Genomic DNA, 65,132 nt, shown 5'->3' with positions numbered 1-65,132 from the left:
TTGGTTACGTACTGTTGGCTGCCTACCTCGGCCGTCATCATGGTGATGATATGTTACAAAACAACACCGACACTGAAGCCCTATTTTTGTCTTCTAAGTATTAGTTTAGTTTTATTTCGAGCACATAGAATCATCAGATAACAAAGAACCATACACGGTCAAACAAAATATTTCAGCGCTCGAAAAGGAGTGGGAAGAAGTATAACTTATAGACTCCCACCCCCTTTTTACAAACTAGTAATTAAATTAATTCCACTTCCTTTGCTTAGATGGAATAGATGCACCTTTAGCTCAGTTTTTTGAAACAAGAGCCATAAATTCAATCACATGTCCACTATCTTTGCGTCATAATCTGAAGTGTGCCATAAATGTATGTCTCATTTTAGTTCAGGGGCCATATCCTCCCAATATGATCTGAAGTGGGCCGGACCAGTAAATTAGTAACATAATAATATATAAATAATGCCAACTCCAAATATTTCAATATGTTTTATAGTGAAAAAAGTAAAATTACATTATGGAAACGTTTATGTCTATAAACAGTCCTTTTAAAAATGTGAATAACATGAAAAACCATAAAAAAACTGAAATTTCTTAAGAAAAATAAATGCAATTTTAACTATATTTTGCCTCTGCTTGTCATTGGTAAATGTGCATTTAAACTTACAGATCACAATGGATCTGCACATACATAAAATATTTGAGTAACTAGCAGAATATTAGTAAAATTGCATTTACTTCTCATAGGACATGTCTAGTTTTTCCTATTTTTTGTGAAAGACTAGTTTGTACATTTACACATTTTCATGTAATTTCACTTTTTTTACACTAAAACAGAGGAAAAATTTGGAATTGTAATTATTTGTAGGTTCTTATGGTAGTATTATACTGATCTGACCCACTTGAGACTAAAGTAGGGCTTTATTTGGGCCCTAAAGTAAAAGGACTGACTGTTGATATATTCAGTGTAATTTTTACATTTCACAAATTCATCCTGCGGGCCGGACTAGATCCTTTGGCGGGCCGGTTTTGGCCCCTGGGCCGTATGTTTGACAACTGTGCTCTAAAACATCCATGTTTTACTCCGGGACAGCCCACCTTTTTCGTGTTTTTCCCCTTAAGGTATGTCTGATGTAACATCACCGCCACAGGCACTTGTGCAAATTATACAGATTCCTGATTTTCACATGTTCTGACCTTGACCATATGTTTACTGATTAACATTTAAGGCCTCAGTTTGCTGTGATCTTTCTGTAGTGCTTTGATGGACAAGGGGAAATGGATAAATGCAGTTTTGTGTGTACTTCTCATGGCGTGTAATTGAAACCTCTATTTGTTCGGATTTTCCTCAGTCTTATGATGACAGGGTCGGTAGCTGCTCTGCTGATAATTACACACCACTGACATCCTTCAACAGTATGTCTGATGTGGTTTTCCAGGAATTCCGTCATCATTTTGCCTAAGAACAGAATCGGAAGTCACAAGTGTCTTAACATTAGGAAATTAAATGAAAACTATATATTGTAGTATAATCATAAGGATGTTAGATGTTGTATAAAATGCTGCGTTCTTGTTGCAGGTGTCAGTGAATGGAAATCTTTGCTGCTCTACTCTGACAGACGGTAACGTGACTGGTTACTGTGCCATAAGCAGCATTGTTCCACCATCTGAGTGTTAGCCTGCTTTAGCGTAAGCCCTGATTTACTATAATGTTCCAGTTTTTAGGAATACTTTCCTGGTTAGATCTGTACCAAAGCTGTACACTCACACCGTCCCCATGCCAAGATAAGTCCTATTGTGCTACTTTGCCAATACTATCTTAACTGTTGTCCCAAATTTTTACTAGTTGTTATTTGTCAAAAATATAGTTGCCATCCTTTGCCTAATGTGTTTTGTTACTCCCAAAACACAATGAGCATCTCCTGTCCTGAGTGTGTACAATGAAACTGATCTAAGTGCAACTCCAGACGACAGCTGAGGGGAATGTTTGGATGGTGCTTATGCTGCGTTCCAGGCCGTTTTTTGAGCCCGTAAATCACAACTTCAAACCACGACTCACGACTTTGTAACGCTCCAGGCAAGTCACGCCAAACTGCCTGAGTGCAAGGAATTGTGGGAGCTAGATGTAAACAAACCAGCATGGTGGACCGTATGTTATGCTCATTTACAATCATTTCTATCGCCAAAGGTGTTTGTTCTTTGCTTATTTGAGGAAAACAGAGGAGGAAAAACGGTGCATAAGGCAAGAGAAGCTGTTCTGCCTTTGATGTTATTTGTATATTTGGATTCATATTTGGTTTTAATTTATTCTTGCACTCAGTGGACTGAAAACTAGCTAACACTAGAGCAGCTGCTGATTATACAGAACATTTACAGATAAATAATATCAGAACAGTACCTTGTTTTAATTAACAATCTGCATAAACACCACATCCATGGGGGGGCACCATTGCTATGTGACGTCAGAACTGGGAGAGCATGGATGTAGTACGAGTTCACGGGTGGAAGTCACAGGTTTGACTGAACATTCCAGTGCATTTTCACCAGTAGAAGGTCGGAAAAACACCAGTTACAGGTTGCCTGGAACGCAGCATCAGCACATATCGTTGACTTTTACCATCTTAAGAGGTGGATCAGTATTGATGTCATGAGTTGTTGGTCTAAAGGCATCTTGGTGACTTCATGTTTGAGTGCTCAAATATAGTCGTGGTCTTAAGACTGGTCTCGACCACTTTGTGAACTTCGTAGACCTGCAGTCAACTATGTTTTTTACTTCAGCTTGTCTCTGTTTTGGACAAAGAGGACTCAGGATTTTATTTCAAGACCAGCCAAAATCACATCTCCAGAAATTTGCGCAAATTTTTCAACACCATTAATGCGATTTGGTGTAAAACGTCCTGCTATAAATTCAACTGGTAACTTTTGGAGCTTTTAAACATGATTGTTATTTCATTGTTCAGTGTTCTAAAAATATCTAATTTGGTTGTATTATACCATATCAGTGCCAATCATATCAATAATATTCTATTCGTACTATGACTATTGGAATAATCTGGTGTGGTTTGGTTTTGGTTTTCATCCCGTTCGATGCACTCTGGCCTTGGTCATGACCTGGTTTTGGTTTAGGTCTTTTTAGTGTAATTTCTTGATGACAGCTACAGTCAAACTGTCAGAAAATAACAAAGGTTTTGTTCAATAAATAGAGGCTCTAAAAAGTCTCCTGTCAGCACAAACCACAAACCCCAAACCCTTCTGTAAGACTTATAATGAGGAATAATTTACTGAGTTTCAGCAGCACACTCATTAGAGGGTCCAAATTAAGCAAAGACCATAATGACTCCAGGAACAATTAGCTGCAGACGGAATCAATAGACATGTATGAGAGCCAGGCTTTTTTGAAGCCAGTTTCCAGCAGCTGTGCCAGGGCTTGGGTATTGTCATGAATTGATGTTGCACGCAGTTATGGATTTTTTTTTTTTGTATAATTGTTGACATATTTTATGACAGTATTTAAAATACCTTGAAGTCATATTGAAAAACCTACACATTGATGAACTCAAGACCGATTTTCAGGAGAAAACACTGTCTCCTGGGGCTGTTACGGTATCTTTTCTCTGCAGATGGGTAGAGAAATCCCTACAGAGATTTTCTGTATCTGCAGTGAAGTTGCTCTGCCTTAATCTTATAAGAGGGAAAACCTTGATATGGTTATATCTAAAGGGAAAAGTGAGTATGTGTGTGTGTGTGTCCATTGGCTGCACTTACGGAAAGTCAAATCGCTCCTGTCATTGGAAGCAGTAGGACACAGTAATGCTTCAGTTGGGGATAATGGATTTATGGAAATGCACTTGTAGACACAAAACTAAACTCTGACGACTGCACATACGGCCTGTTGTTGCATGAAGACTTCATTTTTAGATTCACAAAGGTACAAACTGTCGGCCGCTGATATTGAAAAGGTGTATGAGGGAGTTTTAGAAGATGTGACAGTTGAACACACACTGACTCCAGTTAAGTTGTGGAAACAAACTGAGGCAGAGCCGGCGGTGTGTGTCGAAGGGTTGTAAAGATGTAGCACGTCTGTTCTTTAAACACTTGACGATTTCACTCTCACTCAACTTTGCTGGACTATGAAGCGTGAAACCCAGACCTGGTTTTTCTGGGGTTTGGCTTCTGATACTGAGTTGAATTCAATCAGCTTTCGGTGCATGTTTGTTTGTTGTCTGTGGTGTTTCAGTTCAACAGTAACTTTTGTCAGCCAGTACTTAATGGCTTTTCTTGGACTGTAAATATCATACTATCGTTTTCTTACTGCCCTAGTTTTTCTGATGTTTACACTTCTGCCTCAGGACCACATGTTATCACCCAGTGCAATGATGCCGCTGTTTGCTTTAACTGATATGGTACAAAAACAGCAGTTCAGTCTGGTTATCAGACTAGCTTTAAATAGTAGTTGGTAAGTAAATCTGGCATATATATTTCACGTTAATATATTGGTGAATACTGTATATAATCTTAATATTATCTGTTAAGATCTGTATCTTTTATATAAGAAAAAAAAAATCTGATTCATGGTAGTACAATCCAGAAATCTTTTCCATGTTAGAATTTCTCTGAAGAGTAGGACAGTCATAGAATCATAACGGTTTGATTTTCTTGCAGCTCATAATTATAATTTACAGATTTAATGTTATGAGTTGAGTGCAATACCCTCAATTTTGTTTTAGATGATTGTTTGCATCATAATAACTTTTAAGTCAATCAGCAATAACTGGTAAATGATTTGTAATAAAAGTGTCTTAAAACATGATTTGGTCTTTGTGTGTCTTTGTTTCTGTGATGTGGGGTGAATAATGTTTTTGTTGTATTTTTTTGCTGCCTCTCAAACATGCATGTGACTTTCATAGACCTGAAATATAGATAAAGCTTTGTAAACTATAATTGTATGTTATCAATAAAGCTGAACACAGCTCAAGACAGTTGAATAAACATTCAGAGTCATAGAGAATGCCTTGTATTTAAAGATTTAGTAAACATTTATGAAGGACAACTGCAAATGAATATGCACTGAGTAAAGCAAATTAAATTATTAGTTTCATCATTGTTTTAATTTGCTGACTATAATAATAATGTGTTTATGCCATAAAATAATTCATAGTAAAGGAAATATAGAGGTAAACATTGAATATTTGTATGTACCTGCTAATCTGCTACAAATGAAGAGGAGTCTTCAGTAGATCAGATTCAGTTGGTTTGATCTTCAGGTGTTTTGGTTTGTTTGTTTTTTTTCCTCTGTTGCAATAATTAACAAAGGGAAGCGAAACACATACATTCAAATATTGATCCAAATACTATGGAGGTAGGTTTAACAATGCAAAAAATGCAGTACAAAAAAAACTTATCAAGTTTAACAAAAAGTAAATTATCAAACATTTGGAAGGTACGTTCACATTTGCGTTTTTTTGTAAAGGCTAATGTTTTATAATAAAATTTTAAGTCTTTAACAATAATGTTGATGTTAGGGAGGGATCTGGAGAATTTTGCTTTATGAATAGGAAATGTACCCATCAGTATAATTCCATTAATTAAGAAACATATAGATTTATTAGAGCATTCAAATTAATCATCATTTCCCTTTGAGATACTGAAATAAGTTTTTTGGTTCTGTTAAAAATAACTTTCTCCAGTTCCCTCTAATACACGGGTGTCAAACGTGGCCCGGGGGCCAAATCTGGCCTGCGGGATGAATTTATAAAGTGGAAGTTAGGGTATCAAACTCAAAAATAATATCATAATAACCTACAAATAATGACAACACCAATTTTTTTCTCTTTGATTTAGCACAAAAAATGTTAAATGATGAAAATGTTTACATTAACAAACTATCCTTTAACAATAAAATGTGAATATCCTGAAAAAATATGAGCAACCTGAAATGTCTAAAGAAAATTAAGTGCAATTTTAACAATTTTCTGCCTATTATTAAATGTTTTGTGCCTTTGTAGATGGGATCTGTAATGCAAATGTATAAATGATAAGTTGAGGCAGAATAGTGATAAAACTGTACTTATATTTCTTAACAAATTTCATTTTTTTCAGGTTATTCCTATCCTTTTTGTTTGGATAGTTTGTATCCTGGCTCACGGGATGAATTAGTGAAATACAGAAATTACACTGAAGACATTAACAATCAAGGATGTCAAAATAATTTTAGTTCAATTCCATCTAAAGTGGGTCAAACCAGTGAAATACTATCATAATAACCTATAAATAATGAAAACCACAAATTTTTCTATTTGTTTTAGTGTAAAAAAAAAAAAAAAAAAAAAGTAAAATTACAGAAAAATGTTAACATTTACAGACTAGCCTTTTACAAAAAAAAAAAAAAGTGAAAAACCTGAACAAATATGAACAACCTGAAATGTCTTAAGAGATTTAAGAGTAATTGTACCAATATTCTGTCTGTTATTAAATGTTTTGGGTATTTGTAGATCCACTGTGATCTGTGTGTTGTAATGAACATGTAAAAATGAGAAGCTGAGGCCAAATAATGGCATGAATTGTTAAAAATTGCACTTTTTTCTTCATAAATTTCATTTTGGTCATGGTTTGTTCATGTTTTTCCACATTTTTTAAAGGATAGTTTGTAGATGTAAAAATTTTGATAATATAATCTTACTTTTTTCACTCTAAAACATAGAATTTAGACATACTAATTTTGAAAATTGATATTAATGTACTATTATGTTATTATTTTAATGATCCGGCCCACTGCAGGTCATACTGGGCTGTGTGTGGCCCCTGAACTAACAGGAGTTTGACAGCCCTGCTCTAACAGAGGAGGAACTGGATCTTCAGGTGTACTATTTTTTCTGAATACGTAAACGCATCACGCGGGTGACGTAGCAGGGAGAAAATAAACATGGCGTCCGGGCAGCAGTGGGTGTTGGTGGAGATGGTGCAAGCATTTTATGAGGTATTTATCTGTCTTTATCAACTCTGTCGGCTAGAATAACTCACTGGTTTTTAGAAACGTATATCCCGCGGATGTGTATGTGTGTGTGAGATGGTGTAAAAGTAACTTTAAGGCTGTTTACTGTAAACGAAACTCTTGATTCAGGAAGTGTCCGAGGGCCGTTGAGAGGAATGTTTGACAGACTCTCTCAGCCAATCAGGTGGTAGCTTGTAGCTGCGGCCGGTGTTTTTGACCAATCAGCGCCAAGAGCACAAGTAACAAGGAAGTTGGAAAGACTCGTAACTGTGTCGAAACCTGCTCTGCTGAAGCTAGAACAGTTGAACAGTTATGGTCGAAATGTGATAGTTTTGTCTTTAGATTAAGGCAAGATCAGGACATGTACAAAATACGACACGATTCACAGTTTTCCCAGTTATCCCATATTATTTCTACTACAGTATTAGTTTTGTATATGGAGCTATTCCAGTGAAACACACCACACTGACTGTGTTTGATCACCTGTTTGGACAATGGCCTTCAGCTGCCATCACACACAGAGAAAACAGACTATGACTGAAGCTTTAAGGTCGAAAAATGTTGAATGAGTGTCCCTTAGCTTATCTAATTGTGGTCTGATCTGATATGTAGTATGACATATCTGGTACTGTATAATATAGTGTATATGTTGTGTCATCTACAGTACACACTAATTTACAAATACAGATTACTTAGAAGATCAGTGTCCACCCTCTTTGCTCATTTTGTCACAATACAGATGAAACATTAGCTCATGTGTTTTGGGAATGTGCCTTCAGTCATATTTTTTGGTGTGATATCAGTCTTTTTTTAAATAGAAAACTGGATATTTCTCTAAACTTCAAAATTGAATATTATTTATTTATTTAATGATCTACCTGTTAAGAAACTGTTTATTCTTAATCTCATTTCATTATTAGCAAAATTTCATGTGCATGCAAGCAAATTTGCCAAACAGAAACCTAACTTTGTGGTCTTTCAGTCCTACTTAAAATCCTACTTGGACACTCTGAACTTTTGCATTAACTCTAACTGTGAAAACTAAAGCCTTATGGAACAAATTTAAGTTGTAATTTTTAATTTTTTTTTTTTTTTTTTACTTTTATTTATTTATTATTTATTTAATTTACTTACCTATCTATGTACTTTTATTTAATTTCTTCCTGCCTCACCTCAAGCATTATGTTTTCCATATTATGTTTATTACTGTTGACTGCTGTTGACCTTTTTTGTATACGGCATTATGTAAATAAAGTTTTTGGGAAAAAAAAAACAAAACAAAACAGATTCATTGTATTACTCCCAGGGGTAAATTCAGTGTTAGCTCAGGAAAAGAGAAAAAAGAAAGAAAAAGCACAATTTGAACAAGTAATCAGTGAATTGGTGAGAAAATGTATTCATAAAGTACTTGTATAACAATAGCCTAATAACAAAAATCAGTTTAACCAGAGGCATTTATAAATGTCAAAAAATAGGAGCCAAACATACCACACAAGCAAAATGTTTCAATACAGCAAAACAGGAGCCAGAAGATCTCATAAGAGTATCCCAAAAGTCAACATTTAACTAGATGTAACAGTTAGAGTAGGAGGATGCATTGTCAAAAATGTTACTATGAAAAAAGTCATAATTTTCAATGAGGATAAAACATTGTAATTTCTTTTTTAAGTTGAATAGCTGAGATGGAATTATTAGCATGTATCCCCAACCCAACAATAAAAAAACAAAACTTAAACTGTCCAACCAAGGAGTGGATGAACCACAATTATATTATTATCTTTTAAAAAACTTTTCCAAAGTTACTTAACATTTGCAGTACTCGAGCAGTCAGTGCCATAAACATGAATTCCACCTCTCCAAGAAGTAAAACATCCACTGTACTGACCAGTTTGACTAACTGACAGATTTATTATTTATGCACAGCCCTAATTATACTTATACTTATGACAATAAATGCCAGATCATTATATACTTCCAGTTTTATGTCCAGTATGGAATATTTGTGAGGTTGTGTAGCTGCTTAGGGGAGTTTAGGTTTAGAGTCTGTGTCTGACTGGGAGCTGGGCAGTTTTTAATGCTCACTAACTGAATTTCTTGACTGGTTTTACACACTGTTGTATCTGTAGATGAACAGGGTAGAGATGCTGACTAATTCAGGAGAAAGAGATTGGTTTTGTTTTTTTGTTTGCAGAAAATGACTGAAGTCCTCTCCATAGAAGTGACTATATTGCAACAGATGACAAAAATCAGTAGAATAGATCTTTATTGTCATTGTTACAGGAACAATGAAAATCCATTCAGCAGCAAACAAAGTACAAAAAAGACTGTATAAAAATATCACAAAAGATACTGAGAGATATTGGCAATAAATTATTAAAAGCTTAGAAATGGAGGTACCTGATGTAAAACAAAAAAAAAAAAGTAACAGCCATGCTAGTACACAAGCACACACAAATCCTCCATACACACGACCAGTTAAATGTTCTAGAACACCCCAATTTTTCCAGTTTTGTATTGAAATTCAAGCAGTTCCAGTCCAATGAACAGCTTGAAATGGTACAAAGATAAGCGGTGAACTGCCAGAGGTAAAAAAAAAAAAAAAAAAAAAAAAAAAAAAAAGGTAAGGCTAAACAAAACTGAAAAATAATGTACATTTCAGAGTTATACAAAAAGGTGAACAAGAAATGGATTAACAACTTAAAGCAGTTCTGCAGCAATGGAGGTTGATCAAGCCTGGAAAGTTGGTGCTACCAATTCCTCCAGGTGTCCCAATGTTTGTGAATTCCTTCCAACCCCCTGTGTCTGCAGAAAAGGAATGTTGGAACACACTTTGGTACCATAGCGTTGGGAGCATTATTTGAACAGTTTTGGACAGCAGAAAGTAGTGTGTTACTATAGAAATGGAAAAATGTGGGTGTTCTAAAACTTTTGACCGGTTGTGTAGACCTTTTTAGGCTATTCTTTGCCCTCAGTGAGTTTAAAATGTGTGGTTTAAAACTATTTTGCATGAAGTAAACATGAGAAATGACAGTGGATAATTCAGAATATTAGAATTTGTGAATGTGTAACATTAACTAAAACAAAATTGACACAATCTTTGTAACAGTGTTATAGAAAAGTCTCACAGTGATTAAATATTTGCATGGTGTGGTCATGGTAAGTATATATTGAATTATGACCCCTACATTATTACACACATGTTGTATTTTGTCTGAACACAGCCACAATGTACTAAAGCAGGTTATTTTTGTCCTTTATGGTGCAAAGTTTACAAGGATTTATCACCTTTACGCCATCAGACTTCCATGTAGACTTCCACCACACACTTTCTAACACCAGCCCAACCAGACAGGGGTCTAAGCTCCATGTCCATGTCCTCCTCAGGCTCCTGCGTATCACCTCATTCTAGAGGGGATCCTCATACTGTGGATCATCAGGCTGCTCTTCTCAAAGACCTACAAACTGCATGAGACCTACAAGCTGACAGAGAAGGTACGGTCAGCAGCACCGAGCAGTGAAAACTAAACCACTGCATTGTAGGGATGTAACCATATGAACATTTCATATCATATTTCATATTGTGACCAAAATTATCACGGTTATCATTATTATCGCGGTATTGTTGAAATTGTGCTCAAAATGTTCAAAAAGTACTGATACACACACTGAAATAATTTAACCAAGTTGTATTTTGGAAAAAAAAAAAAACAACTGAAAAAACAAATAAAAATAATTGGCACAATGCACTTTCTCTTGGCAGAAACATTCAAATATTAACCTTTAGTGGTCTGAGCCTATTTTGGCTTTATATATATATATATATATATATATATATATATTTATAAACAAATGTTTATTATACCCATGTTTGGCATCTTTTTTTCCAGTGCAACTTCATCTATCTCTTCTGTCTATTATTTTTTCACTTTAACCTACTATAAAAACACAAAAGGACAAAAAAACACACAAAAAAGATAAAATCCGATTTGAAAAATGTATATAATTTATTGCATAAATAACACACAGATGCTTAACGAACCTTTTCACAGACGTTAAAAGTGAATATTGGTTCCAAATATTAGGTATAGAAAATTAAAATTGTCATAAATTAAAACTATACTCAAATATTTGATATAAAAGCAGATCTTTACAGAGGTGTTTTCTCCGGAAAAGTGCGGTAATCAAACACAGTTATCACGATAATTGGAATTTAAACGGTAATGCTAACCGTCTGCAATTTTACCGCAGTTTATCGTCATACTGGTAATCGTTACATCCCTACTGCATTGTTTGTTTGTGTGTCATAAAGCAGCTGTGGTGTTGTTGCTTCTCACAGGAAAAGGAGGACCTGATTGAGGAGTGGCAGCCTGATCCTCTGGTCCCTCCTATTTCCAAAGACCACCCGTCACTCAACTATGATGTTGTAACAGGGTAAAACAGCTTCACTCACATCTCGAATGTATTTTGTTATAGGACGCACAATACCTTCACACTTTTAGTTGGTATGAATGAGCCGACGATCCCTTTAGTAAGAATGTAGTGAGTAATATAATAAATGTGTGGCTCTCAGAGTAGAGTCGAACCAGTTCGGTGTGATTCAAGAGCTGGTTCCGGAGTCGCCCTAAAACTGCAGTAAATATCATAAACAGTACGTCCAAATGAAACTTTGACTGTTGTTACAAAAACAGTTAGTTTAGCGTGTGTACTGCCTTATTAAAAAAAAGAAGAAAAACTAGAGGGTCTGATCAATCGGTAACATGTGGACACGTGGTGTTCAACAGTCTGTCATATAAGCAGAGTAACTTAGATGCATGTATTAGACATATTTGAGCAGGTATTTATAAGCACTTTAACATTATGTAGAACTAAAGAGATAACATTTTTAGGTGAAAAATGTGAAATTAGAATAGAATAGAATAGAATAGAATGCCTTTATTGTCATTATACATATGTACAACGAAATTATAAATTACTGCTCGGTAACATGCAGACTCGAAACGGACATCAATTTTTTAAGCTTTGTGCACAGATTCAAAACGTGGTTCTCGACAGAAATTGGTATCAAATAGGATGAAAACCTTTTAGATATTATGTTCAGCTATGTTGAAAATAGATTTTGGAGTAAAATATGAATGGGTGGATGGATGGATGGATGGATGGATGGATGGATGGATGGATGATGAATGAATGAACAGACAATGGATGGATGGATGGATTAATGGATCGACTATTGTTTATGTAGTTTTCCAGGCTTTCTTCCACTTCAGTTTATAATAATAATAATAATAATAATAATGATAATGATAATAATAATAATAATAATAATAATAATAATAATAATAATAATAATAATAATAATGATAATGATAATAATAATAATAATATGATATAATATCAGTAAATGCCAGGGGCAGATCCTCACAGTGTTAACGCTTGTCGACTGTAAACTCTCAGACTTCTTGTGCTCGTGTTGTTTGAATTACGACCGTACCTGAAACCCTTTATGAGCAGAACCGATACAAAGTTTGGAGCAGAATTCTTCAGGTTTCCGTTCGTCCAAACTCTTAAACATGAAACTGCCGGTCATCAGCTCTGTTCGACTCCACTGCATTAGCTGAGCTGCACTGCCACGCAGCCGTCGTAAAACTCTGCGTTAGACATAATCTGTGCGAGTCGGTCGTATTTGCTCGTTAAAGTGAATGGAAAACAATGGCAGCATTAGACGGTTCAGCCCCGTGGGACGGTGAAGGAAATGCTTAGCTGAAGTTCTGCTCGTGCTCCATGGGCTGTAAACGTAAAGCCACCGGCCTGGTAAATATATAATGGGCTTCAGAGTCTCCACTTAATGTCGTCGTCTTTTCTTTCACAGACCTCCGAGCCACAAAATCATAATCAATGGAAAAGAGTGCATTAACTTTGCATCATTTAACTTTCTGGGTCTCCTCGACAACGAGCGGGTCAAGGTCAGTTTTCTCAGCTCGTTCGTAGATTTTCTCTTCTTTGAAGCTGTGGCGTACTCAAACTATTTACCTTCTGACTTTCCTAATTTCAGCAAAAGGCTTTGGCATCTCTGAAAAAATATGGCGTGGGCACATGCGGTCCCAGAGGCTTCTACGGAACCTTTGGTGAGTGAAATGTTCACGTGTGCTTTTGTTGGGAACACCTCTTTCTTATGTTTTATGTTGCATTTCCATGTAGTACACAGGTGTCAAACATGCGGCCCGGGGGCCAAATCCAGCCCGCCAAAGGGTCCAATCCGGTCCGTGGGATGAATTTGTGAAATGCAAAAATGACACTGAAGATATTAACAATCAAGGATGTTCGAATCATTTTAGGTCAATTCAGTCTAAAGTGGGTCAGAGCAGTAAAATATTATCAGAATAAACTATAAATAATGAAAACCACTAACTTTTTTCTTGGTTTTAGTGTAAAAAAAAAAAAAAAAAGTTAAATTACACCAGTGGTTCTCAAACTTTTTCTGTCGGGCCCCCCTTTGGACCACGAAAAATCTCCAAGCCCCCCTCAACCCCAACAACATTGTACCTGTGGTGCAATTATAACTTTTATTGAAAGAAACATCTATATCGTTAGAATACTTTTTGCTTTTCCTTGAATAATTTGTTGTGCAAATTAAAAATAACTTAGATTTTTGATTGAATAATATAAATGACCTCAACAAAACTGCTCCCTGAGACATTATTTTTCCAATTAAAAATAGAAAATGTGTAATTATCTTACAACTATGACAATAAGGTAAATTTTTTTGTAGAACAACAAACAAATTTTGGTAACAAAGGTGAACATTTTAACAATATCAGTGGCTGCAATGAGCCGGTTTCCGTTGCACATCTCAGAACATTAAAGTTGAATTTGTACAAACTGTGCAAAACCAGAAACATTGCACATTTTTCTTTTCCAGTCCTTGTCCACTCTCCAAACCTAAACTCTTGGTCTAGTCTAGTGACAGATCACCATGGCAGTAGATTTGTTTGTTGTACGTCCTTAAAATGAATCCAGGGTGCTCCAACGCTAAAACATTAGTTCCACCTGCTACATGTTCGAACCTGAAGAAAAAAAACAAAACACCTAGGAATGATCCCATGCCCCCCCTGGAAAGCCTGCGCGCCCTCCCGGGGGGGCCCAGCCCACAGTTTGAGAAACGCTGAATTACACAGAAATGTTTACATTTACAGACAAGTCTTTTACAAAAACTGTGAATAACCTGAACAAATACGAACAACCTGAAATATCTAAATAGAAGTATGTGGAATTTTCACAATATTCTGCCTGTTCTTTAATGTTTTGTGTATTTGTAGATCCACTGTGATCTGTAAGTTGTGGCGCACATGTATAAATGATAAACTAAGGCCTAATATTGTTAAAATTGCACTTATTTTTCTTAAGAATTTTCAGGGTGTTCATATTTGTTCATGTTATGTTCAATTACAGTTCATAGATGTAAACATTTACATTACGGAATTTGACTTTTTTCACTCAAAAACAGAAAAAACTTTGGAGTTGGCATTATTTATCAGTTCTTATGCTATTATTTATATTATTTTACTGGTCCGGCCCACTTTAGATCATATTAAGCTGCATGTGGCCCCTGAACTAAAATGAGTTTGACACCCCTGATGTAGTATAATTGCTTCTTAGTCGTGTACTTCTTCATCTTGACCACATGTGCATATGTAAATGTGTTTGTGTTTGATGTGTTGTCTGTATCACTGTGGTTTTCTTGCTTCTGTACATGAGTTAGAGCTACATGAGTGTCTACTGCAGTGGGTTCCAAACTTTTTTGTCTCGTGACCCCATTTTAACATCACAAATTTCTGGTGACCCCAGACATTCAAAATGGAGACTTTTTTTTTCTTTTGCTAAAATAATTTGTTTTTGATCATGTAATAGTTTGCTATACTATGTTGCAAATAAACGTTAATTTTAGAGGACATTTAGTCTATATAATGTATATTATTGTGGACAGAGGCAGTAAATCCAGGTGTAGATTACTGCACAAAGGGAGAGTTGGATTTTCCTTGGTCAGGATCTGTCCAGTCAGTCCAGCTGTGATTTACAAGGAGGACAATTAATACTGAACAAACAAGAACTGAAACTATGAATTATGAAAGAGCTGCAGCATCTGAAACTGACCACAGTGAACATTTGACACAGAAACAGAACCACAGTGCTGCAGTTTCAGACTCAGTTTGTCTTTTATGTATTGTGATTGTCTGTTAACTCACCATATATTTTATATTAGTAAGTTTTTACTCTTATTTTTATCAATTACTATAAATTTCAGGCGACCCCATTTGAATTCCAGGCGACCCCATGTGGGGTCCTGACCCCAAGGTTGGAAAACACTGGTCTACTGTGTTTGATGCTGACAGATGTGACATAAACCATTTGTTTGCCTGTTTTAACAGACGTCATGTCCAGTACTAGTCAGGAACTCTTTCTTTCCCTCCACCATCAGACTCCTGAACAGCTGACAGGAGTCAACAACAACAACCATACTGACTGTTGACAGTGTTTACATTTTCAACTGTGATACTGTTTACGCATCTTATATGCATTAATTGCACATATGTCATACTGTTCATCTCTGACACTTTTGCACATTTAACATATTTATCTCAGACAGTTTGCACAATTACCCATACATTGCACACTTATGTAAATATGTATTTTTTTGTCTTAGTAGTAGAAGTTCATATTTTATATTCATTCTTCCTAGTTAGATTATTGTATTTCTATTTTTATACATCTTAAATTCTCTTTGCATTCAGTATGGATGGCAAAGTAAGATGTTCATTGCACAGGGAAGCCTGTTTCTTACTGTATACATGACAGTAAAAACACATAGAATCTGTGAATCATAGTAGACTTCTCTACTTTATTAGAAGTTTTCGCGGCACACACATAAATAAAACACATACATTTTGCTGCTTTTTTATCAACCTTCCAAACTCCTCCAGCATTTTAGTGTCCTGAAACTGGAGACTTTTAGAAAAGAAACTGACCCTTTTCTAATTAAGAAACTCTGGTGTTGTGTGGTAACGTAGAGCTTTGACAGGCAGCTCTTAATTTAACATGGATACTGAATTACAGGTGATTCAATCCTTGTGGTGTCCCTCTTGTGCAGTTAAACTCATGCAAGGCTGTTACATGAGTGATTTGCACTAGTTACTGTGTCCAGCCGTGTTATCACCTCATGCAACATACATTTCAGGCTTTTCAGAATGTTTAAAACTTATATCTGAGACTTGACTCAAATGCAAATGTTAGTTTCACAGAGATGCTTCAGTGTGAATGCGTCCAAATGTTTTTCCTCAGAAGAAACAGCTGCTCCATCTGAATACACTTCTTGTTGTGAATGAGAACTTCCTGTTTCCCCAGACGTTCACCTGGAGCTGGAGAGTCGTCTGGCCAAATTTATGAAGACAGAAGAGGCCATCATCTACTCCTATGGCTTTGCAACTATTGCAAGTGCGATACCTGCCTACTCCAAGAGGGGGGACATCATCTTTGTGTAAGAACTGTCTTGGCTACTCTATCAGAATGGACTAATCATGCTAGTCAGGTGTTTGTTGACATGTAGTGCAAATTTTGTTCAAATCTTTAGAAAATGTGCAACAGAAAATTCAAGTTTATACCGTTACTGTTATGTGAATATGAAGTGTTGGTTCATGGAGATCAGGAGTCGCTACATATTTGTAGAAACTACATGTTGTAACTGCACTAAAATCAGTAGTTGTAGAGTTTCTGGCCTATTTTGTTTGATTCATAACCTTAAATTATTAATAAATCAGCTTATTTTGGCATAAGGTCTGTGTAGAGTCAGTTTAAAGATGTTGACTCTGTGCTAGTTAGATGAAGTATTTCATTCCATGACCTCCAACATGAGCTGCTGGTTTAGGAGCTGACAGACATCTGTGACCCAGAATTTTATCACCTTTTCAAAACCCTGAAGCCGGTTTCACTGCTGGCAGACATCTGATGTTTCTCACTCATTTTATTAAACTCATCCACAGTTTGTCAGAGTCTATGTTTAATGCTGCACAAGATCCAACTAACATGTTCTGTTCCCGTCCACACATGCCTTCATTCTCCATTTATTCAATAAACCTGCACTTCCACCAGCTTTTCCACTTTTGTAAAAACTTTTTTACAGTGTTTTTTTTTTAATGTTTTTTGAGTTTATGTAATACGATAACAGCTGGACAGAGACACTGTACTCAGTCACTGCCAGTGAAGGTCTATAATAGGACAGTATTCAGTATTTGGCCAAATAATAACTGTTGACAGTGTCTTTATGTGACAGTGTGTCATCATGATGACTGTGTTTATTAAATACTGCACACAGATCATGACAGTCAGACAGGTTTATGTGGTTGTTTTGTGTGTTTTCAGGGATGAGGCAGCCTGCTTCTCCATCCAGAAAGGCCTTCAGGCCTCACGCAGCTTCATCAAATACTTCAAACATAATGATATGGAAGATCTGGAGAGGCTGCTGAAGGAGCAGGAGCTGGAGGACCAGAAGGTTAGGCCGTATTTCTATTACATGTTTATTATCAGTCAAACACATTTTATTTATACATAGTGGTGTGTACTGGCAAGAATCTGGCGATACGATACAAATCACAATACTAGGATCACGGTACGATATATCACGATACTGTTAAAAAGGCAATTTTTTTATGGTTTTGTTTCTTTTTTAAAAGCTTATTTCCTGGAAGAATGGAATTACACCAGAAATCTGCACAAATACTAAACACATCACCAAATGTTCCTGTGTTCAAACTGCAGCTCTGTTTTACAGACATTCCAGTTTCAGATCCTGTTCAAATGTTCATATTCTATTAGTTCACCACTAACATCAGAACAGGATTTTAGTTCAATCCCAACAAAGGAACGAACATTTTTTAATAAAACAGTGTTAAATAATAATACATAAAATATAAACAAAAAAGAAAAACAAAAAAAAAACAAAAATGAACCTCCACAATATCTGCATTTAAATAAATGCCTAAAAATATTGATTCAGTACTTTTTAATATCGATACAGTATTGTGAAATTAAATATCGTGATATATTGCAGAACCGATATTTTCGTACACCCCTATTTATATAGCACCACATCATAACACGAGTTATCTGATGACACTTTACATTTAAAGCTGGTCTAAACCGGACTCTTAAGCGAATTCACACACCAACAGGAGCAAACACTTGGTGACAGTAGTGAGGAAAAACTGAGCACAAGGTCTATTCTATCAGTGCATTTACAAATGTTTCCTATTGAGCATACGGTTTAATTTTTAGGAATATTTAAAATAACTCATACATACAGAATGAGCACCACTGACACGTCAGGGGTTAAAGGGTTATGATACTAACATTTGGTTTCTGTTGCAGAATCCTCGAAAGGCTCGCGTGACCCGGAAGTTCATCGTAGTGGAGGGACTGTACATCAACACGGCAGACGTCTGTCCTCTGCCTGAACTGGTAAATGCAGTACCTCCACAGCTGCTAATTACACTTGACTGAGTAGATTCACTCCCAGAGTAAATGAATGAGGTCAGTTTGTAGCGGTGCCTCCATCTCTGAGTCATGAATAAGCACATGTTTCTGCTGGACTTGGGAAGAGGACAATATAATTAGCTGGTGATTTGATATTCCAGCAGCTGATGGAGCCTTTTACAGACATGCTGCTCTTTCTATGAGTGGGTGAATGAGACGTTGTAATTTTTTTTCAACGGCCAATACTGATTGTTAGCAATCAAAAAGATGATAACTGATAATTAGAATCGATACAAACTTAGAAAAGCACTCAGAGAGTGCAGACCTCCACGAAGGAAGATCAGCCCCCCCAGTCACCACCAAAATGTAATCATTTGTTCCTTGTGCCAGTATCAACATTGCCTGAAAATTTCATCAAAATCCGTCCATAACTTTTTGAGTTATCTTGCTAACAGACAAACAAACAAACAAACAAACAGACGAACTCAGATGAAAGCCTAACCTCCACCATTCCTTGGCAGAGGTAAACATGATGTTTGTGTCAGAATGGACACAAATAATGGCTGTCTGTTTATTCAAATAAAGCACAATTCAGTAATATTACAACAATAATCATACCTCATTTTCAGATTGAACTGGACAGTCTAGATACTGTAATGCCGTGTTTCCACTATGTGGTACCAGCTTGACTCAACTCGACTCGGCCTTTTTGCGTTTCCATTACGAAAAAGGACCTGGAATCTGGTACCTGGTACTAGTTTTTTGGTCTCACCTCCGCTGAGGTTCCAGGACTGGGGACCAGATACTAAAAGGTGACACTGTGTAAACACTGCAGACCACTGATTGGTCAGAGTTGTCTGTGTGACCCGCCCTTTTACAAAAAACAGATGCAGTAGTTGACAGTAAATCTGTCAGTAGGTGAATCCACATGATGACAGTAAACTGTAAAACTACACCATGGTTTGTCCAGGAGGTTCAGACGTAAAAATTCAGCATGAGCTTGACAACACACAACGAGCGAGTTTGTCAGCAACTCTGAGCAGATGACACGGAAGTAACACCGCATCGCTATGACGACCAGGTACTGTAAAGTGGGTAGTATCTGTAATGGAAACGGTCTGGAATGGGACCTGGTACCAGAGTGGAATCGAGCTATTCCACATAGTGGAAACGCGGCATATGTTCTTGTCTGATTTCGTTGTTAATAGGATATTATTTGTGACTTGCAACCAAACAAATAGAGCACACAGTGGTGACTACAGACAGAGAGGCAGAGTTTGGTCATATATTGGATTAAAGGAACGACAGTACCATTAAATATTGTATTCTATGTTCAGTCAGAACGATAATCAATGATCCGCTGCTTCCGGTTGATCACCTTGTTGTTGTGTTTCACATCTGAATCACTCTGAAATCTAACAAGTTGGACTTTGTAACTTCTCCGTCTTAACTCTCTCTTAATCCTCCGTTGTGTCTGTGTTTTTTTTTAAACCAGGTGAAGCTCAAGTACAAATACAAGGTGCGGATCTTTCTGGAGGAGAGCATGTCTTTCGGCGTGTTAGGAGAACATGGCCGAGGAGTCACCGAGCACTTTGGGGTCAATGTGAGTTCACCCAGCGCAGCTCTACGTAAATACACACTAAGAGGTCAAATTTAGAAATCGCGTACAAAATTATTGCGCAGAATGTTTTCATAGAGGGTCAGCAAACATTCAGTATGTGACGTTGCGTGATGTCTAGCAGTGAAATTGCAGACTGTCACCAAACGAATCCTCCCGTCATCATCGAGGTCACAGGTGTCAAAAATGTGGCCCGGGGGCCAAATCCAGCCCACCAAAGGGTCCAATCCGGCCGTGGAATGAATTTGTGAAATGCAAAAATTACACTGAAAATATGAACAATCAAGGATGTTCAAATCATCTAAGGTCAGATCAATCTAAAGTGGGTCAGAGCAGTAAAATACTATCATAATAACCTATAATTAACGGAAACCACAAATTTTTCCCTTTGTTTTAGTGTTAGAAAAGTAAAATTGCACAAAAATGTTTACATTTACAGACTAGCCTTTTACAAAAAATGTGAATAACCTGAAATGTCTTAAGAGAAGTATGTGGAACTGTACCAATATTCTGCCTGTTAAAAAAACTTTGGTGTATTTGTAGATCTACTGTGATGTGTACGTTGTGATACACGTGTAAATAAATAAACTAAGACGTAATATTGTTAAAATTGCACTTATTTTTCTGACAAAATTTCAGGTTGTTCATATTTGTTCAAGTTATATTCATGTACAGTTTGTAGATGTAAACATTTTCATGATGTTTTTTCACTCAAAAACATAGAAAAAACTTTGGAGTTGATGTTATTTGTCAGTTCTTATCCTATTAATTATGTTATTTTACTGGTCCGGCCCACTTTAGATCAGATTCGGCTATATGTGGCCCCTGAACTAAATGAGTTTGACACCCCCCTGATCTAGGGTGACTAGTAAAGAGGCCCAAGTCCCTCATTAGAGCCAGTGTTTGTTTTGTTGGATCTAGATTTACTATGACGGGCTCCTCTACTCACTGTGAGCTCAGTCTGTCTCTGACCAAAACTCACAATCAACACAAATCCACCTCCAGCTGATTCATCGCTTTACACACAAACACAAGCCGAGTCAACACTGCTGGTCACCACAGTTCAGGAGCAAAAACTGTGACATGAAGCAATCTGAAAAGGCAGCCAAAAGATTGAAGGTTTAAGTATCACAGTTTTCACTGTGTGTGTGTGTGTGTGTGTGTGTGTGTGTGTGTGTGTGTGTGTGTGTGTGTGTGTGTGTGACATTGGTGCAGATGGATGAGTTGAGAGACATGACTCTGCTGCCAGAATGTGACGGATCTGTGAACAGATTTTGTGAAGTGTGACGCCAGCATTTTTAGACTCATCTCACATGCTGGGGCTGAATCAGTGTCTTTACTTTCTTCTTTCTTCAGTTTGTTGGAAGTTGCTACATAAGATAAGATAAAATAAATCTTACTGTGTCCACAGGAAGGTTATTATCATTAACCAAAACTAACGAAATGACGAAAACTAGAATTGAAAAATATTTTCGTTAACTGAAAACAATAAAAACTAGAATTACCCCTAGCCATAAGTCACACGATACAAATGGGAATTCACAGCGCTGGAGGAATTGTAGCTGCCACACTGCACATCATTTCCAAAAATGAACCATTATTGGAAAGAAATACACAAAGCCATAGAACTCATTCTTAATACCTACTTACCTTTTGATTTCAAAACCATGTATTTGGGATACATTTCTCCAGAGGTCAAAAACATAAACAGATACTTATTCAGCATATTACCAGCTGCAGGAAAAAAGGCAATAACTAAACGACGGATGACACAAGAAGAACCAACAATAAATAATTGGATAGACATAACCATGGGAATTTATAGGATGGAACGAATAACCTTCACTGTAAATTTGAAGATGGATTTTTTTATACAACACTGGGAGGGATGGGTGAGATGTGTAAGGCCTCAGAGATCTGAATGCATGAATATGAACCCAAAATCCTCTGGAGGAAATATGTTTTTGTGTTTTTATTTATCTTTATTTATACATTGATTCTTTACTTTGAGATCCTGTATGCCAGGACCATGAAGAGCTGCTGTAAATGTTTTTGTTTTGTTTTTTTACACCTACTCTCTGGATCTGTAGAGTTTGTGTATTTGTTTGTTTTTTCAATGTGTGAAAAAAAATCTGAATTCTTTCAATAAAAAGAGAATTTAAAAAAGAAAAACAAAAAACTAGAATTAAAAGAAAAAAATGATAACTAACTGAAACTGTATCGTGTGATTACAAAACTAACTAAAACGTATAAAAATTATGGATAAAATTCCCTTCGTTTTCATCTTTGTCAATGTCAGATTGATACAAAATTGATTTATTTCGCTCGAGCAATTTTAGCTAGCAGCGCCATACAACACAGTCCGTTATTTGTTGTTTAGAGTCGTCTTCTCGTCTCCACTCTACCTGGAAACATGGAGACTAAAGTTGGGAGAAAACAGCAGAGTCCTGTCTGGGATTTATTTGAATACGACGGTAAGAAAGATAAAATATATGAAAAAACTAAAACTAAGCATTTGGAACAAAAAACGAAAACTAATAAAAACTAGCAAACCTGCTCTAAAAAGTATTTAAAACTAACTGAATTAGAGAAAAAAAAGTCAAAACAAAATAAAACTTAACTACAGTGAAAAATCCAAAACTATTTGAACCTTGGTCCACGGTACAACAAAATTGGAGTACTGCCCCACATGCTGCAGGGGAGAGGGCACACCTGCAATAAAAAAAAAAAAACCACACACACAACCATAAAAACAGTACAAATATACACAGGATAAAATCTATAATAAACTGTATATGTGCAAAATAAATTATTTAAAAAAAGCGTATAAAAGATTATCACTGTCAAAAGAAAAGTAGATCATTGGTTTTAAAATCCAGCCTTGGAACACATGAGGATAATGGACCTTAAAGATGCATGTCAAAACCCTATTGACAATGTAAGAAATGTTTTAATGATGATATGATATGGAAAAATGATGAATAAAGTTGTAAACTAGAAGAGCACTCGGAAAGCGCAGACCTCCGCCAAGGCAGATCAGTCCCCCCCACCCACCCACCGATTACCACCAAAATTTAATCATTTGTTCCTTGTGCCAGTATCAACATTTCCTGAAATTTTCATGAAAATCCGGAGGTAACAAAACCAAACAAACAAAAAAAAACCTTATTGACACATGAGTTGTGAAAACGGTTTCCTTTTGGCCTCATTTGTTGTGTCTCTTTGATTTCTCCTCCACAAAGATCGATGACATCGACCTGATAAGTGCCAACATGGAGAACGCCGTGGCCTCCATCGGAGGATTCTGCTGCGGCCGCTCCTTCGTCATCGACCACCAGGTAACTGTCACAGTTTAATGACGGGTCGTTGTCGCTTGTTGGATCTTTTTATTTTAACAGCAGAAAGTTGTTGGTCATCCAATCTTTAATATCTTTAATGCACTCCTGTAGTTTGGCCAGCTGATTGGCTTCATCAGGTTTAATGGATAAATATAACTGGGTATCATCAGCGTAGCAATGAAAGTTGATGGAATGTTTTCTTATTAAGTTACCTAAAGGAAGCATGTATAGGATAAACAGTAGTGGTCCAAGAAACGAGCCTTGAGGTACTCCATAACTAACTGTAGTGCACAGAGAGGATTCATTATTAGTGTTAACAAAGTGAGAACGATCTGTTAGATTGGATTTGAACCACATTAATGCCGATCCTTTGATGCCAATTGATTTAATCAGGTCAGACTTCTGCTGTCGGACTGGGTCGTATTAATAGGACTCTGAACTGGTTGATACGGTCCTTTTTCTTATTTGGAGCAAACCTTCACCGTCTGGTGTTCAGAACCTTTTGGAAGGATTGAACCAGGTCTGAGCTGAGCTGAACGAGTCAGAAATAGTTTGTAACAGCTGCAGCCCATATTACACATGCAGTCGTTTCCTCATTCTGAGACACTTAGTAGGTTTGCATGGATCAGCAATCAGGCAAGTCCAGTCCCATGTCCCTTTAAATTCAAAGGTTCGGAGCTTCTTTCTCTTCGCTGTTTCTGGCGACCAAAACCATCTACTGATCTGCACTGTTTAATACCCGTTGATCTGTTAATCCTATCAACACATGTAAAGAATTGGTGTGAAACACAGTTTGTCATCTTTTCATGTTCATCAGATATGACCCATTTGGACGTTCAGAGGCTCCGCAGTGAACTACAGACTTTACTCTTTACCAAAGAAAATATCTGTTCTGCAATACAGGGTGGGGAAGCAAAATGTACAATATTTTGAGGCAGGGATTGAAAGACAGTGTATGACCAATTAGTTTATTGAAAGTCATGAGAATTTATTTGCCACAAGAAAATGTCCATAATAGAAAATGTTTTTATTCTATGTGTCCTCCTTCTTTCTCAATAACTGCCTTCACACGCTTCCTGAAACTTGCGCAAGTGTTCCTCAAATACTCGGGTGACAACTTCTCCCATTCTTCTTTAATAGTATCTTCCAGACTTTCTGGTAATACTTTTGCTCATAGTCATTCTCTTCTTTCCATTATAAACAGTCTTTATGGACACTCCAACTATTTTTGAAATCTCCTTTGGTGTGACGAGTGCATTCAGCAAATCACACACTCTTTGACGTTTGTTTTCCTGATTACTCATATGGGCAAAAGTTTCTGAAAAGGTATGGATAATAGTGTTAGGTATGATTATGACATCAATATATGTTTGGTTTCAAAACAACTGACGTAGTGCCTGCTGAGAAAAAACAACTAAATGTTCATTGTACATTTTGCTTCCCCACCCTGTATATCCCGATATTTCACTTCATGATACTGTATTGATATTAAAAAGTACTGTATCAGTATTTTTTGTATTTATTCTAATGCAGACATGGTGGAAGTTCATTTTTGGTTTTCTTTTTTGTTTATATTTTTTGGGAATCCTGCAAGCTCCTTTATTTATGTATCCATATGGGTAATTAGCTCTGTTGTTTGTATGCTAAAAAGTATTGTAATATTTGCAGGTTATGCATGTGTTTCTGGTGTAATTCAGTTTTTTCCAGGAAACAATCTCTTAAAAAAAACAAAACAAAACAAATAAAACTAGAAAAGCTCTCGGAGAGCGCAGACATGCCCCCCCCCCCCCCCCCCCCAATCACCACCAAAATTTAATCATTTGTTCCTTGTGCCAGTATCAACATTTCCTGAAAATTTCATCCAAATCTGTCCATAACTTTTGAGTTATCTTGCACACAGACAGACAAACAAACAAACAATCCAACGCCAGCAAAAACATAACCTCCTTGGCGGAGGTAAAAATCAGCATTGTGATATATATATATATATATTGTGACCCTAGTATTGTGATTTGTATCATATCGCCAGATTCTTGCCAATACACAGCCTTACACGTGAGCGGGGGCTGTTGCTAAATGTGCCCCTGCTGGTGGCCGCAGGGGGGGTTAAACTGCTCTCACTTGTAGGGCTGTGTATTGGCAAGAATGTGGCAATACGATACAAATCACAATACTAAGACCACAATACGATATATCGTGATATATCACGATACTGTTAACAAGGCAGTATTTTTTGGTTTCTTTTGTTTCTTCTTCTAAGAGATTATTTCCTGGAAAAAATGAATTATATATGAAATATGCACAAATACTAAACACGTTTTTGTTTGTTCAGAACACGATTTAACACTATATCACAAAACTTTCCTCTGTAAAAACTAACATTTTTCACAGATAAATAAAAATAAAATTACAAGCACAAAACACTCACAAATAAAAAATAAAATTATGTTTTACAGACATTACAGTTTCAGATTCTGCTTAAATGTTCATATTTTATTAGTTGTGAAATGAATGCATAGTGTTCAGTCCCTGAATCATCCAACATCAGAACATTATTTTTGTGAAATCCCAACAAAGGAACAAACATCTGCCTCTTTCAGACAGTTAAAAGTGCTTTTAGGATGATTGAAATAACCATTATTTAACAAAACAGTGTTATCAGTTTAAAACAAAGCACATACATGATCTGCAGTATCACAATACTAGTTTTTTAGTACAAACAACAGAGTAAAATACCCATGTGAATATAGAAATAAAAGAGTAAAATACCCACGTGAATATAGAAATAAAAGAGTAAAATACCCACATGAATGTAGAAATAAAAGAGTAAAATACCCACATGAATATAGAAATAAAAGAGTAAAATACCCACGTGAATATAGAAATAAAAGAGTAAAATACCCACATGAATATAGAAATAAAAGAGTAAAATACCCACATGAATATAGAAATAAAAGAGTAAAATACCCACGTGAATATAGAAATAAGAGTAAAATACCCACGTGAATATAGAAATAAAAGAGTAAAATACCCACGTGAATATAGAAATAAAAGAGTAAAATACCCACGTGAATATAGAAATAAAAGAGTAAAATACCCACGTGAATATAGAAATAAAAGAGTAAAATACCCACATGAATATAGAAATAAAAGAGTAAAATACCCACATGAATATAGAAATAAGAGTAAAATACCCACGTGAATATAGAAATAAGAGTAAAATACCCACGTGAATATAGAAATAAAAGAGTAAAATACCCCCGTGAATATAGAAATAAAAGAGTAAAATACCCAAGTGAATATAGAAATAAAAGAGTAAAATACCCACGTGAATATAGAAATAAGAGTAAAATACCCACGTGAATATAGAGATAAAAGAGTAAAATACCCACGTGAATATAGAGATAAAAGAGTAAAATACCCACGTGAATATAGAAATAAGAGTAAAATACCCATGTGAATGTAGAAATAAAAGAGTAAAATACCCACATGAATGTAGAAATAAAAGAGTAAAATACCCACATGAATATAGAAATAAAAGAGTAAAATACCCACATGAATATAGAAATAAAAGAGTAAAATACCCACGTGAATATAGAAATAAAAGAGTAAAATACCCACATGAATATAGAAATAAAAGAGTAAAATACCCACATGAATATAGAAATAAGAGTAAAATACCCACGTGAATATAGAAATAAAAGAGTAAAATACCCACATGAATATAGAAATAAAAGAGTAAAATACCCACATGAATATAGAAATAAAAGAGTAAAATACCCACGTGAATATAGAAATAAAAGAGTAAAATACCCACGTGAATATAGAAATAAAAGAGTAAAATACCCACGTGAACATAGAAATAAAAGAGTAAAATACCCACGTGAATATAGAAATAAAAGAGTAAAATACCCACGTGAATATAGAAATAAAAGAGTAAAATACCCACGTGAATGTAGAAATAAAAGAGTAAAATACCCACGTGAATATAGAAATAAAAGAGTAAAATACCCACATGAATATAGAAATAAAAGAGTAAAATACCCACATGAATATAGAAATAAAAGAGTAAAATACCCACGTGAATATAGAAATAAAAGAGTAAAATACCCACGTGAATATAGAAATAAAAGAGTAAAATACCCACATGAATATAGAAATAAAAGAGTAAAATACCCACGTGAATATAGAAATAAAAGAGTAAAATACCCACGTGAATGTAGAAATAAAAGAGTAAAATACCCACGTGAATGTAGAAATAAAAGAGTAAAATACCCACATGAATATAGAAATAAAAGAGTAAAATACCCACGTGAATATAGAAATAAAAGAGTAAAATACCCACATGAATATAGAAATAAAAGAGTAAAATACCCACGTGAATATAGAAATAAAAGAGTAAAATACCCACGTGAATATAGAAATAAAAGAGTAAAATACCCACGTGAATATAGAAATAAAAGAGTAAAATACCCACGTGAATATAGAAATAAAAGAGTAAAATACCCACGTGAATATAGAAATAAAAGAGTAAAATACCCACGTGAATATAGAAATAAGAGTAAAATACCCCCGTGAATATAGAAATAAAAGAGTAAAATACCCACGTGAATATAGAAATAAAAGAGTAAAATACCCACATGAATGTAGAAATAAAAGAGTAAAATACCCACATGAATGTAGAAATAAAAGAGTAAAATACCCACATGAATATAGAAATAAAAGAGTAAAATACCCACATGAATATAGAAATAAGAGTAAAATACCCACGTGAATATAGAAATAAAAGAGTAAAATACCCACGTGAATATAGAAATAAAAGAGTAAAATACCCACGTGAATATAGAAATAAAAGAGTAAAATACCCACGTGAATATAGAAATAAAAGAGTAAAATACCCACGTGAATATAGAAATAAAAGAGTAACATACCCACGTGAATATAGAAATAAAAGAGCTGACAGGACCTCCCCCCCAAACCAAAACAAAACAAAACAACAAAAAAAAAAAGAACCTCCACCATATCTCCATTTGAATAAATACCTAAAAATATCGACACAGTACTTTTTAATATCAATACAGGATCATGACATGAAATATCACGATATATTGCAGAAGCGATATTTTCTTGCACCTCTCGTCACTTGTGATATTGTTTTGATGTGATTGTTAAAGTCTTTCCTTCCTGTGTTTGCCAGCGACTGTCCGGTCAGGGCTACTGTTTCTCGGCCTCGCTGCCTCCCATGTTGGCCGCCGCCGCCATCGAGGCCCTGAACATCATGGAGGAGGATCCAGGTACAAAGTGCTGTTCAGTACATTCTAATCTGTGGTGTTTATCCTGGACTGTGCAAAGGTCTTTGTCAGAGACGGGCCTTTTCTGTGTCTGCTCCATTTATATTTTATTGTATTTAAAGACAAAAAATAAGCAACGTATTCATTCATTTTCATCTGCAGATATTTTCACCGTCCTCCGGGGAAAGTGTAAACAGGTTTACAAGGCGTTACAGGGGTAAGTTCATCTCATTAAACTGTCTGAAGTCAGAAGTAACCTCTGTTCATAGGAAACTGGATCTTAAAGTTACACCCGAAAACAGACAAATGGGAATGTGGAATCGTCACAAAAGTCAAGATCAGCCACACTTCAAGCTATTTATTCATGCTGTTGTCTTGAGATTAGAAGTTAATTATCTCATTATGTAATATAACAAAACTTATCGTTGCTGTCGAGGGGAAACCTCTTATGTTCAAAACGGTTATTTTTCAGGAAACTGGAAATTCGATGTATATTCTAAATAAATGTATGTAGTCACAAGCCGTTTTCATTAGTTGAATATTTCTAAAAGCATCAGGCCAGTGTGAGGACTGACCAACAGAATTGTTTAATGACAAAAAAAAAAAACGACCAAAAATGGACTTACTAGGTTTCCACATGACAGTGACGTTATTTTGTCCTGATAATGGACAGATTTCTTTTAGTAATATGATGTCAAGAGAAAACAACTTGTTTTCTTGAGATCACAGGAGATGAATCAGTTAAAAATCACAATCCTTTTACTAACACAAAACAAGATATTCAGACTTCAGATTTAGACGATCTACAAAAAATAAGACCAGTGGCCCTGTACCTTAGCGGCCAAATTCAAAGCTTTGGGAAATGTATCCAGATGTCATTTATTCTCACCCAGTTCTGTGTATTTATTCTATTACAGAAATAGTCCATGTTTTGCTTATATTCCAATCAGATCTGTAAAAAATTAAAATTCACACTTGATATCATTGATACTGATTTATTGGACCAATCCACTTCCTATCTGTTATAATGGGAAAATTATTGAAAGTGGCACCAAATCCAGAATCAGATCTGGATCGAAATAATTTCAGTCCCTTGTGTTGACATCATCATACAGAAGCTGTATACCAAGTTTGAAGTCAATCAGAACTGGAGTTTGGGAGAAAAAGACGATTAAATTTTTTCCCCATAAGAACCCATGTTAAATTTTGCGTCAGTTCCAGATCCAGAAGAAGATCCTGATCAGCATGTGGACATTATGTTTGGGTCATCTCCCCATCAGGGCTGGACTGGAGACATTTACACTGGAGATCATTTATATTTACTGAGTTATTGCATCCATCCACTTCCTATCTCTTATAATGGGGACATTTTTCAAAGTGGCACCAAATCCAGACTCAGATCCGGATCCAAATAATTTCACTAACTGATGTTGACATCATCATACAGAAGCTGTATACCAAGTTTGAAGTCAATAGGAATTGTAGTTTGGGAGAAGAAGACGATTGAAAGTTTTGTAACGGACGATGACGACACATGACGACAGTAGCTTACGGCCAGTCGGCTGGTAAGCTAATAAGGTAAAAATGGGAAAAAAAAAAAAAAAAAAAAAAAAAAGTCACTTTATCACTTTCACATACATAGGAATCATGTGTATTTTCCTCAGTGGTTTTACTTTACTGTGTATTTTAGGGTCAGAACTGGGTGGAATAACAGACAAAGACCCTGACCTGGCCCATCAGTGTCCATGCATGTCTGGTCTGGTTCAGAATGAACTCGGTTTCTGTTGAGACCAAATTACTGGACGGTAACAGAGGTGGGATCAGACCACACACTGTATTATTCCTTTAATCGTCACAGTTAAAACCTAGGCACATTCTAATGATGATGTACGTGTTTTGGCTGCATCATTATTAATATGAGGTGACAGTGAAAATGTCCCCTGAAATGTGACACTCAGCAGCTCCGCCTCTTTAACCTGCTCTATATTTAAAGGTGCGGGAGACTTTCGTGACCAATTTTTCCTCAGATCTGTCCATCCTCAGTCATGTCCTCAGGATCATGAATCTGTTCGTCAGTCTGTCATTCCTCAGCTGAATCTCTTCCTCATGGTGAACAGTTTCTTAGTTCCATCCACCACAAACAAACCATGTGTTTGCGAACAGAGCCGGGAGGGAACTGGGCATCTGTGGAATTTTGTCATGAAGTGCATTGTGGGAAAGGGAGGTTCATGCAGCCGCCTGACAGCAGCAGCTGGAACAGATGCGACGTGGAAACGGCAGGAGCTCCCTCCCCTCTATGCATATTCCTCCAGCCTTATCTACGTTTGTTTGTTTCATCCATATAATATCATATAGTTGTACTGCCGCTGCTGCTGCCAGGCGGCTGCACGAACCTCCCTTTCCCACAATGCATGTCGTGACAAAATTCCTCAGATGCCCAGTTCCCTCCCGGTTCTGTTCGTAAACACATGGTTTGTTTGTGGTGGATGGAACTAAGAAACTGTTCACCACGAGGAAGAGATTCAGGTGAGTAGTGACAGACGAACAGATTCACGATACTGAGGATATGACTGAGGTTTGACAGATTTGAGGAAAAATTGGTCACGAAAGTCTCCCGCACCTTTAATCTGTGCAAAATGACACACAGCTCTTTATCTGAAGCCTAGAGCGGATACTAGAGCAGAGTATCTGCTTCAGCCCAGCGCCATCTGTGCAGCCTGGTTTCTTGTGTGATAACAAAGTTGAATTTGTGGCGATAACAAAATGAATAAACCCATTATCAGGAGAAAATGAGCTTTGTTATCTCAAGATAAACAAAATAATTAAACTGTGATCTCGATAACAGCATAAAACAATAATTGCAAACTGTTCTTGGCTTCGGTAAGTTCCCTCTATCACTGCTAAACTTATTTTATATTTATTTTATCACCATTAAAAGTTGTATTTGCCCTCATGTCATAAATATTTTTAGTTGTTCTTGTTTATAATACAAAATAAAGGGTATGTGCATGAGTTCAGCGCTTAAATACTTCCTTAAATCCTGTAACTTGAGGAGAAAAGAGCCCAGATGTAACACGTTAACTCTCAGTATGAATCCCTCACATGTGAATAATGATCCACAGGAAGCTTGTTTTCGACAGGAAGCGGCGTCTGCGTCAGATGTTTACATCAGATCCAGTCGATGTTGTGTAATGGACCCACAAAAGCAGTGGTTCCCAAATGTTTTCAGCATGAAACTTATAAGAGAAATATACAGTTTCCTTGATACCCAAAACTTACCCTGACTTTTCAGTATAAACTACTCTAACATCTTTTTTACTGAAAATTAATCCACAAATCAGAGCATTATATGTCTATTAAAACATAAAATATAAGATCTGTGCAAGTGAAGACCAAACTTCATGTTAATTTAATGTGGACTTGTAACCTTAAGCGCTTCACAATAAGCAGTGAATCAAGAAAATGAGTAAAAATAAACAAATAAGCAAGATAAGAAAGAAAACTGAACTAAATGATCAAGAAAATGGAAAAAAAACAACAAAATAACAAAGATAATTAGCATAAATTAACATAATATGCCAGAAAATGAATAAAATAAGCAAGAAAATTAAGAAAATTTACTAAAATGATTAAGACAATGAAAAAATAACCCAAAAATTGTAAAAATGAACATAATGTCCAAGGAAATGAACAAAATAAGCAAGAAAATTAGGAACATTTCATAAAATGATCAAGACAATGGAAAAAAATAGAAAAAAATAGAAAAAAATTTGGAAAAAAAATTACATAATGTGCAAGAAAATGAACAAAATAAGTAAAACTGAACAAAATGGTTACGAAATTAGAGACAACAAAACAGTAATTTGCATAATTTGCAAGAAAATGATTTTTAAAAAAGGCTAAAATCAATGAGAAAGTGAACAAATGAGCAAGATAATAAAAAACTGAACAAAATGATCAAGAAATTGGAAAAAGAAGAACAAAATAAGTGAGATAATTAGCATAAATGAACATAATATGCCAGAAAATGAATACAATAAGCAAGAAAATTAAGAACATTTCATAAAATGATCAAGACAATGGAAAAAAATAACCAAAGAATTTTAGAAAATTTGAAAAAAATGTAGGAAATGTGCAAGAAAATGAGCAGAATAAGTAGAACTGAACAGAATGATTAAGAAATTGGGAAAAAAAATAATTGAGAAAATTTGCAGAAATGAACAAAATATACGAGGCTAAAATAAATGAGAAAATGAACAAATGAGCAAGTAAATCATCAAACATGAGCAAAATAATCAAGTAAATGAAGAAAAGTGTATGAAGCAGTACAGGTTTTGTCAACTGCAACCCATTTGACGGACATTTATGTAGAGACCAGAGAGTGGGCGGGTTTGGGGAAGGCGGGGCTTAAAGCGTCAGTCCTGTCAGTGCTTGGATTTGATTGGTTCCAGAACTCCTGGTCTGCGGCTGGTGGGAGTACCGTTCGCTCCAGCGCTTCACCTACAGCTGGACAGAAGCTCTGGATCCAGAGACTCCGACATGCAGCTGCTCCGGAACATCGTAGATTACGTAAGTTCTGCCCGGTCCGTCCGTGTACACCACACACAGGACATTTATTTACAGCCTCAGACCTCGCTCTGATAAGGTCACTGTTATTAACCCTTAGTGGTCTGAGCCGATTCTGTCCGTTTTTCAGTCCTTTAGATTTGGCCTTTATATACTATAGAAACAAATGTTTGGGATCTGTTTTTTCAGCACAACTTCATCTATCTCATCTACCTACTATTTTTTCACTTTAACCAACTAAATCAACACAAAAGGACAAAAAACACACAACACGTTGAAAAATTGGAAAAAATTCTATAATTTATTGCATTAACGAACCTTTTCGAAGACTTTAAACGTGAATATTGGTTCCAGATATTAGGTATAGAAAATTAAAATTGTAATAAATTAAAACTATACTGAAATATTTGATATAAAAGCAGATCTTTGCCCCCCCCCCAACCTTGGTCCTCCCAGTTTCCTCATCCGGTTCAGGTGGGGGTCATCCTCACCCTTACCTGTAATGCTGATCAAGGTTATTATCGTTAATGAAAACTAACGAAATGACGAAAACTACAATTGTAAAAACAGTTTCATTAACTGAAATAAAAAAAAAACCTATAATTTAAAAGAAAAAAACGATAACTAACTGAAACTGTATTGTGTGTTTACAAAACTAACTAAAACATATAAAAATTATGGATAAATTTCCCTTAGTTTTCGTCTTTGTCAATGTCGGATTGATACAAAAGCGATTTATTTCGCTCTAGCAATTTTAGCTAGCAGCATCATACGGTACTTCACGGTCCGTCACTTCTCGTCTCTTGTGGTTTCCAGTCGTCTTCTGGTCCCCACTCTACCTGGAAACATGGAGACTAAAGTTGGGAGAAAGCAGCAGAGTCCTGTCTGGGATTTATTTGAATACGACGACAGAGAAGAAGAGAAAAGAGACCACTGAACTAAAATTAAAACTAAAACTAAGCATTTAGAAAATAACAAAAAGTAATAAAAACTTTCAAACCTGCTCTAAAAACTAATTCAAACTGAATTAGAGAAAAAAAAGTCAAAACTAAATAAAACTAAACTAGAATGAAAAATCCAAAACTATTAGAACCTTGATGCTAATGCAGTCTGTGGAGTAGAATCTGCAGATTCAGCCAGTTTTTTCCATTTTGAAATAGGACAAAAAATTACGTAGATATGGTCAGAAATATAACACCCCCACACACACACACAGACACCTCATTTTCATATTTTTATTTACGTTTGTTTGCTCTGGATTCAAACCGTCATCTCTCTGGTTGTATTTGTTCTATCAACATCAAATAAAAAGTGTCAGAGTGTTTCACGTCCACACTTTTGAATGCAGTTATCCCAGTGGTCTACATGACTGACTTCTGACGCTACGACGTGTTGAAAATGTCATGTGATTCATTAAAGGGGCTGTGACCGTGGACCCCTAAGGGTTAAAGCTGCAGTATGTAGGATTGTGGCCAAAACTGGTACTGCAGTTACATTCAAAATACTGTAGAACGTGGTATCCTCTCCTCCTCCCCCCAGGCTACGGGTTGCCAGATCCCGCATGAGCATCTACTACTAGCGTTTCCTCTAATCCTTGCCACCACACCATAAATTTCATACAAAAAAATCATCACCAGACTTACTCTACATAAGTCTAATATATAACAGGCCAGAACAAACGTCCTGCACACTCAAATGAAAATTTGCGAAGATTCAGGAGCTCTACCCCCCCCACCACCACCACCACCGAACCACGGACGCCGAACTACCGAAACCCCCACCACCACCACCGAACCACGGACACCGGACTACCGAGCCCCCCCCCGACCGAACCACGGACGCCGAACTACCGAACCCCCCCCACACACACACACACACTTTCCGGACTACTGATCCCCCCCCCCACACACACTGAACCACAGACGCCGAACTACCAACCGAACCCCCCGACCGAACCACGGACACCGAGCTACCGACCCCCCCGACCGAACCACGATTACACACCGCTAAATGAACAGGTCACTTCCACAGAAAACACTGAACTACAAGGAGCTACCATGGCAAGAGACAAGTCCTACACCGGTACCTGGTCTGTTCACCAGTCCTACACCGGTACCTGGTCTGTTCACCAGTCCTACACCAGTACCTGGTCTGTTCACCAGTCCTACACCGGTACCCGGTCTGTTCACCAGTCCTACACCGGTACCTGGTCTGTTCACCAGTCCTACACCAGTACCTGGTCTGTTCACCAGTCCTACACCGGTATCCGGTCTGTTCACCAGTCCTACACCAGTACCTGGTCTGTTCACCAGTCCTACACCGGTATCCGGTCTGTTCACCAGTCCTACACCGGTACCTGGTCTGTTCACCAGTCCTACACCGGTACCTGGTCTGTTCACCAGTCCTACACCAGTACCTGGTCTGTTCACCAGTCCTACACCGGTACCTGGTCTGTTCACCAGTCCTACACCGGTACCTGGTCTGTTCACCAGTCCTACACCGGTACCTGGTCTGTTCACCAGTCCTACACCAGTACCTGGTCTGTTCACCAGTCCTACACCGGTACCTGGTCTGTTCACCAGTCCTACACCGGTACCTGGTCTGTTCACCAGTCCTACACCGGTACCTGGTCTGTTCACCAGTCCTACACCGGTACCCGGTCTGTTCACCAGTCCTACACCGGTACCCGGTCTGTTCACCAGTCCTACACCGGTACCTGGTCTGTTCACCAGTCCCGGACCGGCAGTCTCTTCACCGGGGCCAGGAGAAGAGACTGCTGCCCGGCCCCGGAAGAAGGGACCGGGTGAAGAGGCCGCGACCCCGGCTCTGAGTGGCTCTTACCGGTGGTCAGACTAAGGCAGGGCCGGCATCGGTCTTCAAATCCTTCTCCTCTTTCAGCCGTCTCCATGTTTCTGAATCATCTCCTATACATCTCTTTGTTTTATTTCTCACTTTGTCACGATGTATTTGGGAATAACAAGAGTCCTTTTAGGTTTAATAACGTCAGACATTTGTGATCAGAAATGTTCCAGCTGCAGCCCACGGGGATCTGGCAACCTGGAGCTGAAAGGCTTCTGACTCTGTGATTAGCAGACAGGTGATGGGCGGGGCATCAGACCAAAACACACAATGTCAACATAAACATCATTTCAGGGCTGACACTGAGCTGTTCAAATGCACATATTCTGGCTGGACTACTACTGTCAGTGAGATCAGTATTTGAAATGAACGTGATTCCTTAATGTCTGGTGACAGTCAAGGCAATTTTACAATTACTTAGAACATAATTCCTACATACTGCAGCTTTAAAGAAGACAGAAGGAGACATTAAACGCATCATATCTGATAGATCTGAAAAACATCAACTAAAATGATCATCTGATGTTTAAAGACTTGCTTTATTCAGGTGTGAGATGCGTCCTGTCAGTCTCACTAGTTCTACTGCACCATAAGCAAAGGCAGGTCACATGACTGGAATCAGACTGAAGTCATTATATTTAGGATGTGAGAGTGACTTCAGCGTCCGTGTTTGTGTTTCAGTGTATGCAGAGACAGGTGGCCTTGACCCTCGCTCGGTATTTGGAAAAAGAGGAGCGCTTCCTCCCCCCTCCCAGGTACGTCAACGTCGGAGGAAACCACGCCTCCTGGGTCGTATTAAAAAAGTACATGTGGAATTGTGTCAACACATGAGGAGTTATGGAAGAACTCTGAAGTGTTTTTAAATTCTCTGTTTATTTGGAAAAGCGTTCCAGGCAGGTTTTTGAGCCCGTAAGACTTCAAGCCACGACTCACAACTTTGTAACGTTCCAGGCAAGTCACACCAAACTGCCTGAGCGCAAGGAATTGTGGGAGTTAGATGTAAACAAACCAGCATGGCGGCCCGTACAGGGCTTATGTTCATTTATAGTCATTTAAATCTCAGAGGTGTTTGCTCTTTGCTTCTTTGAGGGAAACAGGAGGAAAAACAGCGCATAAGGCAAGAGAAGCTGTTCTGCCTTTGATGTTATTTGTATATTTGGTTTCGTATTTGGTTTGAATTTATTCTTGCACTCAATGGACTGAAAACTAGCTAACACTAGAGGAGCTGCTGATTATACAGAACATTTGTGGATAAATAACGTAAGAGCAGGGGTGTAGCCAAAGGTTCCAATCCGACCCATGGGATGAATTAGCAAAGTGTAAAAATTCCACAGTCAAGGCTGTGGAACTCATTGTAGTTGCAGTTCCACATACAGACCAATATGATCTACAGTCAAATAATAACAGCAGAAGAACCGACAAAAAAGAATGACTTCTTGGTTTGATGTGAAAAAAATATTACATTATGTCTATAAATAAAGACAACATCAGAATTGTCTTTGTTTTGGTGCAAAAAACAACATTAAATTATGAAAATCTTTCCATTTCAAAACTCTCCTGTAACAATAAAATGTGACTAACCTGAACAAATGTGACCAACCTGAAATGTCTGTATTAAATTCAGTCCAGTTTGAACTCTTTTCTTCCTGTTCCTCAGTGTTTAGTGTCTTTGGAGATCTGATCCAGAATGCACATGGACTAATGAGAAGTGGAGGAAGAAGACTGTTAAAACTACACTGATTTTTCTTAAGAAATTTCAGTTTTTTCAGGTTATTCACATCTTTTTTGTTTGGATAGTTTATAAAAGTGAGTATTTTCATAATTTAATGGGGTTTTTGCACTAAAATAACGACAAAAATTTGGAGTGGTCATTATTTCTAGGTTATTCTATTATTTTACTGGTTCGACCCGCTGCAGATCAAATCAGGCTGAATGTGGAACCTGGAAGAACAGGATTTGAGACCCCTGCTTTAGAGCAATACCTTGTTTTAATAAAAAATCTGCATAAACAGCTCATCCATGGGGGCTGCCATTGTTTTCATGGGTCTGACTGCCATTCCAGTGCATGGGTTGCCTGGAACGCAGCATAAATGCAGTTACATCAATTTCTGCCAAATTGTTTCCAAGATGCTTTTCCAGTGTTTTTACATATTAGTAACATTTATGTAACATAACTATGGGGGGGGTTATTGTCCCAGTGGTATCTCAAAAGGAAAATAAATAAATAAATGAGAACTGAAATTACATCCAGGTCAAAAAGAAATGATCGATACACTCAAATGAATTCAGGTCGTATCAGTTTTACATTTAGTCCAAATTGTGTAAAACTTTTCTTTTTGGAAAACTTTTCCATGATTTATATCTCATATATAATGTCCAAGTCATTTTAAAGATTTAAACCATAGTTACTGTTCCACCAGTTAATTATTCATGCATATTCCGCTAAATCAGCATTTAATTTTACTAAATTATAAAGCACATGCATGTCAAAATCCCAAATGTCTCCAGTAATAAGAACCAGTCCCCCACCATTATCCAGTTCAACATCCATTGGTATTCATTGTTCTCAGACAAAGCCTTTTAATCTTAGTGACAGTTTGGTCTGCCAGCGCTAACACTGACCATGTGAGTCTGACAATTTACAACTACACAAAAAAAAAAACCATCTGGAAGGATGTGAGTGAAAACTGGAAGTGGAGCATGTTTTAACAGAGATAGAAACTCCAGATTGGACCCTTTGCTGAGCCTGTTTTGGCCTGCTTGGCCCGTTTTGGCCCATTTTGGCCTGTTTTGGCCTGCGGGCCACATGTTGGACACCCTTGATCTAAAGGATTAAGCAGTTCAGAAAATGAATGAATGAGTCGTTTTTTCCCTTTAAATCCTCCTCCATTCTGCCCTGGCCTTGGTGAACACCTTTGTCAGGGTGCTTTTGCAGGTCTTAAAGGTCTTAAAAAGTACAGAATTTTTAAATGCTGTATTCCAGACCTTGAAAAGTCTGGAATTTTGTGTGAAAGTCTTAATGCAGGGTTTCTGCACGTCATTAAAAAGCATTGAAAGTCATTAATAGATTTTGCAAAAATAAAGGCCTTAAATGACATTGAAAAGCATTAAATTTGATGTCCAGAGGCATTAAAAAATGAAATAGACTTGATGGAAAAACAAGCATTGTTATTCACAATTTATTTTATTATATAAACATTTAATAATTTTGATCGGAAGTATAGTGTGATGATTGACAGGCAGAACCTTTTAATTGACTGTTGTTTATGACCGATAAACAAACTCATCAACACCGGATGCTTGTAACGTGCTGTGAGCGTGCTCATGTTGTGGCGAAAGAGCGGAGGGAATATTGGCAAATGTGGGAAAAATGGGAAAATGCAAGTTTCATCAGAAGTGATTGGAGGAGGAACTGTTTAGAACCTGGTTAAAGCCTGTGGACGGGAAACTGTCACAAAACTATATATAAAACTGTATCTGCAGGTGGACATGGGCATTAAATGTGTTAAAAATGGCATAAAAAAGGCCATTAAATTAGATTTGCTGATACCTGCAGAAAACCTGTAATCAAGTATGGAAAAACGCTTCTGTCATAGTTGGATTTCAGAGGATGTTCAAAGGCACATCATCTTGTAACATAAGAAAAACATGAGGAAAGTGTAGAAAAGACTGGATCTGATTTCACTAACTGGTTGGTTCTGGAATGACTGGAGTGCAGGGCTGTCAGACTCATTTCAGTTCAGTTCCACATTCAGACTAATATGATCGATAGTGGGCCGGACCAGTAAAGTAATATAAATTTACATTTACATTTATGCATTTGGCAGACGCTTCTTTGGATAATTTTTTGGGCTGTTCTTTTTTTTCTTATAGTGGATAATTTTTTGGGCTGTTGCACCTCTGGGCCACCGTACTTCCACCTGTCTGTCTCACTTTTGTGCTTCCTGCTAGAGCGCCCCCTGGAGGCTGTTAGCCTGTTAAAATCTATGCTTTAGCCGCACCGTTGTATAAGCCGCAGGGTTCAAAACGAGAAAAAAGTAGCTGCTTATAGTCCGGAAAGTTGGGTACATGTTGTGTTTTTGACCCAGTGAAGCGCCTCCTGCTTTCTTTTGCTGGTTTGTGATGGTTTTGGCTTTGACCCTGTGTGTCCTCAGCATCAGAGTGGTGATCACCATCGAGCAGACGGACGAGGACATCCAGAAGGCCGTGTCCTGTATCCAGGAGGCGGCCTCCGTCCTCCTCCAATGACCACACTGTGTTTCTGCTGAAGCCAGCAGCAGGACTCCATACAGTCGGACGTCACTGTGATGCACATCCTCCCTGACGCTGCCATTCACACACTCCAAACTCTGGACCCTGAACGTCTCGCGAGGATACTTTTTTTTTTTTTGTACCTTTTTTTTATATTCCAGCTTTTTTTTTTTTTTGTCTGAGTCTTAATAACATGTTTGTCAAATTCATGCTGTTAAACTGTTATGAATGTAAAACGTCAACAGCCTCAAGTCACTAATAATTAAATAAATGCAGAGAAATAGACTTGATCTCCACAGACCAAACGCCTTGTTACTTTTTAATGTACTGACCAAAGAGTGGACATGTTTTTCATTTATTTAATGTTTCTGCAGTGTACAGCACATGACATTTACATGTGTTATTTTATTCTACATTGTTCGTTGCCACTGTATTATCAGTCACTTTTCTTTTGTTAGAGGTCACTGCATTTCTGGCCACTTTTATGACATGTAAATATATATGATTGGATTCGATCTCTGTCTCTTTGTTTGTTTGTTTGTTTGTTTATTCATTTATTTATTTGTAAACAGTAGGGCTGTGTATCGGCAAGAATCTGGTGATACGATACAAATCACAATACTAGGATCACGATACGATACATCACGATATATCATGATACTGTTAAAATGGCCGATTTTGTTTTCTTTTTTTTTTAATGATTATTTCCTGGAAGAACTGAATTGGAGCAGAAATCTACACAAATACTAAACACATTTTTATTTGATCCCAACAGGATCTAATGTTCTATCACTAAATGTTCAAACTGGGTTCAAACTGAAATTCTGTTTTACAGACATTCCAGTTTCAGATCCTGTTCAAATGTTCAGATTCTATTAGTTCACAACTAACATCAGAACAGGATTTGAGTTCATTCCCAACAAAGGAACCAACATCTGCCTCTCAGACAGAAAAAAGTGCTTTTTGGATGCTTCAAATAACCAGTATTTAATAAAACAGTGTTCAATAATAATAAATAATATGTAAACAATAAAAAAACCCAAAAATGAGCCTAAACAATATCTGCATTTGAATAAATACCTAAAACTAGAAGCACTCGGAGAGCGCAGACCTCCGCCAAGGCTGATCAGTGCCCCCCCCCCCCCCCCCCCCCCCCCCCGTGGGCCCCCCCACCCCCGATCACCACCAAAATTTAATCATTTCTTCCTCATCCCATTTCCAACAAACCCTGAAAATTTCATCCAAATCTGTCCATAACTTTTTGAGTTATGTTGCACACTAACAGACAGACAAACAAACAAACAAACAAACCCTGGCAAAAACATAACCTCCTTGGCGGAGGTAAATATCAATACAGTACTTTTTAATATCCATACAGTATTGTGAAATGAAATATCGCAATATATTGCAGAACTGATATTTTCTTACAGCCTTATTAAAAAGTTGAACTATTTTCATGTCAACTCCCAAATGAATTATTCTCTACATTTAACCAACAAAAAGTATCTGACAGTTACAACTTAACTGTCTACAGTCCATTACAAACAGAGAAAAGGTGGATGTTTGGGTCTTTTATGGGTTCAGAGTCTTTTTCCGGAAGTTTCTCACAGTACCACATACAATGAAATAAAGTAAAAAAAAAAACAAAAAAAAACACAGATATGAGGAAAGTTAGGATGAAAACTACATTTTTACAGGAGTGAGGTGGAGACAGGTTTTAACGCCAGGTGTGAACAGACACAGTTACAGCGTCATGTGATCAGATCTGTCAGGACACATGTCAGCACCGGCTCGGAAAAGGCCTTCAAAACTACTTCCAACTGGGGGAGGGGGAGGACGGGAACCCCCCGCAAACCACACCGACCCACTCCAAACCACCACACACACAAATGATATCATGTACATAATCCCCTGAACATTAGAGCAACACAAACCCCCGCTTTACTGCAGTTACTAAAACAAGATGAAGTCAGACTTCAGTGATTAAAAGTGCAGTTTGTTCAAAGTCTGAGGAGTTAACGTCCCTCACATGTGAGAAGAGGAACAACCATAAACATCTGATGAGCTCAGAAAAACCAGGCCTGTTTTCAGCTTTATGACAAAGCACTTTCCAGGGAATCCAGGAGGCTTTAAGAGTTTATTTATTTAGAAAAGGAGAAAAATGTTCAAACATGGTTGAATTAAATGTAGGATCAGTGGTTGTTTACCCTCATCCATAACAGGATTAAAGACCAAACACTGTTCTGTCATCTCATGCTTTTGTCCGATTAGGTTCATACGGTGGCCCAGAGGTGCAACAGCCCAAAAATTATCCACTATAAGAAAAAAAGAAAACAGCCCCAAAAATTATCCACTATAAGAAACAAAGAAAACAGCCCAAAAATTATCCACTATAAGAAAAAAAGAAAACAGCCCAAAAAATTATCCACTATAAGAAACAAAGAAAACAGCCCAAAAATTATCCACTATAAGAAAAAAAGAAAACAGCCCAAACAATTATCCACTATAAGAAACAAAGAAAACAGCCCAAAAATTATCCACTATAAGAAAAAAAGAAAACAGCCCAAAAAATTATCCACTATAAGAAAAAAAGAACTGCCCAAAAACTTATCCACTATAAGAAAAAAAGAAAACAGCCCAAAAAATTATCCACTATAAGAAACAAAGAAAACAGCCCAAAAAATTATCCACTATAAGAAAAAAAGAAAACAGCCCAAAAAATTATCCACTATAAGAAACAAAGAAAACAGCCCAAAAAATTATCCACTATAAGAAAAAAAGAACTGCCCAAAAACTTATCCACTATAAGAAAAAAAAGAAAACAGCCCCAAAAACTTATCCACTATAAGAAAAAAAGAAAACAGCCCCAAAAATTATCCACTATAAGAAAAAAAGAACTGCCCAAAAACTTATCCACTGTAAGAAAAAAAGAAAACAGCCCCAAAAATGATCCACTATAAGAAAAAAAGAACTGCCCAAAAACTTATCCACTATAAGAAAAAAAGAAAACAGCCCCAAAAATTATCCACTATAAGAAAAAAAGAACTGCCCAAAAACTTATCCACTATAAGAAAAAAAGAAAACAGCCCCAAAAATTATCCACTATAAGAAAAAAAGAACTGCCCAAAAACTTATCCACTATAAGAAAAAAAGAAAACAGCCCCAAAAATGATCCACTATAAGAAAAAAAGAACTGCCCAAAAACTTATCCACTATAAGAAAAAAAGAAAACAGCCCCAAAAATGATCCACTATAAGAAAAAAAGAAAACAGCCCCAAAAATGATCCACTATAAGAAAAAAAAGAAAACAGCCCAAACAATTATCCACTGTAAGAAAAAAAAGAAAACAGCCCCAAAAACTTATCCACTATAAGAAAAAAAGAAAACAGCCCCAAAAATGATTCACTATAAGAAAAAAAGAACTGCCCAAAAACTTATCCACTATAAGAAAAAAAGAAAACAGCCCCAAAAATTATCCACTATAAGAAAAAAAGAAAACAGCCCCAAAAATGATCCACTATAAGAAAAAAAAGAAAACAGCCCCAAAAATTATCCACTATAAGAAAAAAAAGAAAACAGCCCAAACAATTATCCACTGTAAGAAAAAAAAGAAAACAGCCCCAAAAACTTATCCACTATAAGAAAAAAAGAAAACAGCCCCAAAAATGATTCACTATAAGAAAAAAAGAACTGCCCAAAAACTTATCCACTATAAGAAAAAAAGAAAACAGCCCCAAAAATTATCCACTATAAGAAAAAAAAAGAAAACAGCCCAAACAATTATCCACTGTAAGAAAAAAAAGAAAACAGCCCCAAAAACTTATCCACTATAAGAAAAAAAGAAAACAGCCCCAAAAATGATTCACTATAAGAAAAAAAGAACTGCCCAAAAACTTATCCACTATAAGAAAAAAAGAAAACAGCCCCAAAAATGATCCACTATAAGAAACAAAGAAAACAGCCCCAAAAATGATCCACTATAAGAAACAAAGAAAACAGCCCCAAAAATTATCCACTATAAGAAAAAAAAAGAAAACAGCCCAAACAATTATCCACTGTAAGAAAAAAAAGAAAACAGCCCCAAAAATTATCCACTATAAGAAAAAAAGAACAGACCAAAAAAAAAAAAATTTTTTTTATATATATGTATATATATATATATTTATATATATATACACACACACACACACACACACACAGAGTATATTCATATATATATGTTTGTATATTTAGAGCTTTATATGTTTGTATATTTTTCTTTGTTGTATTGACATTTTCTTTCCTGCTACTTTTATTCTCCTTGAATGGAGCAGCTGTCGCACTCAATAATTTGTTCCTGGGATTAATAAAGTTTTCTGATTCTGACATATGATATATATTAAAACACGCTATAAAGACACAATTAGAACAACAATTTGTACAATATGTACTAGACAACATATTATCAGTATGATAATTAAAGAAATGTACATAAATAAGTGCGCAAAAACATTGTTGTGTTTTTAAAAATGATGTGGTTAAATATATAATAATAATAATAATAATAATAATAATAATAATAATAATAATAATAATAATAATAATAATAACTTTCTTTCTCGAGCACCTTTAAAACTGAGTTTACAAAGTGCTTTGACAGACAAAACAGAAGGCACAACAGCAGGATACAAGATGCAAGTAAAGACACTAAAACAGAAACAACACAATAAGAAAAATATGTACAGCAAACGCAAAAACATGACACTTTGAATAAACTGAGTGAACTGCAGTAAAGAGGGCAGAGAGAACGTAACATGATGCTGTCAAATCAATGCAAAAACGAAGGAGTGAGATCATGTATGAGAATATAAATTAATAACCAAAAGGTAAAATTAAATATTCAACATTAAAAGAGACAAATATGACCAATACAGATTGTTCTTTTGTTTTTATCAAGATGTTTTTATTGAAGTTTTCTCAATATAATACACGTGCAGAAGCAGAACGGTCCTCACAGAAAACTGAAGTAAACACGGGTGTAAATCTATCACATAGATGGAATCGCATAGATAGATAGATAGATAGATAGATAGATAGATAGATAGATAGATAGATAGATAGATAGATAGATAGATAGATAGATAGATAGATAGATAGATAGATAGATAGATAGATAGATAGATAGATTTAATTTCTATAGCACCTTTCAAAACTGAGTTTCCAAAGTGTTTTGGCACAAAGCAGAGGGAACAACAGCAGAATAAAAACACAGAAAACAACACAATAAAAGACAAAAGTGCAGCAAACATGAAAACATGACTAACTTTAAATGTGTGGTCGTGGAGAACGCAGAAATAACAGAACAGGACGTTAGATCAACACAAAAATGAAGGAATGGAATAAAACAACATCATGTGTGTCAGTATAAATGAAGAACCAAAACAGGATCCAACAGGAAAAGCACTGGGAGAACACAGACCTCCACCAGGACAGATCTGTCGTCCACCCCCCCCCCCCCCCGCACCAAAATGTAATCATTTCTTCCTTGTCCCAGTATCAACATTTCCTGAAAATTTCCTGAAAATCCATCCATAACTTTTTGAGTTATCTTGCTAACAAACAAACAAACAAACAAACAAACAAACAAACACACAAAGCCATCACAATACCTCCTGGTGGAGGTAATTAAATATTCCACATTACAAACATTACAAACCTTAAAAACAGACTCATCACACACAGTCCAGTCCATAATGACACGTCCTCCTCAGACCCAGGACAGGTCAGCAGTTCCAGCTTTAACTGGTTTTTATTCAGTCAGTGCATATACTGGAAACATCCTGATGCAACAGTTTTTCCAGATGCAGTTTTTAAATGTTTATGGAATGTCCTTTGTTTTGGACACTTTTCTGTTCTGTTCTTTTTTTGTATAAAGTTGTGAAACTCTTGTGCACATGTGGACAGTAAACCCACAGCTGGATCTGAGGAGCTTCTAATGTTCAAACACAGACTGTTCTTGTAGGTTTTCTTGTTGTTGTTGTTGTTGTTGTTGTTGTTGTTGTTGTTGTTGTTGTGGTTGTTGTTGTTAGACTGTGTTTTCAGTTGCTCGTGCTGACCAGTGGGCGGCGCCCTGTCCTCGAGCCTCACCGCACCTTTAACTGCGCGTGCGGAGTGTGCGCGTGCGTTGGCCTCACTTCTTTTCCAGTCTCGCCTCTTTTCATCGCGAGGAGGCGGAGGGTGGGGGGGGCAGGAGCAGGGTGGGGGTGGGTGGGGGGGGCAGTGGATCCTCAGCAGTCGCAGGATCCGCGCGGTGCTCGACGGTCTGAACCGGACTCTCCGCGGGATGAACGCGCCTTTGTTTCCGTGTGTGAACCCGCATCAGCCCCGCAGCTCCAGGTTCAGGGTGGACTCCTGGACCAGCTGAAGAAGGACTTCAGACTCTGCGGATCCGCCTGGAGAAGAAGGAAAACAAGGTCTGAAAGTTGAGAAAAGACGCAGAAGCAGCAGGAGCAGATCCAGGAGCAGCAGATCCAGGAGCAGCAGATCCAGGACCAGTAGATCCAGGAGCAGATCCAGGACCAGTAGATCCAGGACCAGTAGATCCAGGACCCGCAGATCCAGGAGCAGTAGATCCAGGAGCAGCAGATCCAGGACCAGTAGATCCAGGAGCAGATCCAGGACCAGTAGATCCAGGACCAGTAGATCCAGGACCCGCAGATCCAGGAGCAGCTGCGGCTCCTTCGGTCACATTTCACTCACTTTTTACGCACGACTTCCCCTTCAGCATGTCCACCTCCATGAGGACTCTGCTCTGGATACTAGTTCTGGCTCCAAATCTAAGATGCAACGGTGAGTCTGATTATTTATTTATTTATTTATTTATTTTTCCAAACTCTGAACTTTTCCAATCATCTGTGAACTGATGCTCTCCAGGGTTTAGACACTGGGGAGTGGGGGTTAGAAGTTCCTCCAAAACCCAGCTCACCCCCAGCCTGCTCCTGGTCCACCTCTGCTCCTTTCATTCCTGTGTCCTCTCCTGTTTGGAACAGCAGATGAGCCGCTGTGCTCCTGGTGTGTTCGGTTCGGTTCCGTGCGTAAAAGTTGTCTCTCATCAGATCCATTGTCTGATGAGGAGCTGGAGCTCACATCTTCTGCTGTAAAATTAAAAAAAAAAAAAAAGTGGCTGTTTTACAAGAGAGGGCGAACTTTAACCTCCTCAGACCCAGGAAATGTCAGCACAGTACCAGCTTTTATTTCTTTATTTTTATTCAGTCAGTGCCTGTACTGGAAACATCAGGATGCAACAGTTTTTTCAGATGCAGTTTTTCACATTCCTCTGGAATGTCCTTTGTGGTGGACAGTTTTCTTTTCTTTTTTGTATAAAGTTGTGAAACTCTTAACCCATAGCAGGGTCTGAGGAGGTGAAAACAGCTCCTTTCATTCCTGTTTCCTCTCCTGTTTGGAACAATAGCTGAGCCGCTGTGCTGCTGCTGCTGCTGCTGCTGCTGTTTTCTGTTCGGTTCCGTGCGTAAAAGTTGTCTCTCATCAGATTCCATTGTCTGATGTGGAGCTGGAGCTCACATCTTCTGCTGTAAAATTAAAAAAAGTGGCTGTTTTACAAGAGAGGGCGAACTTTAAAACATGTTAAAATAACACAATAATGTCCCACACAAAGCCACAAACTTTTTTTTTTTTACGCTCCAGTCTCCATTTGGCACCAACAGGTTTTACGCAGTTATTGTTGAATTTGGAGACTTTTTGTGGTTGAAATGGAGGTGGAGGTAGGTGTATGTGTGTGTGTGTGTGTGTGTGTGTGTGTGTGTGTGTGTGTGTGTGTGTGTGTGTGTGTGTGTGTGTGTACGTACGTGTGTGTGTGTACGTGTGCGTTTGGGGGTGGGGTGGAGGTGGAGGTGATGGTGTGGTCTCCTCCTTCTCCGCTCCTAGGACCACTTCAGCAGCCTTTGTCCTGCCTGTGCTTGTTGACATGTGTTGCTTGCTGATAAAAGGTGCTGTGTGCCTGGCTCAAAGGCCTCTGGGTCCTTGTCATGTTAATTGACCTGCAGAGCTCAGGGTGATCTCCCGTCTTTGTCACTCATGCTTATTCATTTACTCCTCATGTGGGGGGTGAGAGCTGCTGAGATTTCCTGTTTTCTGCCTCTGAGGACTTAACCATTTGGTATGAAGTGAAAGGGGGGGGGGGCTAAATCATTAGCACCTTTCACCGCCCTCCCTCCCCTTCTTTTTGCACTTTTTTTTGGAGTGTTTCTCTCTCTGCTCTGACCCCTACTGATGAGGAGGCAAAGAGGCCCAGCTTCATGAGGAGAAAAAAAAAATCGGACCAATGGCCCTGGAGCTCAGCGGCCAAATGAAAAACTGTGGGAAATGTATCCAGATGCCATTTATTCTCACCCAGTTCTGTGTATTTATTCTATTACAGAAATAGCCCATATTTTGGTCATATTCCAATCAGATCTGTAAAAAATTCAAATTCACACTTGATATCATTGACACTTACTGATTTATTTCTGTTATTTTATTTATTTCTCCTATCTCTTATAATGGGAAAATGTTTCAAAGTGGCACCAAATCCAGAATCAGATCCAGATGGAAATAATTTCAGTCCCTTGTGCTGACATCATCATACAGAAGCTGTAGACCAAGTTTGAAGTCAATCAGAACTGGAGTTTCAGAGAAGAAGACGATTGAAATGTTTTCCCCATAAGAGCCCATGTTAAATTTTGCGTCAGTTCCAGATCCAGAAGAAGATCCTGATCAGCATGTGGACATTATGTTTGGGTCATCTCCCCATCAGGGCTGGACTGGAGACATTTACACTGGAGATCATTTATATTTACTGAGTTATTGCATCCATCCACTTCCTATCTCTTATAATGGGGACATTTTTCAAAGTGGCACCAAATCCAGAATCAGATCCAGATCCAAATAATTTCTCTAACTTTTGTTGACATCATCATAAAGAAGCTGTAGACCAAGTGTGAAGTCAATCAGAACTGTAGTTTTGTAGAAGAAGGCGATTGAAATTTTTGTAACGGACCACACCGCCGCCTGTCGGCCAGTCAGCTACGAAGCAACGAAAATAAGTCTGGTTTTTACCGAGGAAGGTTTTCATCTCGAATAAGGTGTGGGACGTGTCTCTGAAACTGTTCCACAGGTGTTCTCCAGTTCATTCAGCTCTGGTTAAGTTTCAGATCAACGTTGACCCTCTTTACTCATTTTGTCACAATACTGATAAAACATTAGCTCATCTGTTTTGGGAATGTGCCTTCAGTCAGATTTTTTTGGTGTGATATCAGTTTTTTTTTAAATAGAAAACTGCATATTTCTCTAAACTTCAAAACTGAATATATTTTATCAGTGCTTATACATGTTATACATTCACAAAAATACATTTATTCAACATTTTTGTTGTGAAACCTCCTGTAATTACACAAGATATTTGTCAATTAACAAACAAGTCTGGTTCAACTGACAGAACAAATACTTCTTTTATGGTTAATTGTCAATAATTTTATCTGTTTTTATTTTTTATTTTTTTTACAGTATTAAACTTTAAATGAACAGTTTAATCTCATAAATAGAAAAGAAATATTTGTGAAATTATGATACATTTGCAAATGTATTTGAACTGTATTTTTCTGTGAAAAAAGAAAAAATTTCTTTTGAAAAAATGGAAATTTTCTGGTTATTCACAGTTACAGTTTTTTCATGTTATTTTTCATTTGACATGTAAAATCACAGTCTGATTTTGTCATTTCATTGATATTTTCCTGGATCTTAAAAATACAGGAAAAATCTGTGAAATAAACAGTGAAAATTCTGTTAAATTACAGATTTTTTTTTACAGTGTATAAAGAAGAAGACCCACTGTTTTCTTAACAATAATGAGTGGACATGTGTATAAATTATCTATTTATTTAGACGATCCTCTGAAAATGTTAAAATATGCCAAACATCTGGACATAAACCTAGCTTGTGCGTGAAAACATGTGTAAAGGTTCGTAGTTGTATGTAAGAGGAGGTGGTAACAGGTTTTAAACGTGTTAATCCAACACACCCAGTCTTTGTTTACCTACTTTTTTTAACGTAGTGAGTTGAAATCAGCGGGGAAACTACAACACAAATGCACCCACTGCGAAACTGTCGATTATCTTGAGTTTGTTTACTTTGTTTTTGTTATTTATCCCCAGTTTGCACCACAACTGTAATGGTATTATTAAGTACTCATATTGGTACTGGGTATTGGCAAGTACTCAAATGTAAGTACTTGTACTTGTACTCGCTCTGGTATCAGTGCATCCCTACAATCAACCTATCAGTGCATGTCTTTGGATGTTGGGAGGAAGCCGCAGTAATCTAAACCATACAGTACGTGTATAGAATATTAACCCTGTAAAGCCTGAACTAAAAAATTCCACTTCTTTGAAACTGGAGCCTTTATTAGTTCCTCTGAAAAACCCAATTTTTTTTTTTTTTTTTTTATCTGTTTCCATGTATGATTTCCAATTTTGTATCATATTTGATCCATCAGGTCTCAATGCTCAAATATTATTATTTTTGAACAAACAAAAACATAATATAACACAAACATGTCAAACAAATTCGCCAGCACAACTAAGAAACACACAGGTATAAGATTATATGTGTATTTGTATGTGTGTGTGTGTGTGTGTGTGTGTATTTGAATGTTGTGCATATATGGATGAACGTATGTTTGTGTATATGAATGAATGAGTGTGTTTGTGTGTGTGAATAAATATATAAATATAAAAGGAAGGGAAGGTTAAAGGAAGAGGGACATATATATATTATTAATAATATTGTAGGGAGAAGGGGTGGGATTAAATAAGTTGCACTTTTCGGGCATGTAAACAGAACTATTGTGCTGTTCTTCTAAGATTGTTAGGACTGTTGACATTTGTATTATTATGTGTGTTTTGTTAGTTTGCATATATGTTAAATTTTATTGCATGTTCAGAATAAATTACTAATTCCTTTTAAAAAGTAGAAAAGCACACAGAGAGCACAGACCCCCCCCCCCCCCATCACCACCAAAATGTAATCATTTGTTCCTTGTGCCAGTATCAACATTTCCTGAAAATTTCAGGAATTTTGAGTTATCTTCCTAACAGACAAACAGACAGACAGACAGACAGACAGACAGAGGGACAGACAGAGGGACAGACAGACAGAGGGACAGACAGATGGACAGACAGACAGATGGACAGACAGAGGGACAGACAGACAGAGGGACAGACAGAGAGACAGACAGACAGACAGACGGACAGACAGACAGAGGGACAGACAGACAGACAGAGGGACAGACAGAGAGACAGACAGACAGACAGAGGGACAGACAGAGAGACAGACAGACAGACAGATGGACAGACAGACAGAGGGACAGATGGACAGACAGATGGACAGACAGATGGACAGACAGACAGACAGAGGGACAGACAGACAACCCCTCTGCCGTTCCTTGGTGGAGGGAATAATGATTGTCCCAGTTCTTCCTCCTCCCTCATGAATGTCAGTCTTGTAGTGTCACTAAAGGCCTCTGCTGAATGAACTCCTCCCCCTGGTGGATTACCTGTGTAGTGCATGTATCTAATTGTATTCATCAGGTTTTTCAAGAAAAAAATGTCACACTGATCATGTAGAGGGTTTCAAAACTCATGTATCAAATATGATACGTTTGTAGTTTTAGGGTTAAAACGTCAGTATAATGGTAAAAATAGCACAGAGAGCTAAACGTAAAATAAGTGATTTATTTTTACAGGAGAACAGGGGCCAGTGTGACCTTCCAGTCAGCATGTATTTTATTTATGTAAGTGTTTGGACCAAAGCTGTTGGATCAGTTCATAAAGTGTGATGAGGTGAGAGGCCTGCATGCAGACGGAGGTGGAAAGAGCTGAACGCCAAGGCAGCAGCTGGGACCGAGGGGGGGGGGGGGGGGCGGTCCTAATGAGTCCTCCTCACAGCTGTGTGAGTCACCAGGTTGGGGTGGAAGCAGAGCTGGTGCTGATACTGGTGTTGGTGTGGACGGGGCCAGAGGGACTTCCTTTACAGCGGGGGGTGGGGGGGTGGAAGCCCAGCCCTGTCATCAACACATTCACATTTAACACAAACCTGACGGGGATCCGGGAAAAACACTGGACTGGCACCGATGAACGTATAGTGGTTTATAGCAGAGGTGTTTGTGTCAGACTGCAGTGGAAGCTCAGCTTCCACTAAAATGACTCAAATGCTCAAATCTGTTCAGTTGTTTTCATTTCATTGACTCCAAATGTGTTGGAACACGTTCATCTCTCAGACCAGTTGGTTCAGAATCAGTTTGATCCCAGATCAGTGGACTGGATGTTGTTCACTTCTCCTCCATTCCCGTGTCTGTGTTTTCTCCTCCATCTCTGCTCAGTGCATTTGTCCGTAGACGCTCAGCGTCCATGCTGTCCATGCAATGGGACTGAGTGGAACTGCTGGAAACTGACTCTAAACTGGACCAGCATTGGATAAATGACACTGTGTTGTCCCGCCCCCAGACGCTCAGCGTCTCTGGGGGTGAATGGAGCTGTGGGCGGAGCTCGGCCGGACGCTGAGCTTCCACATGCTGAATGGAGGATTGTTTCAGTTCCATCATTTAATCATTTCTTGTTTGAGTTTAATATGGTTTTGTAGATAGTTAAATCACTCAAACTGTCGGCTAGGTCGCAGTGAAAGGAGCATCTGTAGTTTAAAGGCTCCAGTCCTCCACCCACAACACACTGGGCCAAGGCCGTCTGAGCAGCCCAGCTCTGCTGGACATTCAGAGGACACTGGTCCAGTCCTGGAAAAGATGCCTACTGTGTACGATAAGGACACTGAGCATTTTCTTAATTTTTTTTTTTTTTTTTGATGTAAGCCGACAATGAGCTCCCCCTGTCTGAAAGATGAGCAGCCGACACTGGTTTAAAGATACAGTTGCGGAAAAAATTGTTAGACCACCCCTTTGTTTTCTTTTATTTCTTGTTCTCTTTTAATGCCTGGTCCAACTAAAGGTCCATTTGTTTGGACAAATATAATGAGAACAACAAAAACAGCTCATAGTAGTTGAATTTCAGAGCTGATATCTATCCATTTAACATGTTTTCTGGATAAAAACCAAAATCACTTCAGTTCTTCCGTCAGTATCTGTGTCATTGTACTGACACAAACAGTGCTTTTATTCATTCCATGTTTTCTTTTCTGTCTGTTTTAGTCACATGACACACACATGAGTTAGGACTGGATTACAGAACCAGTGTTTCTGATGACTTTGGATGGTCTAATAATTTTTTCCATGACTATAAGACTGGGTGTTGTACAGATGTATTAAAGGTTCAGTACCGTTAGTCTCATAGTCATTATATATTATATAGTCAAATATATAAAGCTCTAAATATACAAACATATATATGTAACTCTGAATAGATAGATAGATAGACAGATAGATAGATAGATAGATGTAATTATTATTATATCTTTATTTAGGCAGGACAGTGCACATTAATGAACACAATTATACATTCCATTTCAGTTTAAACATGTAAATATGTCGGCGTTAGCATCAGTGCTAATTTTCATCCCCAGTCTCCACTTAATACATAAACTGTATTGTATATGTACGTACAAACACTTTATTAAGACACAAAATTAGAACAGCAGTTTGTACAATATGTTCTAGACTGTATAACATCAATATGATAACTAAAGACATATACATAATAAGTGTCCAAAAATCGCAATATATTTGCAGTTGAAAGCTTCATACATGTTATTACTGAGTTGTTACTTAGTGAAAGCGTGGCTTGGACTGTTGTGTACCCCACTGTTCCAGATCCCACTCATCTGTGGTCTAATTCTGTGGGAAACACTGGACACATTGGCTGCACTGACAGCTTAAGACAGACGAGCAGACAGAAACAAACCCGGCTCTTTAATCTGAAAGTTAAAAAACCCTCATTGCTGTTTCGGCGTTGACCTCTTGTGTGCGCTGACTCTTTCATTCTGACGCTGTAATGAAGTGGTTTGGATGAACTTTTCCTGTAGAACCTCCCTGCTTGTGTTCAACAGTCACTATTTTCCCAAAACTCAACAAGAACAAGACAGAATTAATGACTGCAGCCCCAGAAACAAAAGCTTGTATTTTTTCCTTTAATGATACACTCATTTGCTTCATTCTAAATAAAACCATTCCAAGCACTTAATTTTCTGAGTGTTGCTAATGCTGATTCTTTCCTGAAGTCATATAGAGAGCAGATATAAAACAGCAGGTAAGAGCCATTCATGTGGAGTTTCATCCCAAAAAAACTAAAAGCGATTCATACTGTTTCAATCAGGTGCCCCACATCAAATTAGACATAGTTTAATATATATACATGTGCCCGGGGGGGGGGGGGGGGGGGGGCTCTGTGGTTTAATGTACTGTATGAACTAATGGGTTTGTTATTTCGCTACAGGCCAGGCACTGATGGAACCGACAAACAGAAAGAGCCATGATTAACTGTTGCATGGCAGACACGGCTCAAGCTTTTCCTAAAGTTTTATTGCCCCCACTTCGAGGCCATTACGGCCTAGTTTACCTCCCGGCCGTGTTTCCCCTTCCCCCGTCCGGAGCTGTGAAGTGAAGCAATGTGTCGCAAACTGGACGAGTCAGAGAAGTTAGCCAGAGGTCAGTCCATTAATCCAGAAAAACCCAGGACTAGTTTTGGGGCCGTTCCCAAATGAACTTTTCTCTAGATTTAGCCTTTTTTTTAAGTGATTTATCACCATTTATTGCGACATAATCCTCTGTATTTTGCATTTTTTCAGTGAAAATCATGTATTTTTCTTTATTTAATTCACTGATCATGTAGATTTTCATTAAAGCTCAGAGTAAATTCAAAAGGTTAGGGTTAGAAAAACAGACTTTTTCAGCAAAATCTATAATTAGTCACTTTTCCATTGGACATCTGTGCAAAACTTTACCGATATTTACTAAATGTCGAGAAAACAGAAGTGTGTAATGTTGGTTTTTACATTAAATCACAAATGCGATGATTTATTTATTATCACGAAATGACACGAGAAGTCATTCCGTAAACATGAACATAAATATGGTGTAGATTTACAGATATATTCATTAGTATTATATATAACCCCTCTATCTCCTACTAAATTTAAAAATGATTGGGTTTCCTGGTGTGTCCACACATGTTTCTTCTTCTTTTCTTGTTTTAACGTCTGTCAACATCCATTTTTTAATTCACGTGACTCTAGTTACAAATAAAGCTCTTTCCATTGCAGTTTTGCATGATATACCATTTGAGCTACGCCCGAAAAACCACCTCTTGCCAGCGTAAAAACTTTTAATCGAAAAATGAGACTTTTGGTGAAATTGTCGTTTTTCCATTAGATAAATTTTTATTATTTACGCAATTTGAGGGTCAATGGAAAAGCAGCTAATAACTGAACATAAACCCAGTGTGTTCATCCACTGTCACTGATCCAACTCCATGGGTTTGACTGGAGAATAAATGTGATAAACTGTAAATGCACATTAAAACAGCTGGATGGAAACATCTGCAGACATATACACTGCAGTTGACTTTGTTAAGGTCAAAGGTGCCGCTACATGGCATTATAAATGAATAAATGTTGTACAAGAGAGACGCTTTGGCTACAGATATTAGACAACATGAGGAAAATATGCATCAAATCTGTATCGTTCCCAAAGGAATTTTTCTCTCTATTTAACCTTTCTTAAATGATTTATCACCATTTATTATAATATTATCGTCTGCATTTTGCATTTTTCATTGTAAATCATGTATTTTCCTATATGTAATTCAGATGTTCATGAAAACTCCCAGTGAATTCAAAAGTTATTACATCAAAACAGAGAAAACTGAAGATAAAGTGAGTTTTTCAGTCAAATCTCTCATGAACTGAACATAACCCCAGTGTGTCCACCCACTGTCACGGATCCAGCTCCATGGGTTTGACTGGAGAAGATGATGGTGTTTCCACGGTAACTACGGAGCCCCTGAACGTCCAAATGGGTCATATCTGATGACCATGAAAAGATGAAGAACTGTATTTTACACCAATTATTGACATGGATTGATAGGATTAATGGATCAGCAGGTATTAAACAGTTTAGATCAGTAGATGCTTTTGGTCGACGGTGGAGGTGTGGGTCTTAATGGGTTAACCGGAACATTTAGTAAAGACAGAAATAAGCCGCGTTCCACTACATGGTACCGGCTCGACTGGACTCGGCCTTTTTGCGTTTCCATTGCGTAAAAGTACCTGGAATCTGGTACCCGGTACTAGTTTTTTAGTATGTACTCGGCTGACGTGAAGAAATACTAAAAGATTTGATATAAAAAATAATTAGAAATAATATTTGAATGAAACTTACAAAAAGAAAAAAATACTGATAGTGACAGGAGTTATGTTTGTTTAGGAAAAAATGTTGGTGCGAGATGAATTCAATGAAAGAGCATTAGGCTACGTCAGTGGTTCCCAACCTTTTTTGGCTCATGACCCCATTTTAACATCACAAATTTCTGGCGATGTCAGACATTCAAAACGGAGACTTTTTTTGCTAAAATTTTTTTTTTTTTTTAAATCATGTAATAGTTTGCTATACTTTGTTGCAAATACAGGTTAATTTTAGAGGACATTTAGTCTATATAATGTCTATTATTGTGGACAGAGGCAGTAAATCCAGGTGTAGATTACTGCACAAAGGGAGAATTTTATTTTCCTTGGTCAGGATCTGTCCAGTCAGTCCAGCTGTGATTTACAAGGAGGACAATTAATACTGAACAAACAAGAACTGAAACTATGAATTACACTGGGTTACAAAAAAAATGTTTTTTGCAAGTTGTCTACGTTTTTTCAACTGAATTAGGACCATTTTGCACCGCTAAATCCAAAAATGACATCTGTTTTTCTCAATCAGGTCAGGTTTTTTTGTTAATTTGATTTTGAAAAATTTGATCTTCTCACAAAATTGATGACATTTTTGTGACTTTATCTGTTGATTTTTTATATAGTTCTCACCCAAAATAGGTTTTAAGAGAAAAAAATCATTTTCTAACAGGATTCCTGTTAGGTACAATGGTGTATTCACCGCAGATGTAGCAGAATATGTCAGGCTTATTTTTGCCAGATGTTCTTGTCGAAGCCATTTCATTCACCTGTAATATTAAAAAAAAAAAATCATAAATTGTCAAAAGTAAAATCTTCAGAACTCGTTTATTGCAAGAAATGTGAAAGAATTTTGTATCATATGATGTGAAAATGCCCATAAATGTAAGCAAAAATGTTAAAAAGCCAATATGTAGCATAGTTCAGAAAGCTGACCTGATTGAGCAAAATTAATGTGATTTTTGGATTCAGCACACCAAAATTATCCTAAATCAGCTCAAAAAACTGAAACAATAAATTTGTTGTTGACCAGTGTTATGAAAGCTGCAGCACCTGAAACTGACCACAATGAACATTTGGCAGATAAACAGAACCACAGTGCTGCAGTTTCACACTCAGTTTGTCATGTCTTTTATGGGGACTGTCTCTTTCAACTTACCATATATTTTTTTTATAAGTTGGTTTATTTATTTATTTATTTTTTTAGCAATTACTAGAAATTTCAGGCGACCCCATTTGAATTCAAAGCGACCCCACGTGGGGTCCCGACCCCAAGGTTGAAAAACACTGGGCTATGTTCACACAGCAGGTCTTAACGCATAATTTGGATTTTTTTGTGAAATCCCATTTTTTGTGTGCTCCTTCATATTACAAATTAAATGTGACTTCTATCAGTTCTCAGTATGAACAGAATGCGACCCTGAAGTGACCTGTATGTCCAAAAGAGGTCCTGACGTAATACATGACCACGCAGACACGCACTGAGTTTGTGGAAGTAAATATGGAGGCATCTGGTATGGGCATGTGTGGAACTGATGAAGTTTCTGTCCATCTGAAGTCAACACCATTACAGTCTAATTTTAAGTAGTAGATTCAAACAGAGCAGAACCAAGTTTTTTGCTGTGGCCTTTTGTGGTGCCATGGCTGCTACGTCTGTAAAACAGAGTATTTGGATGTGGAGGCGGAGTCAGGAGTGGTGAGATAGTGATGTTAGCGGCTTTACTCACACACACTTCATTCAGAATTTTAAAATGACAAGAACGTTAAATAGATCTGGGACCGCCTCTCTGTACCACTTTCACAACAACACACTCATCTCCGGCGACCTCTATCTGTTCACCAGTGTGTTGCAGTCGGACTGTACTGGCATTTCAATGACGTAAAGGTCGGATAAATGCGACCTGGCTGTTCAGACTGACGTCGCATTGCAAAATACCTGTTATGTATCAGATTTAGGACCACATATGAAAGTGGTCTGGGTCGGATTTGAAAAAAATCGGATTTGAACAATTCAAAGTGTCTTTAACAGGTCAGATACAGGTCAGATAGTGACAAAAAAATCAGATTTGGGCCACATGTGGCTGCAGTCTGAACGGAGCCTTAGACTCAAATGTCTGAAACTACATTTTACACGAGTTATTTACATGTATTGACAGGATGAATCAAATCAAATTTTATCTATATAGCGCCAAATCATAACAAAAGTTACCTCATGACACTGTAATGCGGCTAGTACAAACACTGAATCCAAATGCAGTAACTCGGACACAAAAATAAGGTTCAAAGGATTTATTATTCACACACAGGTGAAAGAATAATAATAATGACAGAATCTTGAGGACAAAGGTGGAAGATTTCCTCCTCTGATTCGTCCTCCGCTTCGAGGGCGGCAGCCCGTCTCCCCGAGCGGCGTTTGGGGTATTTTCCCCGACTGGGGAAAAGCAAAGGGAGGTCAGGGACGGAAACAGGTCATACACAGGCAGGCTATCACTCAGGCAACAGGACATAAGGGCTAGACAAATACTCACGTACCAGAAAGTCAGGGCGAGAAGATCGAAACCAGGAAATCCAATGAGGCAGACAAAAACCGACAGGGAGCAGGCAGTAGGCAAAAAACCGAGGAATCCAAAAAGGGTCACAACAGGCAGACAAAACGAACAAACGAGGTCAAGACGCTGGTAAGAACTACGAGAGTTACAAACTGGCGTCTGACAGGGGGAAGAGACAGGGTTTAAATACACAAAAGGGAGGGAAGACAACTAGACACAGGTGGAGCAAATCAGGGCGGAGACAGGTAATCAGGACAGAGGTCAGGATGAACGGGGAACAGGAAGTAAAGACGACAGACAAGACACATGAGGGAAAACTTAACAAAATAAAACAGGAAGTGACAAACAAAACATAAAAGACAGACGAGACCAGACTATCGTCTGGCTGCGGGTATGACAGACACTTTACATATAGAGTTGGTCCAAACCAGACTGAAGCCAGTTTACAGAAACCAACAGAAACCAACAGGAGCAAACACTAGTGCGAGGAGACAGAGGAAGGAAAAAGGACCTTTAACAGGTTTAAACCTGGAGGATGGACGAGTGACAGGAGGAGAGAGAGGGTTAGAGAGAGGAAAGGAGGAGAACAAGAGAGAGCGATAGAGATAGAGAGAGACTGGGGGAGTGGGGGAGAAGTAGGGGGGAGGTAGGGGGAGACACATGGATGGAACTGATGCACAGAAAACTGAACTAGAACATCTGTGGAACTGTAGAATAAACACTATCAGAACTATATGGATAAGAGAGTGATGACGAGGAAGGAGGAGAGAGGCAGGACCACAGCAGCAGGACCAGAGAGGATCCAGGGAAAACCTGTGATGATCCTGGGAGAACCTGTGATGACCTAGGGAAAACCTGTGATGATCCTGGGAAAACCTGTGATGATCCAAGGAAAACCAGTGATGACCTAGGGAAAACCTGTGATGATCCTGGGAAAACCTGTGATGATCCTGGGAACACCTGTGATGACCTAGGGAAAACCTGTGATGATCCTGGGAACACCTGTGATGACCTAGGGAAAACCTGTGATGATCCAAGGAAAACCTGTGATGATCCAAGGAAAACCTGTGATGATCCAAGGAAAACCTGTGATGATCCTGGGAACACCTGTGATGACCTAGGGAAAACCTGTGATGATCCAAGGAAAACCTGTGATGATCCAGGGAAAACCTGTGATGATCCTGGGAACACCTGTGATGACCTAGGGAAAACCTGTGATGATCCAAGGAAAACCTGTGATGATCCAAGGAAAACCTGTGATGATCCAGGGAAAACCTGTGATGATCCAAGGAAAACCTGTGATGATCCTGGGAACACCTGTGATGATCTAGGGAAAACCTGTGATGATCCTGGGAACACCTGTGATGATCTAGGGAAAACCTGTGATGATCCTGGGAACACCTGTGATGACCTAGGGAAAACCTGTGATGATCCTGGGAACACCTGTGATGACCTAGGGAAAACCTGTGATGATCCAAGGAAAACCTGTGATGATCCAAGGAAAACCTGTGATGATCCAGGGAAAACCTGTGATGATCCAAGGAAAACCTGTGATGATCCTGGGAACACCTGTGATGATCTAGGGAAAACCTGTGAGGCAATAAAGCACAGAGACTCCAGGGAAGAAGTCAAGTCAAGTGTGTTGCAGTCGGACTGTACTGGCATTTCAATAACGTAAAGGTCGGATAAATGCGACCAGGCCGTTCAGACTGACGTCGCATTGCAAAATATCTGATATGAATCAGATTTAGGACCACATAGGAAAGTGGTCTGGGTCGGATTTGAAAAAATTGGATTTGTGCCGTTCAAACTGTCTTTAACAGGTCAGATACAGGTCAGATAGCAGCAAAAAAATCGGGTTTGGGCCACATGTGGCTGCAGTCTGAGCGTAGCCTTAGACTCAAATGTCTGAAAGTCCATTTTACACCAGTTATTTCCATGTATTGACAGGATGAATGCATCAGCAGGTATTAAACGCTTCAGTAGGTGGTTTTAGTCGATGGTTTTGGGCCTTTATGGGTTAATCGAGTTAAGAGAGGAATGTGTGAGGGATTTGGACTCCAATATTCATGGGCCTAAAAAAGCCCTCTGAAGACAGTTACACAGGTAGGGAAGTATGCAGTATAAAACATGAGAACACATCCTGGGACACTTTAACGGGATAATTATGAACAGGCTGAACAGCGCCTGTGGCTCTGAATAAGCACATGTTGGAATTCAGAAGGATTAAAAACATCCAGCATCTTCTTCTTCTTCTTCCTGGAAACACAACTCATACACAACAACATATTTCTTAAGCTCGGTCGGTGTCCATCACTGAAACTACTGTATCAGCTCTGGTTAAATATAGCAGACAAAAGGCAGCTTAAAGGAGCGCTACAGCTGACCTCTGAGGGGGCGGGGCTTTCTCTCAACTCTACTGATTTATGGAACCTGGTTCAAAAAGTGGTCAGGCGCACTTCCTAACCAAACCAAACAAATGATAAAACCAGCCGACACAAAGATCACAACACACTGAAGGGAGTGCGAACCCTCATGTGTGTTTTGTCTGTGAATCCAACCCCTTTTTTTTTTTTTTTTTAGGTTATTCCCATCTGTTTTGCTTGGATAGCTTGTAAATTTAAATATTTTTATAATTTAATGGGGGTTTTTTTGGCTCTAAAACAAAGAAAATTTTCTTCAGACATTTCAGGTTGTCCTTATTTGTTCAGGCTAATCACATTTTATTGTTACAGGAAGATTTGTTAATGTTAACCCTGTAACGCCAAATGTATCATATTTGGTACATGAGTTTTGAAGCCCTCTACATGATCAGTGTGATATTTTTTTTCTTAAAAAACCTGATGTATACAATTAGATACATGCAATACACAGATAATCCACCAGGGGGAGGAGTTCATTGACCAGAGGCCTTTCCAGTGACACGACAAGACTGACATTAATTAGGAAGGAGGAAGAACTGGGACCATTCAGAAAAGGAATTAACAATTTGTTCGACATGTTTGTGTTATATTATGTTTTTGTTTGTTCAAAAAGATTAATATTTGAGCATCGAGACCCGATGGATCAAATATGATACAAAATTGTTTTTTGTTGTTAATGGAAAAACTGACATTACGCACTTCTGGTTTTTTGACGTTTAGTAAATATTGGTAAAGTTTTGCACAGGTGTCCAATGGAAAAGCGACTAAAACTTCTTCCTGGAAACATAATTTATACACAACAGCGCATATTTCTTAAGCCCGGTCGGTGTCCATCACTGAAACTACTGTAACAGCTCTGGTTAAATATAGCAGACAAAAGGCAGTTTAAAGGAGCGCTACAGCTGACCTCTGACCTCTGAGGGGGCGGGGCTTTCTCTCAACTCTACTGATTTATGGAACCGGTTCAAAAGGGGGTCGGGCGCACTTCCTAACCAAACCAAACAAATGATAAAACCAGCCGACACAAAGATCACAACACACTGAAGGGAGTGCGAACCCTCATGTGTGTGTTTGGTCTGTGAATCCAACCCGATTCATAAAAACGCCATCGTCATTCTGCTGCTGATGCTGAACACGACTCAGGAGGAAACCCTTAATTTGGAACTCTTCCTGTCACTTCAAAAAAAAAAAAAAAAAGACTTGTTATGGTGAAGATAAGCTGCTTTGTGAACACCGCCCGAGATTAGGACAGACTGACAAGACTGAAAAACCGACGCCATGTTTCCATCCAGTGTTTTTTTTTCTTTCCTTTGAGATTTGACTAAATGGTTTTAATTCTATCACTGCTCTTTCTTCTGTTCAGGGGTTTGATGGTGAAATGCAGTGGTGTCAAACTCATTTTAGTTCACTTCCACATTCACCCTAATTTGATCTCCAGTGGGTCAGACCAGTAAAATAATAACAGTGAAAAAAAGTAAAATTATATTAGGATAATGTTTACATCCACAATGTTTCCTTAAAAATCTGAAAAACATGAGCAACTTGAAATATCTTAGGAGAAACAAGGGCAATTTTAACAATATTCTGCCTCAGTTTGTCATTTACACATGTGCATTACAACTTACATTACAATTACAAATACATAAAACATTTAGTAACAGGCAGAATATTGGTAAAATTGCATTTACTTCTCTTTAAACATTTCAAGTTGTTCATATTTGTTCAGGTTATTCACATTTTTTGTTTGTTAATATAAACATTTTCATGTAATTTTACTTTTTTTTTTTTTTTTTTTACACTAAAACAAAGATCAAATCTGCAGTTGTCATTATTTATTGGTTATTGTGATAATATTTTACTGATCTGACCCAGCTGAGATTGAATTGGTCCATATGTGGAACCTGAACTAAAATGATTAATATCTTAGTGTAATTTTTATATTTCCCAGATTCATCCCCCAGGCCAGACTGGACCCTTTGGTGGGCCGGATTTGGCCCCCAGGCCGTGTGTTTGACACCCCTGGCATAAATGGTCAGATAAGTCTGAACTCTTACATGGTGTATCCTGACACACAGGGGAAAGTATCAGAATAATATTCTGGGGCATACTGCCTTTCTATTTTCAAATATCACCCTCAGTATATCCCACAAGACAAAAAAAATGTCTGTTCGCCTGACAACTTGTCATTAAAGGTGATCATTTTCAAGCATTTTATTATACATATCACTGTCTTACATGGATATGAAAAACTTCCCACATTTGTAAGCTTCAGTTTAAGCCCAAGATGACCGTTCTATCTGGAACACAGGTGTCAAACTCCGGTCCTCAAGGGCCAATATCCTGCATGTTTTCGATATTTCCCTCTTCCATCACACCTGGAAACCATCATTATCAGGTTTCTGCAGAGACTGATGATGAGCTGATCATTAATTGATCCAGGTGTGGCTGGAAGAAGGAAATATCTAAAACATGCGGGACATCGGCCCTCGAGGACCGGAGTTTGACATTGAATAATGTTTCACCCCTGGTGGACCAGGGTATCAGGGTGCAACAGAAAACAACACATTAAGCCAGTGTTTTTCAACCCTGGGGTCTGGACCCCACGTGGGGTCGCCTGGAATTTCTAGTAATTGATAAAAACAAAAATAAAAATTTACTAATAAAAAATATATGGTGAGTTGAGAGAGAAAATCACAATACATAAAAGCTGAAACTGAAGCTGAAACTGCAGCACTGTGGTTCTGTTTCTGTGTCAAATGTTCATTGTGGTCAGTTTCAGATGCTGCAGCTCTTTCATAATTCATAGTTTGAGTTCTTGTTTGTTCAGTATTAGGGATGTAACGATTACCGGTATAACGATAAACGGCGTTAAAATTGCAGATGGTTAGTATTACCATTTAAATTCTAATTCTCATGACAACTGTGTTTGATTACTGCACTTATAGGGGAAAAAACCCTAAGTAAAGATCTGCTTTTATGTCAAATATTTGAGTATAGTTTTAATTTATCACAATTTTAATTTTCTATACCTGATATTTGGAACCAATATTCACTTATAAAGTCTTTGAAGAGGTTCGTTAAGCATCTGTGTGTTATTTATGCAATAAAGTATATACATTTTTCAAATTGGATTTTTTGTGTGTGTGTGTTTTTTGTCCTTTTATGTTTTTATAGTAGGTTAAAGTGAAAAAAATAATAGACAGAAGAGACAGATGAAGTTGTGCTGAAAAAACAGATCCCAAACATGGCTATAGTAAACATTTGTTTCTATAGTATATAAAGGCAAAATCAAAAG

At 37.6% G+C, this 65,132-nt stretch overlaps 2 protein-coding genes and 1 long non-coding RNA gene across 3 annotated transcripts in view; 2 read left to right on the top strand and 1 right to left on the bottom strand.

The window, feature by feature from the left end:
• The first annotated feature begins 6,908 nt into the window (after positions 1-6,908).
• sptlc1 (serine palmitoyltransferase, long chain base subunit 1) lies at positions 6,909-40,952 on the top strand. The gene is made up of 15 exons (XM_030149930.1): positions 6,909-6,976; positions 10,376-10,483; positions 11,328-11,422; positions 12,861-12,954; positions 13,044-13,116; positions 16,391-16,523; positions 17,405-17,534; positions 18,410-18,499; positions 20,010-20,117; positions 23,375-23,470; positions 28,668-28,764; positions 28,924-28,978; positions 33,213-33,330; positions 36,868-36,941; positions 40,341-40,952. Exons 1-15 carry the CDS (start codon positions 6,923-6,925, stop codon positions 40,432-40,434), a joined length of 1,419 nt encoding a protein of 472 aa, XP_030005790.1. The 5' UTR covers positions 6,909-6,922; the 3' UTR covers positions 40,435-40,952.
• Positions 40,953-46,708: 5,756 nt separating this feature from the next.
• The window catches only part of ror2 (receptor tyrosine kinase-like orphan receptor 2), a 150,011-nt gene continuing 131,587 nt past the window's right edge, over positions 46,709-65,132 (top strand). The window contains exon 1 of the mRNA XM_030149929.1: positions 46,709-47,265. Within this exon, the coding sequence (XP_030005789.1) occupies positions 47,202-47,265 (64 nt within the window). The 5' untranslated portion in view covers positions 46,709-47,201. The remainder of the gene's footprint in view (positions 47,266-65,132) is intronic.
• The window catches only part of LOC115430057 (uncharacterized), a 15,634-nt gene continuing 10,042 nt past the window's right edge, over positions 59,541-65,132 (bottom strand). Inside the window, exon 3 of the long non-coding RNA XR_003936865.1 lies at positions 59,541-59,550. This is a non-coding gene — a long non-coding RNA (uncharacterized LOC115430057). The remainder of the gene's footprint in view (positions 59,551-65,132) is intronic.

Source organism: Sphaeramia orbicularis, chromosome 12 (assembly GCF_902148855.1).
Source record: "Sphaeramia orbicularis chromosome 12, fSphaOr1.1, whole genome shotgun sequence".
NCBI classification, from domain to species: Eukaryota; Metazoa; Chordata; class Actinopteri; order Kurtiformes; family Apogonidae; genus Sphaeramia; species Sphaeramia orbicularis.
Note: the sequence above shows the minus strand (reverse complement) of the source record. Positions and strands in the feature narration are given on the sequence as shown.

Coding starts and splice junctions, on each gene's coding strand:
- sptlc1 (XM_030149930.1), top strand. CDS start 6,923: ATGGCGTCCGGGCAGCAGTGGGTGTTGGTGGAGATGGTGCAAGCATTT. Junction 12,955..13,043: donor TCGACAACGAGCGGGTCAAG/GTCAGTTTTCTC, acceptor TCCTAATTTCAG/CAAAAGGCTTTGGCATCTCT. Junction 20,118..23,374: donor CCGAGCACTTTGGGGTCAAT/GTGAGTTCACCC, acceptor TCCTCCACAAAG/ATCGATGACATCGACCTGAT.